The sequence below is a fragment of the Camellia sinensis genome, chromosome 10 (assembly GCF_055761805.1).
Source record: "Camellia sinensis isolate YWXY chromosome 10, ASM5576180v1, whole genome shotgun sequence".
In the NCBI taxonomy this organism is placed as follows: Eukaryota; Viridiplantae; Streptophyta; class Magnoliopsida; order Ericales; family Theaceae; genus Camellia; species Camellia sinensis.
Window position 1 is genome coordinate 99,222,646 of NC_138970.1, and position 72,089 is coordinate 99,294,734.

Genomic DNA, 72,089 nt, shown 5'->3' on the forward strand with positions numbered 1-72,089 from the left:
GAACCGCATATGCCATCGGTTTAAAGACCGCAGACTTTGTGCCGACAGCCCAAGTGATTCGGGCATATGATAACACAAGCCGGGAAGTAATGGGGACAATGAAAATTCAGACCAAGGTTGGGCCAGGACAGCATGAGGTAGACTTTCATGTCTTAGAAGTTCTTGTGACCTTCAATCTACTCTTGGGGCGGCCGTGGCTACACCAGGTGAAGGCAGTTTCGTCCACCTTACATCAGATGGTGAAATACCTCCATGGGAAGGGAGTAGCCATTGTTTTTGAGAATTCATCGATCCATCCACCGCCAGAGGTGTCTACACCAGTCCTGGAAATTGAGCATGGTATGGAGGATGTGTTCTTATCCGGTTTCACTCTGGCTGAGGCCCGGGTCATGCAGAACATTTTGGCTATTAATGAGGGAGTGTATGTCAGTGCTCAATCAGTATACCTCATGAACAAGCTTCAACACATCCCCAGGATGGGATTGGGAATGAGCGGCCGGAAGGGCGTTGCAGCGTTGGCCGAAGTGCCGCACAACCCACATACCTTTGGTTTGGGTTATCTGCCCACCAAAGAGGATTGGGTGAGAAAAGGTAAGGAGATGGCTGGTAGAGCCAGAGCAAAGAAGGCAGGGAAGCCATATGAGTTAATGCATCGACCCATCCAGGGTACCCAAAACGGACGCTTTGTCCGGGAGGGGGAGGACTTTCCATTTTGCGGCTTCCCGGAACCATGGTTGAACACGGAAAGGAAGTGCGTGCTGGGGTTTGAGATCTTCTTTGACCTGCAATTATTCGGGGATGACGTTGCCGAAGAGCAGACAGACCCATTAGCTGAGGCTGAGCAGAGGAAGAAAGTGGAGTCTGAGGACACCGAAAGTGAAATGGGGGTAGCACTGGCGTGTCTACTTTCAGATCCTTCGATCGAACAGAAGTGCTTGGGAGATAACTTCTCGGTATGCGTGATCGGGAATGAAATGGTTGCGGGCCTACTAGCAAACATTTCGAATGCATCTATTGCACCCTCTCTCATTTGGCAGTATGAAGTGGGATTTTTGTCAACCAGCACCAGGTCAGGTAGTGAGCTGGAATCTGATTCCACCGAGTCTGTTGAGTCGGAATCTATTCCAGCTCGACTGAGTCTGAGTTCGGTATTCCAGGGAGTGATAACCCAGATACCACAGTCTTGTCCAGGTCGTCTTTTTCTTTCTCTTTTGAGTCTGTTGTAACCGAAGAATCGGACGATTTGGATGTGCTTAATGAGAATGATGTGGCTATGGTTTCTGAGTACTTTTCTGTGCCCTTGATTTATTGCATTAACTCAGACTTTCAAAATTTTGATGAAAACGACGAGGAAGAAATTCCTCCGATTTTGCAATGCTTAATTGAACAAGACCGGGAAAGATTTGTTAAACCCTTAATGGATGAAATCACTACTGTGAACATTGGTACTGAGGAGGACCCGCGACTGGTCCAGATCGGGTCCACGTTGTCTTCGGAGGAACGCGAGCGCTTAGTCGCTTTATTAAAAGATTTCAAAGATGTTTTCGCGTGGTCCTATGAAGACATGTCTGGAATCGATCCTAAGATTGTACAGCACCGGATCCCTCTTGACCCCGAGGCCCGACCCGTTAAACAAAAACTCAGAAGGATCCGCCCGGACTAGGCTCTCAAGATTAAGGAAGAGGTCACCAAGGAAATTGACGCAGGTTTCTTGTTGGTATCTAAATACCTAACTTGGTTGGCCAACATCGTTTCGGTGCCGAAGAAGGATGGTAGGATCCGGGTATGCGTGGATTTCAGGGACTTGAATAGAGCTAGTCCGAAGGACGACTTTCCCTTGCCGCATATTGATGAGTTAGTAGACTTCACAGCAGGGCATGCTTTGCTTTCGTTCATGAATGGCTTTTCGGGCTACAACCAGATAGTGATGGCACCTGAAGACCGAGAAAAGACTGCATTCACCACCCCGTGGGGGACTTATTGCTACAGGATAATGCCATTTGGGCTGAAGAACGCTGCAGCTACATATCAACGGGCCGCAACCACAATATTGCACGACATGATCCACAAAGAGGTTGAGGTGTATGTGGACGACATGATTATTAAGTCCAAAGAAAGAGAGGGCCACTACACCGCCTTGCAAAAGTTCTTTCAAAGGATCAGAGAATTTCGGTTGCGGCTGAATCCTCAGAAGTGTACGTTTGGTGTTACAGCAGGAAAAATGCTGGGGTTTCTGATTACACAGAGAGGTATCAAAGTCGACCCTTCCAAAATCAAGGCCATCCTAGAAATGCCATCACCAAGGACTGAAAAGGAGGTGCGAGGCTTTCTGGGTAAAGTGCAATTCATAAGACGGTTTATCTCAAAATTAACCTTGACTTGTAAACCACTTTTTGGCCTCTTGAAGAAAGGAAAGAAATTCCAATGGGACGGCCGATGCCAAGCTGCTTTTGAACAGATCAAGGAATACTTACAGAACCCTCCTGTGTTGCCGCCGCCAGAGCCGGGGAGACCGTTGATTTTGTATCTTTCAGTGACTAAGACTACAATGGGTTGCATGCTCGCGCAAGAATCAGAGGACAAAGTGGAGAGAGCCATCTACTATCTGAGCAAGAAGATGCTAGAGTATGAAACCCACTACACACCATTGGAAAAGGCTTGCTTAGCCTTGGTATGGGCTACCAGGAAGCTGCGGCACTACCTGTTAGCTCACTCCGTAATGTTGGTTTCAAGATTAGATCCCATCAAATATCTCTTTGAGAAACCAGCATTTACGGGTAGGCTGGCTCGTTGGTTGCTGTTGCTTTCTGAATTTGATCTGAAATATGTGACGCGCAAGTCAGTCAAGGGAAGAGCAGTAGCAGAATTCTTAGCTGATCATCTAGTGAAAGGAGGTGAAGCAGTTGAGTACTTATTCCCAGATGAGGCCATTTTGCATATCGGAGACGAAACTTGGACGATGTACTTTGACGAAGCGTCAAACTAGTACGGGTATGGGATAGGGGTGTTACTGATAGCACCCGACAATTCCCGTATCCCTCTAGCATTCAAACTCCGATTCAAAGTCTCGAACAACGAAGCAGAATATGACGCATGCATTGCCGATCTAGAAACAGCCCTGGAACTAGGGGCAAAACGGTTGGACGTCATCGGGGACTCGAACCTTGTTGTGTCTCAAGCAAAAGGAGATTGAAAGGTCAAAGAGGAAAAGATGATAATGTACCACCAGACCTTGGATCTGCTGATTCCTTGGTTTGCGAAGCTAAACTTCACTCATCTACTAAGAGAAAATAATAGGTTCACAGATTCACTAGCAACTCTATCTTCCATGATAGACATCCCGTTTGGAGCCCGGATGCGTCCAGTCATTATCGACAAGAAATTTGTGCTTGCTTACGAGTCGATTGCTGCTATAGACGAGGTTCAAGATGAGAACCCTTGGTATTACGATATTTGGAATTTCTTGGAGAATGAAGCATATCCACTAGGGGTAAATGCCAAGGATAAAAGGGCAATCAGAAGAATGGCCGTTCAGTTCATCATCTGCGGAGGTAAATTATATAAGAGAGGTCATCTGGGAATGCATAAGCTGTGCGTTGAAGCTGAAGAATCAAAACGCCTGATGGAGGCCATCCATAGAGGGGAATGCGGTGTGCATATGAACGAGGTAATGCTGGCGCAAAAGATCCTCAGACAAGGTTATTATTGGTCCACCATAGAGGAGGATTGTATCAGCTTTGTTCGGCGATGCCACAAGTGTCAGATCCATGCAAACCGCATGAACATTCCGCTGTCGAAGCTGTACAATATGACTTCGCCATGGCCATTTTCAGTTTGGGGAATCGATGTGATCGGGGCTGTTACCCCAAAGGGGTCGAATGGGCATGAGTTCATCCTAGTCGCGATAGATTATTTCACAAAGTGGGTTGAGGCCCAATCTTATGCGCTGTTGAAGGCGTCACATGTTGCAAAGTTTATCAGAAACAACATCATCTGTCGATATGGGGTCCCAAACGAGGTCATTTCAGATAATGGTTCCCACTTCAAGAAGGAAGTGATTGATTTGTTGGAGAAATACAACGTGGCTTTTCATAAGTCATCCACATACCGGCCGCAAACCAATGGAGCGGTTGAGGCCGCCAACAAGAATATCAAGCACATATTGCAGAAGATGGTGGAAACCTACCGGGATTGGCCAAATAAGCTGCCGTTTGCTCTGTGGGGTTACCGGACGTCAATTCGAACTTCTACTGGGGCGACTCCGTATTCATTAGTTTATGGGATGGAGGTCGTTCTGCCTATTGAAATTGAGGTTCTATCTTTGCGAGTACTGGCTGAGTATTAGATAGCTGAAGCAAATTGGCAGCAGAGCAGATTTGAGGAACTCATGCGCTTTGATGAAAGAAGACTGAAAGCACTGTACCATGTTCAAGGTTATCAACACAGAATTGCCCGGGCTTTCAATAAGAAAGTTAAGTTCAGGAATCTAAAAGAAGGAGATTTGGTGCTCAAGGACAACCGAGCTCTCATTCATGACTCTAGGGGCAAGTTCAGACCCAATTGGACTGGCCCTTACATTATCAAGTCTATCTGCTGGTCGGGTGGAGCTATGGTTCTAATGGACCTAGATGGCCTAGAGTTCTCCCAACCGATCAATATGGATAAGTTGAAGAAATATTACCCCTGAGAGGCTCGCTAGGCCGAAAACCCAAAAGGGCGACCTAGGCAAAAGTCAAAGCACAAAAAATTTGAAATTATAAAAACTGAGCTCGCAAAGTTGAAAACCCGCAAAAGGCGGCCTTGGCAAAAGTTAGAGCATAAAAGGAGAGTGAAAATACTCGAGTGAACCTAAGCCTGAACTACGTAAGGCTTGATTCCCATCTCTGGGATACGTAAGCAACTTCATCCTGAAGTTCAGCCATAAACTTTTCCCCGATCAACTTTTTCCATTTGATCATCTCGGCCATCTCTGTCTGTTCAGCATTCAAGAGTTCGGTTATGATCTCCGGTGCAATGCTTTTCAGACTAGGGGCAACTTTCTATTGTTATGCAGTGCCGCGGTACTATTCAGACTAAGCGCAACTTTCCAGTTGCTAGGATCTGAGGTTGTGCATCTCAGTGACAGATTTCAGGCATGTCCAGTTCTGATCCATATCGAAAATGGTTTTGAAAAGTTTTAATAAAAGTAGACTCTGTTCAAAATTAATCTTTTTACAACTTAGACCATTTTGGACCAAAGCGGAAAATTTTCAGTACCCACAACCTTCAATTTCATTGATTTCAATACAGAGTTCTCCTGCTCTTGCATACAAATTGAAGTTGCTTTTTATTACATTCGTAAAGAAAACTTGAAAGTACTAATAAAGCAATAAATCCGGGGCATAGATAAGTCAGGTGTTCCTGTGCCCTCTCCTAGAGCTGGTCGAAGCCTCTGATGCCAAAGTGGGCTCTTCCTGTGCCTCTTCATTAAGCCAATCCAAGCACTCATCAGACAAGGTGCAACTGAAAGTGGGAGCGGGGGCCAGGAGTTCTCTAGTCCTCTATGCTGTGGCATACCGGGCAAGCTGTGCACCTCGGGCTGGGAATGCAGCAGGGTACTCTATCCCCTCTGGCGGGCAAGTCTGATCATGCCCAAACTGGCGTTGGAACCAAAACGGAAAGTAGAAGACACAGTGTATCAAGCCAATTAATTGAATCCCAGGTTGACGGGTCATGTTGTAACTCATTGCCGGCAGATTGAGCCAAGGGCAGCGCCAAGCGATGCGGTTTGCAGACAAACTGCACATCCAGTTGTACCACCACCCCTCATCCAGGGCATCGACTAGGCGTTGCCGAAAAAAGTAGCTGCGAGCTGAGTATGCTGGGCAAGGCTCCACAATCTGTAACTTGTCCATCAACCACAGCTGGGGAGGGATGAAAAATGAGAGAATAAAAGAATAGAGAGATATACGATGAGAGAAAAGAAAGAAAAGGGTTTTGTAAGAAAAACCAAGCCTGAGGGCTGAGTGATGTGAGCTATACATATGTGAGATTGGGTGGGAAACATTACCTGCAATAGTAGTGGGCTCCTCACAAGCCTAGCCATGTCCCGGCGATGAAAAGCGTCTAAGCCCATTAATGTCTCAGCCAACGTCATGGCGATGCAGCTCTTGCCCTCCTTCAAACCTTGGGCAACCTTGATCAACCAGACACTGAATCCACCGGAGCCCGAGGCAAGCAAGAAGTGAGATAGCAAGCATAGGCAAAGCGCGTGTCGCCGATAGCCCTGCCAATGATGGTCGCCGCAGTCACCAGCATCATAAAACCAGCGAACCAAGCTTGGGATGTCCAGCTCCCCGTCGTGAACCAATGATCGAGCATCATGCAAAGTGAGGCCGCACATTCGTCCTAAGGCTTGGACGTGGCCAAATCGGAGTTGAGGCAAGATTTCCTCGTTGCGCTCGGACTCCATCAAAACTCGAAAATCCTCGAAAGTAGGACACATCTCTTGCCCGCTAAAGCTAAAAACGTGTGTTACTGGATTCCAAAACCTTGTCGCGGCATAGAGGAAAGGAAGATGTAGCGGAGTACGGCCCAACGTGAATAGTGCATTCAAGCCGAAGCCCCAGAAGTTCAACTTTTTCGAGCCGTCTAGAGAAGAAATCCAAGCTTTGAGATTTTGGATGAGAAATGCTTCAATTTTGATGCAAAACTAAGATGAAATGAAAGAACCACGAAGCTGGGACTTTTATAGAGGACAAAGCACTGTTCGGGGGACACGTGTCAACAATTTGGTGGTTACCAAGCCAGATGGTCGGCCGACCACCTTTTCTGGTAGGCCGACCACCCCTTTGGTCTCTGATGAAAAAAGCTGGTCGGCCAGCTCCCTCTGATGATCGGCCATGAAGAGAAGTGGGGCTTTGGTCTTGTCCTAGCCTCTAGAAGAAAGTTCCTAGCATTTCCATGCGTCGGGAGTGTTGAAGGTGCGAGTTTTCCTCTGTTTCGGATGTGCTCCGTCACTCCGATCATCCGAAATGCATTTTGTTTATCGAGTTGTTGTTTGAGTCTTGCATATCGAGTTGTTGTTTTGCTTATCGAGTTGTTGCTTTGATCATCGAGTTGTTTTGTTTATCGAGTCATCGAATTTTGTATATTGAGTTATTGCTCTTTGTTTACTCAACGTTGTTGTGTCTTGCTTATCGAGTTGTAAAATTGCCAAGGTTTTGTTATTTCTTAGTAAGTTAAGTTGTTTAGTTTGTTGAGTCGTTTCACTACCTGACTTGGCAATTTTCAGTGCACAATTCCATTCAATCTCATTTTCGTGCAAAATAATGCGATGCGATGCAATGCTAAGAACATAAAATGCAACACTTTTTCAAAAAACTGTTTCATTCCATCATGCTTCCTTTGTTATAACATTTTACAACAATGGTACCAGTTTTACAGAAAACAAAACTGCCTAATAATGTACAAATGTGCTACAACTACTAGTAAAAAAGGCAAATAAAGCAGAACAACTATCAAGCACAGGAGTAAGAGGCCTTCTTCGTCCTCTTCTGCGGAATAACCTCTGCACCATCATCATCATCGGAATCAGAGTCGCCGCCCTCAAAATCCTCCTCGGCATCATCTACATTACCGGAACCGGAACCAGAGTCATCCTCTCTACCAGCGGATGTCTCTGACTGGGGATGTGCAGGCTTCTCCTCCTCGCTAGACTCCTCCTCTACGACAGGTGCTCTGCGCCTGCCTCGGCCGCGAGTCGAACCCCCTCTCCCAGCTCTCCGAGGAGGCCTGGATGGCCCGGCCTGTGGCCCAGTATGTAGTGGAGGCATCTGAAAAGAAAGATCGCAATTTGAATACATCAGCCAAAGTATGTATATCAGATGCGGATGCAAGAAAACTACGAAGGGTGGGTGTATGCAGATACAGTACATGAATGTGGTGTGTGTCGGATGCGCTCTACACATACAGTCAATCAATGCAGTGAAATATTCAAGTTCAACATGTCATTAGAAGTATGATAAATGCAAGAAAACTAAAGAGTACCGGGACGCCGACGATGGACAACTATGTCTCTCTCTGCAGGACCATGCCCTCGAGTGAGGCCACTAACCCGAGTAACCCCTCCGTATACTCCCTGGTAGGCTGCAGATACAAGCTCAAGTCATCAATGAGTAAATAAATGCCTAAGTACCTGAGTGGTAAACGAAAAGCAGTGGAACATACCGGTGGTGAGTCAGGATCACTGACGTATCGATGATCAGGCATGAGGGGGCTCTATCGAAATCGGGTTGGAAGTCCCGTATCGCCATCCTGTCAACTCAGTCGGGATAGCTGACCATCTGACCTGATGATAAGTCGAGGGATTCGGGGGGACTAGTCCAGCTCCGCCTCTCGATGTGTCGGCCCTGCTGGTCGAAGGAATATCTGTAGCTCAGGCCAGGCTCGATGTTGGCATGCCAACAGACCTTCTCGTGGGAGTACGGACACCAGTCAATGGAGGCATCAAGTATGTATGGCGGTAGGTTACGTACTCCCCCTCCTCCAAATGCAGAAGTACATCAGTGCCTAGCATCGCCGACTCAACATCCTGGGGGGTGAGCCCCTCAGTGGACCGCATGTCGACCGGAGGTCCTGCGGGGACACTTTGCTTGGGGTAGCCCATAGCCTGACGCCTGAAGCGGTCCCCCAGAAACCAGGCCCTACCAACGGGCCCCTCAAATAAGATCCTGTACCGGGAAGCGGCCTCCCCCAGCAAGCTAAAATCGGGTATTTCCACCCAAGGGCGCCCAGGGCTTCCATGTGATTTGCGGATAACCAATGCATAAGCCAATTAGAAATTGTAAATGTGCAAGATGAATTAAAGATGAAAATATGGAGAACTGAGAGTTCTGAATTACCTCTGTCGGCCGCACTGTGTCAAAATACTGTCGCAGGTAGGGCAAAGTTTCCCGGGCCCTCGGCCGGTACTGGCCCTCGAATACAAGCGAGTAAGGGATCGTGAGAGGCACCACCACCTCAAGCTCCGGGGCCAGCGTCGGAAGGTATTCAAAAACCCAGAGCTGTGGAAAACAAGGCAATAGCCATCAGAATACAGAATGCTGAGTGCAGAACGTGAATGCAGAATGTACAGAGAATACAGAATGCCAAGAGCAGAATGCAATGTATAGAATGTAAAGTCTGCTGTGCGTACAATATACAGATAATGAAAAGTAGAAATGTAAATCAAAAGGGCAGAAAGTACCTCCTAGGCTCTCCAATAAACGCTGACTATGTTCCCCCATTCGCGGGAGGTCACACTCAAGTAGCAATAGAGGGTAGCCAAGCCGGCGCCACCCCAGTCATGCCGACTGACCTGTGATAGGTCTACCAGGGCACTCAGTAGATAGAGTCCGACGGTGTTCCCCCTATCGGAGAACAGAGTGGTCCCAAGGAGGAACATCAAAAAACCTCGAGTGTACTGCGCTGTCTCCTCGGGAGTCTCGGGCTCAGTCCCCCTGAAATGTGTGGAGAACCAAGTGTACCGGACCCTGCCCGATGCTCTGTCAACCGGTGGGCGAGCTCCCAATAGATAGATCCAGGTGGCCTCCCACTCGTCCATGTCCTCGTCATAAGGGATCGACCAGCCTCCCACGTCAAGGCCTGTCAGCACAGCGAAGTCGAACGGGGTCATAGTTATGTCCCCGGTGGCCGAGAAATGGAAGGAGTTGGTGGTGTCCCACCATCTCCCTACAAGGGCGCCCATCAACGTTCTACTAGCAGGATATCGAGATATCCCCGTGCAAAAGGTTCCGAACCCTGTCTGGTCGACCCAATCACGAACGGCCTCCGGGAGCTCTGTGTACCACTCCTTCGCAACGGTGGAGCCATATCCTCGTGTAACACAGGAAGACACCTGCATTCATAATGAACACATGTATTCAGTTTCAGAATGAAATGAATAAGCTGCGTGCAAATGAAATGTATGAGCTGTGTGCAAACCAAATCAGATACAATGCTGTGAGCTGTGTACAAATACAAGTGTGTGCTGTGCGTTCACCTCATATTTGGGCTGCGTGTTCAGAAACTCAGAGTTTGGGCTGCGTGTTCGACTTTCAACAAGTGTGGGCAGTGTGTTCATCTAGAAGAATGGGCTGTGTGTTCAGATTTCAAAGTTCGAGCTGCGTGTTCAACGTCAAGTGTCTGGCCTGTGTGTTCAGATTTCAAAATCAGTGGGTTGTGTGTTCATCTCAAAGTTTGAGTTGTGTGTTCAACGTCAAGTGTCTAGGCTGTGTGTTCAGATTTCAAAATCAGTGGGCTATGTGTTCATCTCAAAGTTCGAGCTGTGTGTTCAACGTCAAGTATTTGAGCTGTGTGTTCAGATTTCAAAATCAGTGGGCAGTGTGTTCATCTCAAAGTTCAAGCTGCGTGTTCAACGTCAAGTATTTGAGTTGTGTGTTCAGATTTCAAAATCAGTGGGCTGTGTGTTCATTTCAAAGTTCGAGCTGCGTGTTCAACATCAAGTGTTTGGGCTGCGTGTTCAGACTTCAGAAATTCACAGTTTGGGCTGCGTGTTCAACTCTTAACAAGTGTGTGCTGTGTGTTCACAATCAATATGTGGGCTGCGTGTTCAGAAATTCAAGTGATTGAGTTGTGTGTTTAAGATGCGAACGGAATACTGTGTTATAGACTAAGTGTTCAGAACAAGCTGTGTGCTAGAATGAGCAGATAAACATAGCAGAAGCATGAAATGCATAGAAAATGCATAATACATTGCGGAAAACATAAAAGTGAGGTGCATACCTCCCATGCCTAATGAGAAATGTGGGACTCCGGCTCCCGCAATAGCAGATCAACGGGTGCCCGATCATCAAAATCAGTAAAATAGTAGAAAACGGCCCGAGAAAGGATATGCTCCCGAGGGTGATACCTCTCGGGATCGAATGGCCGAACCCTCAGGGGCAAAGACATAATGTTCGGCTCACCTCCGGCACCGGGAGGACCTCCGCCATAAGGGAAATGACCCGCCATCTCAAGATATCTGCAAAAAGGAGCAAAATGAGCCAAAATTAGAAAAAGTCAACTCTTGGGAAAGGAAAAAGTCAACAAAAGTCAACTCCCGAGAAAATGTTCCAAATATTGAGACAAACTTACCCCAAGTGGTGAAAATGGAGAAAGAAGCACCGAAATCAAAATTTAATCGATTTAAAGTGAAGAGAACTGAAAGTTTTTGCGAAACAACTTTTCGTGGGGCATTGGAAAACGCATATAGGGCGCAGATCTGAGGGAGAAAATGGTCTAGGAAGGAGGAGAAGATGATTTCGGACTTAAGTTGTGAGGAAAAGAGCTTTGGCCGAGTATACTTAAAGAAACAAGTGTGAAAGTACCAAACTGTTCCGGATTTGGGCTAGGTGGTCGGCCGACCACCTTTTCTAGTAGGCCGACCACCCCCTTTACCAAACCTGGTCGGTGACCTCCAATGGCCTCCAAATCTGGTCGGTGGTGCTCCCAAGGTAGTCTCCAAGGTCTCTTTGAACTCCCTGCAAATTTTGGTAGTGATCGGAGTCTCCGGCACTCGAGAAAGTACAAGGAAAGTGCACTTTTCGTCACGAAATCCCTCCGCGGGAACTTCAACTCCAACTTTCAATGCGTGTTTCATCGTTACTCGTCAAGAGCGAGATGTACCCTTTTTGAGTATGTTGTGACCCTTCCGAGAGGTAAACCAGAGGCCATGATTGAGTCGCCCTCATCAAAACTTGCATTTCTTTGCTCATTGTTTGTGTCAAATATGCATTCGAGTTTGCACTTATCCTGCATTGTTATGCACGTCACTTGCATTCTCATGCACACCACTTGCATTCTTGTGCACGTTTCATTGGTATTGTCATGCCTTGGTATTGTCATGCCTTGGTATTGTCATGCCTCTATGTTTAACTTGCGTTGTCACGTACGTTTCTTCTTGCATTGTGATGCACTTTCTCATCGACACCATGTTTGTCTGCGTTCGATATAGCGTTGGACATATGTTGCTAACTATGTTGTGCTTGTTAAGTTTCTCTCTTTTACAGGCACGATATTGTATGTACGGTTCATTTGAGGCTGGTGCGACCAGACGAGCCACGCAGGTATTGTATCTTCTCCGTGTGAGACGTGGCGAGAATTGAATAATTCTCCGCATTCTTAAACTGCATGAAATGTAGTTGTTGCTTTGCATTCTTGCTTAAAACTGTTGCATCTATTGTGAATATTTGCTTCATTACAGCTCGCTGCTTTGCATTGTCGTCAGTTGCGTTCAGCTTTGTGCATATCATTTTGCATTTGGCCCCCTTGCCTGCGGGCATGTCTACGGGCACATCTTGTTTATCTCGCCTGTTTGCCTAAGTCTTCGGTCTTGTCAAAAATGGGTCGTCTCTGGACTTTGACATTCACTCCCGTCACTTATGACTTCCGAGTTCTGTCAAAGAGGGGCAACTGTAGACAACGGACAACCTGGCCTTTGATGGCTATTTGTGGTTGATAAGAGATGTCATACTGACTTAGTTCAACGGACCACTGCATGAGCCTTCCTGAAGATTCTGGTTGTTGCATGATCTTTTTCAAAGGCTGGTCGGTAAGAATCACTATAGAATGAGTTCAGAAATAGGGTTGAAGTCGTCTGGAGGCGATGACCAGGGCGAGTGCCATTTTTTCCAATAGAAGGTAGTTTTGTTTAGCTCTCCTGAGTGTGCAGCTAATGTAATAAACGGGCACTGTACTGATCCATACTCCCTGATGAGGGCAACACTGACGGCGGTGTAGGACATAACTAAGTAGAGGAAGAGGGTTTCGCCTGTTGTTGTAGACACCTCATTTTTGACCGACCTTAAGACTCAGACATCACCAACTGAGCGCTTGGTGATGTTGCATATTGTGCTCGTTCTGAGGTTGCGGAGTCTCAGCTGAGAGCCTTGCCTCCGGACTTCGGGGCTCTATTGTGCTTTGCCTCGATTTGCGAACCAGGTCCTGTTTTCTCTATTTTCTCCTCCCGAAGGGAGAGAGAGGTCTCGTAGACCATCTCTCAGTGGCCGTAGGCTACGTTTCGTGGTCGTAGGCCATTTTTCCCGTTTGGAGACCAGTTTCCGATTTTTGGAGCCGTCGGCCGTGTGCCTCAATTCAGGACCGCTTAACTACCTCCGTTTGCTCTGATTTTTGGCACACACCTTGTTTCATCTCTTTTGAGGGACACAGTGGCCCGAGAGACCACCTTCGTAGTCGCACGCCACTTCCGGTACCTAACAGCCTGTTTTTGGGGCCTCGGGCCGCGTGTTTTGGCCCCCGAACCCTCATTTTGCATCGGTTAGGGTTCATTTTTGGTATGGACCCTATTTTCATTGTTTGGAAGGTGGTAGGATGGTGGGAGACCAGCAATTCTTTTGAAAACCATTTTCTCTCTCCTCCAGCCGGTTTTCTTGACAGAAAATTGGTTTTTCTCACTTTTGGACCTTAATTTCTGGTCTCCCATACCACCATTGTGTTGTACTCATCTATGAGGACACCAATATGGGTAGGCCGACCAACTTTTCTTCCTGACCCTTTTGAACCTTGCTAGAAAGCTGGTTTTTCTCTCTCTTGGGTCACATTTTCTGGTCTCCCACCATACAGTTGTATTCTATTCATCTGGGAGGCCACCTTTCTAGTATGGCCGACCAGCATTCCTTCTTGACCTTTTTGAACCCTGGTCGGCCGACCAGGGTAAGTAGTCAGCCGACCACTTGAACTGGTCGGCCTACCTTCTGCTTTTTGGCCTTCTTGAGTGCAACACAGCTGTGCCACCTGTGAAGCATTTGACCCTCTCTCTGATATTTCACACTCTTGTTTGTCTTCTTAAGGAAGCTTTGGTCCATTTTCTTAGCTTATAGGAGAAGCTTGACCATTTTGTCAAGCTTCTTGAAGAAGCTTGACCCCTTTGGTCTAGCTTCCTCAAGAAGCTTGACCCTTTTGGTTAAGCTCCTTTGAGAAGCTTTGACCCTCTCTTGAGGCTTCTCCAAGAAGTCTTGGCTCTTCTCCTCTATAAAACCAACACTCCCCCTCCATTTGTAAGGGTTAGAAAAACCAGCCAAGGCATATACACTCCACCCTCCATATCTCTCTCATCCAAGCTCAAATACCCCATTGTTCTTGGCCATTACACCACACCTCATAGCCTACCACCTTCACCATCCATTCAATCATCTTGGAGCTATTTTTCAGTGGTTGAAGACTCACCTTCTTGGTCCAGAACTTGCTGCATTGCTGTGCTACAAGGGTAAGTCCTCATTTCCCCATTTTTTGCATTATTTTACTTCATAACTTATCCCTATTTTCAAGCATTTCTGGATTTTGTTATAAAATGAAAAGTGTCTTATTTTGAGCTCCTCTTAAAGTTTGATTAAGGACACTTTTCTGTTTGAGGTCATATACCTCCTTGTATGCTCTATCCCTCTTTGTAGGCTTATTTTCCCTCATATCTTAGCCCTACTTATGAGCATTTTTGAGATTTTTCATAAACTGAAAAGAGTCTTATTTTGAGCCCCTCTTGATGTTTGATTAAGGGAATTTTTCTGTTTGAGGTCATTTACTTCCTTGTATGCTTGTTTGCCTCTTGCTTTGAGCCTTGTATCTAGGCCTTTGTTGCATGCTTTCTTTAGCCTTCTAGCCACTGAAATCCAATGGATTTTCAGTGGCTAACATACTGTTTTGAGAGCCAAAATCAGAGGGGGGTGACCCCCTCTCTCCTTGTCTTGTTTGTTGGCCATTTTGGCCTTCCAAAGGAGCTCCATCTTACATGCTTTGAAGTCTTGTTTCAGGCCCTATTATGTGAGTTTTGAGGTCTTCCTTAGCTCTGTCCAGAGCCCTTTTGGCCATATTTTGTGTCCCTCATGCATGTGTGGAGCAATTCTCCTCAAGGCCTTTCAAGGGGACCTTTCGTTGCATGTTTCATTTACCCATTTCAGGGCCTTTTTGGTGAGTTTTAGGGCTGTCATAACTGATTTCCTGAGTTGGTTTTGCCATTTTACATGTCTATCTTGTATGTGTTGAGTAATCCGCCTCATGGCCCTCCAAAGGAGCCCATCATTTTTGCATACATTGGATACATTTCAGTGGTTATTTGGGCATATTTTAGCATACCATGCTCCTATTTGTGGCTGATTTGGTGACCTCTCTTGTGCTTCATATACATGCCATGTAAACCATGCTTACTAGCCTATGTCGCATGTTGTTTTAGCCCTTCATGTTAGCACATTTTGGCCATGCTTGAAACTGATTTGGTGCATGTTTAGGACTGCCTTGGCTCTGTTTTCATGCCTCATGATCAAATAATGCTTGCTTTGCATACTTGTGGTTCAATGCATTTGCCTAGTTTTGAGTTTCGGGGCTTATTTCGCGCATTGGGTGACATGTTTCCATGATTTGGGACCATTGAGCATCTTATTTCAGAGCTGGAAATTGCATGTTTGTATGCTATCTTTCATCCCTTTCTATGCTTTGGTAGAGTGGCATTTGATGCCTTAGGATCGGTCCTTTGCATCCGTGCATGTTTGCATGTATTTTGATTGTCTCATTTCCATCATATGGCCACTGATTTGAGTGTGGCTGAGGTCCACTCATATTGGTTTAAGTCCACCTTGCATTGTGTATGCCATGTTGCAATGTTTTGTGCATGTTATGTTGTTAGCATTGTGTATGTCATGCCATTCCTCGCATTGTGTATGCTAGGTTGTTAGTCGCATTGAGTATTCCATAGGTTGTTAGTCGCATTTAGTTCATGAGCATTATGCATGCCATGTAGTGTTTGCATTGTATATGCTAGGTGCATGTTTGCGTTTTCATCCCTTGCATGTTTACGTCATTCAGTGGCATTGCATCTAGGATTGCATGTTAGAATTGCATTCATGCATATCATGCATATTGCATTGTGTTTGGAGTAGGGTTTAGTCTAAACACGAGAAACGAGGGACGTTTCGTACTCCAAGTGACGAAACGTGCCTCGATTCCCAGTCGCTGATGCTCCGGATTATCCATGATGGAGTTTAGGCCTTGTTGCGTTCTTATGTGCATTCATTTCACATCGAGTCGTGCAATTCGATTCCTCGGCCATCATGCATCGAGATGCGTGATTGGTGGCATGAGGATCGGGGACCACACTCCCTAGAGCTTGTGCAATGACGGGGAGAGTGGTCGTGCACACATGCGTTGCAAATACCTTGCTTTCTCTTTCTCTTGCCTTTGTTGCAGAAAAACCAGAAACTAGAGGCAGGAACTGGTTGGCCGACCAGCTTTTCTGGCAGGCCCACCACCTTTTTTGGTTTTTCCCATATAAACTGGTCGGTGGGTGGTCTCCAAGCCCAATAGCTGGTCGGTGGCCCTCCCACAGCTTCCCAGAGTGGAGTTTTAGCCTCTCGGAGCTTTGTGCAAGTTTCTGGATTCAATTGCAAACAAAGGCGAGACGAGGCATCACGATGGAATTTCCCGACAAGGCAAATTGAGCATGCATACACCCTCCATCATTCCGAGCAGCGCTGAGGCAGTCCATTGCACGTAGCATAGCATGCTAGTTTACTTTGCTCACCTAGTTCATTTGTTAAGTAATTAGTGTTGTGTAATAATTCTTTATTTATTTTGGTTGTGTAACATTCATTCGGACCCTCCGAGCGAGGGCACAATTGTAATAAGTGTGCGTGTGTGATGTATGTCTTCCAACCCCACGTCTTTCTCCCTTTTATTTATCAGCTTAGGATGGTTAGATTAGGGCATGTTTCAATTAGCATACTTATGCTTGCATGTTTGCATCATTCATCTGTCTTGCATGCACCGGGCTCAGCGCATCATACTAACTGCATCGCATCATACTAACTGCATCGTATTTCAATTCCGAGTTGAATACTTGTTAGTTGTAGTATTTCACATGCCATATGTAGAATAGCCGAGCCTATTTTAGTTGCATTTTGCATGTGTTGCATTAGGCATTTCTGTATAGCTAGGATCATGCATGGATTTCTAACATAGCTTTTGTTTTGGCTTGGAATACTCGGTAAGTTTTATGCTTTAGCATCCTTGCATGCGTGTGAGTGACTGCCATGATAGCATGCTTACCATGAGGCTAACTGCTTATGTGATATAACTGCCTAAATGCCTGTGGGTGAAGGTTAGATTATCTGAATTGGAATAATGCATTGACTGTGAGTTTTAAGCCCACTAGATAGTGGGAAAACCATCTTTTCTAAGCCCACCCGAGGGTGGCAAAATCTACATTTTAAGCCTACTTGCGAGTAGCAAACCGCTTTCAAAAACAAACATGAAATGCTTCGCTCCAATTCAGGTGATCCAGTCTATACTTGTATGCTGTGCGCGTCACGTAGTAAATCTAGGCTAATAACCGGAATAAGGATGCATAATGTTTTCAAAACTCGATATCATGATTAGTAGAGGCCGATCTTTGATCGGGGGAGCGGGGGTGCTAACGAAGTGACCTTCCCAAATCGTACCCAAGTTCTCGAGTCGAGGCAACTTTGGTGATGACGGATACGTGGCCTTAGGCAAACGAGTCAGGGTTTCCTAAAGTCTCCCATAAAAAATATTTAGGTGGCGACTCTGTATCTAGCAAAGTAGTCCATGTTTGGCACTTCTTTCTAAAAATCAATTTTCCAAAACGATTTGCCAAATTTGGACTCTTTGATGATTCATCGGTCTTGCATTGTACTCCGCGAGATTAGATATAGGACCGTGACTTTGGAGTCCGAACTGTAGTAAGCCCATATGAACAAAACGGGGGGGATTTCCCTCCCGGGACGTTCGGGGACGTCTACACCTGGCAGTGCTTGGAAGAGGAGAGGCGTGTTAGCCATGCATTGTTTTAGTTATTAGAGGGCTTCCTCAGACTCCGTGTTCCATTCGAAGTCTTGCCGAAGGACTTCGAAGAATAGAAAACATTTGTCAGCCGCTTGCAAAATGAAATGGTTGAGCGCAGTAACTCTGCCTATTAGCCGTTGAACTTCTTTGACCGTCTTGGGAGACCGCATTTTTATCAGGGCCTTGATCTTTTCTGGATTGGCTTCAATGCCTCTCTGGCTGACCATGAACCCTAAAAACTTACCAGATCTAACACCGAAGGCACACTTTTCTGGGTTCAGTTTCATTTGATATTTGCGTAAAGTTTGGTAAGTCTCGCGTAGGTTTGCCAAGTGGTCGGAGGAGAGTTTGCTCTTGACGAGCATGTCATCGACATAGACCTCCATGTTTCAACCTATTTGGTGTTGGAAGATAGCATTGACTATGTGTTGGTAAGTGGTGCTTGCATTCTTCAAACTGAATGGCATGACGTGGTAGCGATAAGTCCCCCTGTCAGTGATGAAAGAGGCGTGTTCTTGGTCGGCGACGTGCATCAAGATCTGATTATAACCAGAGAAAACATCCATAAAGCCAAGCATCTGGTGCCTCGCAGTTACGTCGACCAATAGATCTATCCTGGGAAAAGGGTACCTGTCTTTGGGGTAGGCTCGGTTGAGGTCGGAATAGTCGACACAAAGTTGCCATTTGCTGTTGTTTTTGCGGACCACGACCACGTTGGACAACCATCTAGGATAGTCCACATTTCTGATGAACTTTGCCTTTAACAGTTTGTCAACCTCAGTGGTGATGAGACTGTTATGTTTTGGGTGAAAGATATGTTACTTTTGTCAGAATGGTCAAAAATGTGGTTCAATACTGAGACGATAGGTAATAAAGGACGGGTCAATAGCTGGCATGTCAGAATGGGTCCAATCGAAGACATCATTGTGTTCGGCGATGAGAGCTGTGAGATCGGCCTTGGCCTGAGAGGACAACTGGCTGCCAATCTTAACCATTTTTGTTGAGTCAATAGGATCGACAGATACTTCGATGAGCTCCTCCACTGGTTCCCCTCTTACTAACTCTTGCTCATCTCTAACATTGAGGCCCTCAATGATCATAGCTTCTTGCAATTTGACTTTCTTTAATGAGGCGACATAGCACTCCCGGGCTATCGTCTGTTCACCCTTGACAGTGCCAACCCCCTGGTCAGTGGAAAACTTCATGGGCAGATGGTACATGGAGGTTACGGCTTGGAGAGCGGTGCGCCCTACTATGATGTTGTAAGCAGAAGGACAATTGACGACAAGAAAAGTTAGGAGTTTGGTGGACTGTCGTGGGTACTCTCCGATGGTGATGGAGAGGTCGATGGAGCCCATGGATGTGACCCGATAGCTGGTAAAACCCACCAGAGGGGTTTGTAGAGGTGATAACTTCTCTTCGCCGACTTTTAGTTGGTGGTAGGCGTTGAGGAAGATGATGTCTAAGGAGCTGCCGTTGTCGACTAGAACTCTTCTGACTTTGTAGTTTGACAATAGAACAGAGATGACCAGGGGCTCGTTATAAGGATAGCGAACGCCTGTGCAGTCTGCCGTTGTAAAGATGACCGACTCGGACCATTGCTTGGTTGTTTATTGAACCGATCCACTGTGGCCACTTCTCTATCGGATCCTTGTCGATTTTTCGGAGCTCAGCTTCCTGTGCCAATCGGGACGGTCATCCGCATGCGAGGGCGCCAGCGATGACCTATATTTCGCCTAATGGGGGGGCGTCGCCATGAGCTCAGGGTTAGTGGTGAGGCCGGTCATTATTTTTCTCCGGTTGTGTTGGTAGTTGGGGGGGTGTGTTGGCGGTTATGGTTTGGGAGGCTAGTTCTAAGCCTCTGCGGGGGGACGGGCTGAGGTGAATCGACTGAGGCACCCCTGACGGACCAAATCCTCAATTTGATCTTTGAGGTTGACATATTCGTCAATGTTGTGGCCGTGGTCTTGATGGAAGCGGCAATACTTGGATTGATCTTGTCTGGTGGATAGAGATTTAGATGGTTAAGGCCATTTTAGGTTATAGTCTCGTTGAATTTGGTTCAAGACTTGTTCCATGGGTGAGTTGAGGAGGGTGTATCGATCGAACCGACCAAGTGGGCGAGTTGGTAGCGGTTGGTCCGAGCGTGCGGGCCGATCTGGGTGTGATGAGGGTTGTTATGTGTATTGTGAGGGTTGTGACTCAGGCTCTTTTCTTTTTGTCCTTGGAGGGTGGGATTTTGGATGTGGAGTCTTGGCGAGCTGCCAGGAAGTCTTCGGCATTCATGTATTTTTGGACTTTGGTAAGAAGGGAGGCCATGGTGGTCAAGGGATTTTTGGAGAGGGAGAAAAGGAAATCAGACGGGCACAAACTAGCCATGAAGGCTGTGAGAATGACCATGTCATCATTTTCCTCCACTTAGAGGCCTTCAGTGTTGAAGCTGGTGACATAGCTGCATAACGACTCCTCCTCCATCTACCGGATGTTTAGCAGTTAGGTGGCTGGATGTCATTGTCACTGAGTATCGATGAAATGGCTTAGGAAGGATTTGTTGAGCTGGCGAAATGAAGTAACTGAGTCTAGAGGGAGTTGACTGAACCAAAGGCGCGCCGACCCCTTTAGCATGATAGGGAAAACACGACACATGATTTCGTCTGGAAAGACGTGTAAGATCATGAGTGTCTGGTATGCTTCTACATGGTCGACGGGGTCTGTGGTACCATCAAAAGTGTCGATCGACGACATCTTGAACTTAGAAGGGAGAGCTTTATCCCGAATAGAGGTAGTGCATGGAGAGTTGATGGTAGAAGAAGTCTTGTGTTGCATGTTTGCATGACCCCCTCTAGTTGGAGTTTCATGGCCCGCAGTTCTTTATCCCAGATGGGAGCATTATCCTCACAGACAGGGATCGGGGGTTGGAAACTGCTAGCCTCACCCTCATGGGCGGCCGTATGGTGTGGTAGAGGGTGGTTGTGGAAGGGCGGTGGTATATCTTGGCAAGGGTGGAAAGGTTGAGGATCTGGTGGGGTGAATGGTGGAAAGGTTCATTAAGATACGTGTGGTGGGAATTGATGGTAATGATGGGCTTGTTCTGGGTGCGGGGGAACCATTGGTTGTGGTGGAGATCGGATAGGCAGGTCACGCTGGAGTAGAGCATTGATCAAGGCCTGGTTCTGTTCAGTCAGTCGGTTGATGCTGTTGGTGAGTTTTGCGAAATATGGAGGCAGGTTATTTGGATTGGAGGGCTCAGCTTCGGGGTTACCAGCATTGTGTTGGGAAGCCATGGATCTAGTCGTGACCATCCACTTTGATGTAGGATGAAGATGGGGTTCCTTCCGGCGATAATGAACACAACTGTCTTTCCGAAATGAAGATTCACACAAACGGCGCCAACTGATGTAACTCTTTTTCTGACGGGAGATGGGTTGGGCTGGACTAAGCTTCCAACAGGTCTACTGATCCTGAAGTCTGTGGAGAACCCCTGCAAAGGGGGAGGTAATCCCCCGGAAGAAAGTCGACGATCAAGTTAGAATAGGAGAGATTGACTGTGTAGAGAGAGAGAAGAGGAAAAAATGAAAAACTTAACCTTTGATGTGTCTCGGAAACTTCCTTATATCCTTTGCTCATTATTTCTTTGTCCATTCCAGCCTGTCGTGTTGGCCGAAAGTCTACATTCTAGCTTGCATTGTTCATGGTGAGTCTGTATATTCCGACGTGAGGAGGTTGTCGCATTTAATGCTGTGAAAGCCTCATTAATGGCTAATGTGTGGTGCAATAACTTTGTAGGATCTTTGTCTGCTTATGTGTCTAGTCTCATGTTTGGCAAGTGTTAATGTTATTGGTCCTGGCCTAATATTGATGTTATTGGGCTTAGATCGCAAGAATGTGGACTGAGCCTTGATTTGCCCATCGGACCCTCGTGGTTGCCCATCGGATCCTCGTGGTTGGGCCCTCCTATGTGCCCATTGGTATCAATGTTCAATTTTTGTTGCTAGAAATATAACACTGACACTTTTCACAATAAAATTATTTGGTCCCTAAAAATTAATTTTGTCTTTAAATTTTGGTCTCTAAAACCTTAATTTTTTGTAGTGCTAACACACTCACAAATTTTTATAAAATCAACCATCACTTAGTATAGGACCTATGTCAATTTATGAATGTGTTAATAAAATTATTAGTATCCCTAACAATTTTTTTTTTCCCCTTCTCGTTACACTCAAGAAAGCATTTATGACTTCAAAATCAATTTTTTTGTGTTTGTTGACTTCTCTTTTGATTTCAATTCTTCTAACCTTTTGACCCAAAATATAATCAATTATATGCCCTCTCTCTGTTAAGACTCCCAAGGGATTTGTTTGCCTTCACAAATCTAAATTTGAGATAATTTGAGGCTCGTGTGATTTATTAGGAGTCTCACTTCAATGACTTAAATCATTGTAAGATTTTTAATTTATATTATTTATAAAAAATAAACATTATATTGATTCGATAATCGAAATATTTTTATTTTATTATATATGTTTTTTAAAAAATAGATAATTTATTTTTGAAAGACATACACGTCTATTTTTTCAGAAACAAATACAATAAAATTAATAAGTTAAAATGATCCAATAAACCTAATAAAAGGTTAAATTATTGAAATAAGACTTGTAATGACCCCACATATGTCCCTCATGTTTTTTCAAATTTAAATATATATATTTAGGAGAAATATAACCCTCTTGAGGGAGTGGTTTTCTTTTTATTAGTATAAGGTGGTCAAGATATATATATATATTCATACATAAAAAAAATAAAAAAATAAAAAGACTTCAATAATAAGAATGCCATGTGTCAGTGATAAAAAAAATGAACGAAAGATGAAAAATAGACCTAAGGCCAAGATTTAACTCAAGAGACAATTGAAGCTATCATATTGAAGGTAACTAACTTAAAACTAATTATCAATTAATAATAGAGGATCTTTTATACTATATAGCATGCATTGACTTCAATTTCACCATTCTTAGCTCAATTCTTGAGTTAAAGCTCATACTCTCTTTGAATTCTCATGCTAGATGACTTTAATTCATAAATTAAGAGCTAAACACATAACTAAAGTCTTGGAGTAAGCTTGTACTAGCCAATTCTTGAGTTTCTGTACACAATTCTTCAATCCTTCAAACAATTCTTCAAAATCAAGCCTTCCTCTCTCGAGATTTACACCTCTCTCTCTCTCTCTCTCTCTAGAATGCTCCAACATATTTCCTTGAGCTCAAAAATGTTTAAGTTTATAACTTAACACATACGTACATGGTAATTAGCTTAGACTAATTAAGCAAGCTTTAAATTAACTAATCTCATTTAATTCTAATTGATTTTATCTAATTAATTTAATTTGATTCAAATTTTAATCAAACTTCATAATAGGCTCTAAAAATTATGCCATTAAAACTAAACTTATTAGTTTCGGTTTCGGAAGTCATTAAGGCTTTTAGTTTCAGATTCAAAGTAGAAATCACAACAGATATTCCAACAATGAATAGATATGCACACAATTACACATTAAACATTCAAAATTAAATAAATGAAAGTGTAATACGTGATGAGTTGTCACAGTCTTCCCCCCTTAAGAAGTTTGGTCCTCCAAACTTGCATTATCTTGTACCGGAAATAACTCGGGATACCTTTTCCTTATTTCATCTTCTTTCTCCCAAGTTGCTTTCGTGTCATAATGTTCCTTCCATTCTATCTTAATCATAGGGATTGCTTTACTCCTTAACTATTTCACTTGTCGGTTAATGATCAGCATTGGTCTCTTGTTATATTTCATATTGTCGTCAAGAGTTATCCAGTGATAGTCAATAACGTGAAACTGATCTAAGAGGTAGCCCCTCAACATTGATACACGAAACACATTGTGCATTTGTTCCATTGCTAGCGGTAAAGCAATTCAGTACACAACTGGACCGAGCTTTTCCAAAATCTAAAATGGCCCAATCTATCAGGGTGCTAACTTGCCTTTCTTGCCAAATCTTGATTGACCTTTCATTGGAATTACTCGAATAAACACATGATCACCGGCATCATACTCAAGAGCCCTTCTTCTTTGATCCGCATAACTCTTTTATTGACTTTGCGCAGTTTTGAGCCTTTGCTGAATGATCTTCATCTTCTCAGTGGTTGTTTGTATAATCTCGGGACCAAGCAAGATACTATCCCCAACTTCTGTCCAAAAGCCCGAAGATCTACATTTCCTTCCATACAAGGCCTCATATAGTGCCATGCTAATGCTAGAGTGGAAATTGTTGTTATATACAAATTCTGCCAGTGGTAAATAAGTTTCCCAACTTCCCTGAAAGTCTAGAGCACATATTCAGAACATATCCTCTAAAGTTTGAATAGTTCTTTCTGATTGCCCATCAGTTTGTGGATGAAAAGCGATACTAAACCTCAAATTTGTTCCCATTTCTCTTTAAAGACTCTTCCAGAATCTAGACATGAACTTTAGATCCCTCTCTGAAATAATAGATATCGGAACTCCGTGTAAACGAACTATCTCATCGATATAAATACTAGCAAGTCTATAAGCATCATAAGCAATTCTCACAGGTAGAAAATGTGTAGATTTCATTAATCTATCCATAATAACCCAAATAGAATTCATACCTCTAGGTGTCTGAGGTAGACCAACAATGAAGTCCATGGTTATGTGTTCCCATTTCCATTTTGGAATAGAGAAAGGTTAATGTTGCCCTGCTGGTTTCTGATGTTCAGCTTTAACTTGCTGATATTGAAGGCATCTAGACGCATATTATGCAATTTCATTTTTCATACTAGGCCACCAATAACTCTACTTCAAGTCTTGATACATTTTATAGTTGCCCGGGTGCATTGGAAACTTTGGCTTGTGAGCCTTTTCTAAGATCCTTTTCTTCAAGCCAAAATATTTGGAACACACAATCTCCCTTGAAATTTCAACACTTGGTTCTCAATACCAAACCCCGGTCTTGGATTCGATTTCATTTCACCAAACACTTTCTTGAGGAATTCATCATTTAATTGATTTTGCTTTATCTCTTCAATAATTGCTGGTTGAGTTGAAATGACGGCTAACATTCCACCCTGTTATTGAATCACCACTTTTGTCCTGGATCTTTCTATGTATTTCAATAATTCCCTCTGTTCAATAAGCAAACACGCCAAATTCCCTATTAATTTTCTACTAAGAGCATCGACTACTATATTGGCTTTGCCCAGATGATATTAAGACCTCGTTTGGCAAGTGGCTTTTTTAGCCAAAAAGTCACTAAAAAAACCAAAAAGCCAACAACTCATACCAAAAAATCAAAGATTCTCTTTTCTCTCTACTTTTTGCACATCTTTTAGTAAAAAGCCAAAAAGTCATCCCAAACATACTAGTTTGTTTTACATCATATTTTAGCCAAAAAGTCAAAAAGTTACTAAAAAAGCCTATTCCTAAACGAGGCCTAAATCTGAAATCATAATCTTTAATCAGTTCTAACTATCTCATCTATCACGTGTTCAACTCCATTTGAGTGAAGAAGTACTTTAAACTCTCGTGGTCAATGTAGACTTCACACATTGCTCCATAGAGGTAGTGGGGCCAAATTTTCAAAGCAAACACAACGACAGCCAACTCCAAGTCATGAGTCGGGTAGTTCTTCTAGTAAGGCTTCATTTGCCGAGATGTATAAGCTACCACTTTACCATTCTACATTAAGACACAATCCAATCCTTTATACGAAGCATCCTATAAATAACAAAGCCTTCTGTTCCTTATGATAATGTCAAAACTGGTGTTGTGGTTAACCTTGTTTTCAATTCTAAGAAAACAAATTCTCTTTCATTGGTCCACTCAAACGGTTCTCCTTTTTGAGTAAGTTGGGTAAGTGGACAGCTATCTTTGAAAAGTCTTTTACAATCGTTTGTATTACCCAGCCAATCCCATAAAGCTTTGAACTTCCGTCACATTTGTCAGTGTAGGCCAATTAATAATTACGTCAATCTTTTGAGAGTCCACAGAAATTCCATCCATGTTAATCACATGCCCTAGGAACATAACTTCATGCAACCAAAATTCACATTTCTTCAATTTTACATATAATTTCTTCTCCATAAGTGTTTGCAGAATAATTCTCAAATGTTTCTCATGTTCTTCTGTACTTTTGAATAAATCAAAATATCATCAATGAATAGAATAACAAATTCATTAACATAGGATTTGAAAATTTGATTCATAAGGTCCATAAAGTTGCAGGTGCATTCGGAATGTGGTTTTCTCAATGTCTTCAGCTTTCACTTTCAGTTGATGGTATCTGGATCTCAAATCAATTTTCGAAAACACTTGTGAATCCTGTAACTGATCAAATAAGTCATCAACAAGGGGTAAAGTGTATTTGTTCTTGATTGTTATCTTATTCAATTCTCAGTAGTCAATACACAAGTGAAACGTTCCATCTTTCTTCTTCACAAACAGAACTAGTGCACCTCATGGCAAAGTAATCGGCTGGATGGAATCCTTGTCAAGCAAAATCTTGCAACTGATCCTTCAGTTCCTTCATTTCAATGGTTGACATTCTATACGGAGTCTTTGAAATAGGTTGAGTACTCGGCATAACTTCAATAGTAAATTCAATTGCTCGATCAACCAATTTCCCTTGTAATTCTTCTGAAAACACATCTGAGAATTCTCTGACTACTGGAATATCATCTAACATAGTATTCATAAATTGCACAGCCAAACTGCTATGTAGATAACCCCAACATCCATTCTTAAGTAGTTTACATGCTTTCATTGTCAAAATTAAGTAAGGTGGAGGTACTACACCATTACCCTTAAAGAAAAATCCATCTTGTCCCGGTGGTCTAACCAAAACTTGTTTTGTCACACAATCAATACTAGCATAATATTTAGATAACTAGTCCATCCCTAAAATCACATCAAAATGTCTCATGTCAAGAGGCAATAAATCTACATATAAAGTAGCATTTCCAATAATAATCTCACAAGCATGATACACAGAAGTACACAAAACAGATTCTCCAGATGGAGCAGATACACATAACACATAAGGCAAAGGTTCCATAGGTCTATTCAGTCTATGTGCAAATATAGTAGAAACAAATGAATGTGTTGAACCGAGTCAATTAGCACATAAGCATCTTGATTGCAAATAGAGAGACTACCTGAGACACCGGCCTCGGTATTTTATGTATCACCTAAGATGAGTGCAAAAAACTCTCCCTTGCCTAGGTATGTCTCTTGTAGCAGTAGGTCTTTTAGTGTTTCCTGGCATTGGAACGGATCCAGTTGAACTAGCAACTAGCCTTTCACTTCTTTGTTCAATCTGTGGACAATCTATGACCATATGCCCTATCTTACCATATCTAAAGCATGCCCTAGAAGTATGATAACAAACTCCTCGATGTTTCTTGCCCCATTCATTACAGGTTGGTACATAATCTCTCATAGAGTTGGAAGCACTAGATGTCTCCAAATTTTGCTTCTTTGATAATGTTGATCCCTTATTCGTCTTTACCCATTCCATTCAAATGGTCAGTTTTGTGAATCTAAATTTGATTCATACATTAAAGCTTTGTCAAGAATATCTACATACTTTGGCAATTTCAGAATATTCACTTTTTCTAGGATTGCATTTCGAAGTCCACCCTCAAATTTTCTCGCTTTCTTGTAATCAGTATCAACCATGTGTGGTGCAAATCCGGCCAACTTAGTGAACCGTGCCTAATATTCAACTACTGTTTAGTTACATTGCTTCAGCCTTTCGAATTCAGATATGCATTGGGAGAAGTACTTCTTGTAAAAGATCTCAAGGAATCGCGTCCAACTGATTTCCACATTTTCATCTCTAACTAAAATCCACCATCTTCGGGCATCGCCCTCCAAAGTAAAACTTGCTAATTGAACTTTATGTGCATCAGTGCACGGAAATACTTCGAATAACTTTTCAACGCCAAGAACCCATGCCTCGGCTTTCAGAGTATCAACTCCTCCCCAGAATAGCAGTGGATTCAATTTCTTGAACTCTTTAGTCAAAGCAATTGCGTGGTCATCCGTTTGATGCTCTTTTATCGAAGGTGGCACAGGCATTGGGGGAGGTGGAGGCCGTTGTTGCTGTTGTTGCCTTAGTGATTTAGCCATGTCTTGAATCATTCTCTCCATTCTATCTAAATGGGTGGTAAAAGACTCTTCTATCTCATCAGCCCTTGTTCTCACTATGATCTATATAATAGATACAAAAATTGCACATATCTACATAGGCATCTCAATCCAAAGTTCACATATTCACATCTTTGCGTAATCTCAATGCACACAAACATATACTTATCAGATGAATGCATTCTTAGTCTTTTCTAGACACCTTATTGCTTAATTGCACAAGTGTGTGAGTTATTAACTCATACTCTGATGCCATTCTGTTAAGACCTCAAACTCGCCCCTAGAGGTTTGGATCATGACCTGCCAGTAATCATGAGATTACTTGCAGTTTCAGACAGAATTGAAATCATATTTAATTATATGGGGCCAAACGCGGAAGCAGAATCATAAATTTCGTCCAACGAGCTATGCATTTATGGCATAAATAAAAACTTCTTATACATTAACAACTCATATACATACATATACAAATAAATATTGCATGTCCAAGATCATTCACAAGACATCATCATACAAAACCCAAAAGCTTATGTACAAACATAGTCAAACCAGACCAACAAAAGAAAACAAAAGATCAAAAGACGAAAGCCTCGTTCGTGAGGCGCTCATTGGTTGACATCATAAAAACTTCGATAATCTTTCATAGGTTCAGTAAGGCTGGACATCCCACTCTCACCTACATACATATATATAATAGAGTGAGCTAAAACCCAGCGAATAACATCGGAGTAAAAAGATTATATGAATGTGTTCTAATGCTTAAATAAAATTGTTCTCATATCAATTTCATATCATAGCAAAACAACCTTGGGTCTAATACCTAACAGAATAACCTCTAGTCCAACATAAGCCGAAATACAGAATAGAATAGATCATGCTTGAAGGAACAACCATGGTCCAATTCATTATAGTTATGTAATGACCATTTGGTCAACATATAACATATATTCAAACTTATCAGATATTCGAAACAACCTTAGTTCCATCTTGTCAAATATATAGAATGACCTTAGGTTCATTATATACATTCGTATCTCACCAATCACATTTACAGACATCACGTGGATCGAGCATATAGAAGGCTCATTCATATCACAAAATCACAAGTTTGGAAAACTTACCACGTTGGAAAGATTTAGAAAATAACGTATATGAAAATATCTATATTATGATATTACTCACAGTGATTTGGTTGTGACATGTCTTCGTGAATGAACCTACATAATTCATAAACATATACACACAATGAGGCACGTTACTTAATCGAATCATTCTTAGCTTATTCAACTCTTTTAAGTTTATTTCTAATTCCTTAATTCATTAAGGAGGCTCAAATCATGCCTAGGAATGTTCAAAAAGGAATGAGGATGCAAATATGGATATAATGTAACTTTTCAAAACATACTGAAATAGGGCAGTTCGATCGAGCGCACTATTGGTCGCTCGAGTAGACCACATGGCCTGCAAAAGTACTAGATGGTCGGAATCTAAGCTTGATGGTCGCTCGAGCCAATGTGCAAAGTAAACTGGGGAGCGGTCACTTGATCGCTTGAGCCATGTGTAAGGTACTGTAAAAATGCTAGATGCACAAGATGTGCGCTCGAGCAACAACTTGTTCGCTCAAGTAGTTTGGCCAAATTCTGGATTTTCAAAACAGAATTTTTTGTTTCAAAACTAAAGTCCAAAGCCAAAAACCTTTTCATGACATATTGAAAATCATATATACACATTCAGAAGCATGAATTCAAAACCAATTCCAAACCTCATGCTCAAAACTTCATAATTCTTCATAATTGGAACTCAAATTCTCAGGCATGTGCAATTTAACTTCAAACACTTTTTCAAAACTCTCAAAACATGAAATCGAGCTTCAAACATTCAAAATCATTGATGCATGTATGATTTAACTTCAGTTCAAACAAGGTTCACAAAATCATGCTCAAAGATGATGAAAACCCTTCATTTGATGCATGCATGTGTGAATTAACTTCAATTTCACCATTCTTAGCTCAATTATTGAGTTAAAGCTCATACTCTCTTTGAATTCTCATGCTAAATGACTTTGATTCATAAATTAAGAGTTAAACACATACCCAAAGTCTTGGAGTAAGCTTGAACTAGCCAATTCTTGAGTTCCTCTATACAATTCTTTAATCCTTCAAGCAATTATTCAAATTCAAACCTTCCTCTCTCTAGAATTACACCTCTCTCTCTCTAGAATGCTCCAACAGATTTCCTGGAGCACAAAAATGTTTTAGTCTCTAACTTAACACACACACACACACACACACACACACACACACACACATATATATGGTAATTAGCTTAGACTAATTAAGCAAGCTTTAGATTAACTAATCTCACTTAATTCTAATTGATTTTATCTAACTAATTTAATCTGAATTAAATTTTAATCAAACTTCCTAATAGGCTCTAAAAATTATGCCGTACACACTAAACTTATCAATTCCAATTTTGAAAGTCATTGAGGCCTTCAATTTCAGATTCAAAGTAGAAATCACAATAGATATTCCAACAATGAACCTATATGCATTCAATTACACGTTAAACACATAAATAACATTCAAAATTAAATAAAGAAAAGTATAATACGTGATGGGGTTGTCATAGATCCCCAAAATCAAATCAAATCAAATCATTTCTATTCAAGACAAGATATCACATAAGCATATAATTTGCATTCATGCCTATTTGGAGGTAGGGTTACGTCATCCTAATTTGGAAATGAGATCTATGATTCACTAAATCGTACAACAAGGCAACAATACAATCCTAGAAAAGAGGGTATCCTATCCTAGTTTAGAAAGTGCTAATTCTTTCTACATGTAAAAGGTAGGTTTGGTCTCAAAAGGATACATCAGTTATTACTATCAATATACCTCTCACCCTATGAGGGAATGATCAAAGAGTATTAATAGCGTAATCTGACGCTTGCCTTATTGACATAACATAGCCCGCGAATAGTGTCTGGGATATTATGCAAGAAAGTAGGTTTCCTTCTTTCAAAATGATGCAATGCAATTAACAATTAACCACTTATTTCATAAAATAGAAATTTTCAAGTCAAGGTAACTTAATTCCCCAATGGAGTCACCAACTGTGGGTGCTATACCTTTTTCAAGCCTAAGGCAGGCATCCTACATCAACTTGCTTTGATCAACAAAGAGTTGCCACTTAATTTTTTAAGAGGAATTAAGAAACCTTTAACGATGAAAACTAAGTTGAGGCCTAGTCCATTATAACCAAGAAAATTCCAGGTTCAGGAGCTTCGGTACAAAAGCGGAAGACCATTTATATGAAAACACCCCATTTTGCCCAATCTGAAGATTGGCCTTTACTCACTCTCTATTTTATGATTTTAGTGGTTAATTGTTCAAATAAATTCATTTTGGGCCCTAAAACCTTTAACTAACCCTAAAGCTATGTGATTGAGAAACACAAGTGTCATTCATTTGAGTTTCAAGAATAAAGCCACATCTTTGAGTAAAATAAATATTTTCCACCAAAGATCGATTTTAAGTAAAACATGGCCATAAACTTGAACTACGATGAACAACACTCATAAAACATTCAAAATAACCAAATTTTCATATAAAGAACATATAAACTTGCATAATTGAAAAACAATGCAAATAGCACAAATATGCTAAGGAAGAAAAGAGGAACTTACTCGGATGCCCACTTACGAGTCTTACGTGCAAGACTTGAAATACATATGACCTAATATGCTTCTAATCATGCAAAATATGTACGTAGGCCCAGTTTAAGAGTTCTAATATGATTTAATGCATAAAAAGACATGGAACACATAAAACAATGCAAAACTAACCTACATGATGCATAAATCGGGTCGTGCTTGCTGATTATATGGTTAAAATAAACCTAGAAACAAACATATTGTTTTAATAAAATAAATGAAACATATGAAATAATGTGAAAAACTTGTAGAAATTAATAAACTACATGATGCTCATGCCTTACTACTAACCCTACATGATTATATACTAAACAAATAGATTAAAAGAGGTGTTAAAAATAAGAGGATAATGCTGGTTTGATTAAACCGAAGACACGAGAAGAAAATAACGAGAAACACCGAGTTCCTTGCTTTCAAGCCTCTCTCAAGCTTGGAATCCAAGTTAGGGTTGAAGTTCTTCAGTCCTTAGATGTTTTCAGAGGTTTGTAATTGCTGTTTGGAGGGTTATTTTCGCGGCTAAGGGAAAAGGGAAAGAGAAGGTGGTGTTTTTACTCTCAAACCTCACAAAAAATACTCCAAAGTTCTTGACCTCTTGAAAGAGAGAGGAAGAGGCTCTAGAACCCTTTTAGGGTTTCATTGCTTCTCCGTCCAACGTGCCCTCCGAAAATACACCAAAATTGAGTTTCCTTACTTGGCTTTGCGACGATTCGATGCACGCACCTACAGACAATGTGCGCACACACACTTAGCTAACGTGCACACATGCACCAATTCCCTTGGTACACATGACATGCTTGCATACACAAGTACGGGGTCCCATGCCCCTTGGCTTGCTTGTGGCACAAGAAAGCTCGAATTGCATTCTAATCAATATTTTTGATAAAATCGGCCACTAATTTTGGAAAGTACGATTAATCAAAAATTATCAACTTGATTAGAATTAGTGGCCGCAAGTAAACTTGCTTGCGGCCACTAATTTTGATCAATATTTTTGATAAAACCGGCCACTAATTTTGAAAAATTATGAACTCATCCCAAAAACTACAATATATCCATCCAAAACAACACTAAAGAAAAAAAAAATTTCTAAGGCTCAAACAAAATTCTATGATAGTCATTTGAAATATCCAAAATATGTCTCCAAAAAAAAAAAATACTATTATCTAAGAATCATGGAAAAAAATAAAATAAAAATACTACGTTTCAATTGTGTGGGGGTTGATTGTGAATGACTAATTTTTTTTTTTTAAAAAAAAAAGTTACATTATCTAAGAGTGACTCGGCCCCCATGGGATTGAGCTCCCCTCCATCAAATGATATCCTCTGAAAAAATAAAAATAAACAAGTGTGAAAAAGTATATTGGAATCAATTAATTTTTGTAAAAAACAAATTACATTACAAACTTAAAAAAATTGTATACTTGAGAAATTTGTAGATTACATGATGATTGCGAAGATAAAGGCGCAAGCTGTAAAAAACTTGATGATACGATATTAGTATCATGCTTGAAAAATTTGTAACCATAAAAAATCTTTAAGTAGTATTTGATTGTTTGTATAAAAATAGTAAGGTAATAAATAAAATATATGTACCACATATTATTAAGGAAACATTGTGGTGGTTTATATCTGTGGTTTATATCTGTGCCTCAATTCAGAGGCCCATGGTTAGAAAATCTTGAACAGTAAAATTATTTTTGAAATCAGCTGCTCTGAGCCATAATTTATTTATTTATTTTTTGAAATCGGCTGCTATGACTTGGCATCAAACGATGCCGTTTGGAGCCACAGTCACCCGGGCACTAGTATAATATACCCAAGATATATTTACATAAAGAAATTGGGTAAATTCTATTTAATACAGATTTTCGCCTCACATTCAAAAAAAATTACATTTATTCTCTTATCAGATTAAAATAACATATTTTGCCGCTTAACCTTTATATATATAAAATAATAAGATAATACAGATATCTTATTCATATCATTTCAATAGAAATAACAATCTTCTTTGGTTTAACTCACACAAAAAATGAGTTTTTTTTATTTTTTATTTTTACCGATTTTTTTAATAGTTAAGTTATTATTATTATTATTATTATTATTATTATTATTATTATTATTAGATAAACCTGATTTAGATATACATAAGAAGTATAATATTTTGTAATTTTTTTTTGAATTCACCAAATACAAAAATAAATTAAAAAATTCAATACACTATCTTTTTTCATTATATCAATGAATTTTTTCAAATTTTTTTGTACAAATTTTATTCTTTTTAAATATATCTAGATTGAATTGATCTAATCTAGATATAATGTTGGAAATAAAAATAAAAAATTATATTCATATATAAAAAAATATCATAAAAATGTTGTAATAGTGATATTGTTGTAAATATAAACTATGTTTATGGTTATTTTGTTTTAAAGTGAAAGGTCACCATTAAATTATATCATTGTTTTTGCAAATTTTATATCAAATTTATATTTGTATATCATCACTCAATAAAAATATGATTAGGTAGAATTTAATAATGGAAAGTCGTACACTACAAGCATTCACACTTTTGGCAACAAAAAAATTGGTCGCTAAAAGTCTATTTTTAGTCGGCAAAAGTTATCCGCGACCAATTTTTTTGGTCGCAACTTTGGTCGCCAATTGAGGGTCGACAAAAGTAATTCGCGACCAAAATTTTGGTTGGTCGGCAAAAGTTGGATTTGCCGACTAAATTTTTGGTCGCTAAATATTTAATTACCGTGACTAATTCATTTTGTCGCTAAAACACTTTGGTCGCGAAAAGTGATATTTTTCCGACCAAATATCTTAGTCGCCAATTGACACATTTCACGACCAAAAAGTTTGGTCGCCAATTATCACATTCAACGACCAAAAAGTTTGGTCGCCAATTGTGATATTCCACGACCAAAAAATTTGGTCGCCATTTGTTACTTTTCGCGACCAAAACTTTTGGTCGGCAAAAGTGAGTTTCCATGACCAAGAGCTATTTTGGTCGGCAATAGATGTATTTTTTGCAACCAAAACTCTTGGTCGGCAATTGTCATTTTTTGCGAAAAAAAATTATTTTGGATGTCGCGACTAATAAATTGGTCGCCAAAGTAGGAAAACAATACACCTGTAATTCCTAATAATTCATTCAATCCATAATAAACCTCTAATTTCAAAGCATCATTCAAATTAACTGAATCATTAACATTCGACACAATACATAATTCATTAACATTCGACAGAATACAACTATTCTAAGTTTTCATTCACAAGTCACATCCATCTAGCATAACAATTTGAAACATAACTATTTGTTATCCATGCGCAGCTATCAACAAATAAAACTACTAATATTTGTTATCCATACACATCCATCCAAAAATATTTAATCCTCCCAAAAATGCTCATACTGCCAAGTAGTCTTGTACAATTTAGCTTCGTGAACTTGTTAAGAAATATGTTGGGGAGGGTGCTCGTCTGGTTCGTGAACTTTTGATCCACTTTTCAATGATGGCCCCATCAATATTGTTTTAGCCACTTCAAATCTTTCTGGGAACAAAGAAAAATTATGTCACTATGAAACAGCACTACCGAACAAAGATAATAAAACCTCAACAAACTTCACTACAACATACCTTGAAAAGCCCCAGAGTGCTTCAGTCGTTCAAGAACAATAGCTAAGGCAGGTCCTTGAATATCTTTCAAATTCTTGGTCACCTAGTCATGTAACAAGACAATAAACTCAGGAGTTCTGCTAGATTTTTGACAAAAACCAAAGGAGGCACCAAAAATTTTTGTCTACATACTGCATCAGGATCACAGACTCTGAAAATTTCACCAATGCATACTTCAGCTGCTTTACGAACATTTGCTGATTTATCCTATATATAAATGCAAAACCAAGCAATTAAATAAAGTGATAAAAAAAATGATGAGTTATTTGCCCTTAAATTCTGACTAAAAAATTATCCACAGACCTAAAAATGATCAAACAAGGTCACTAATGGAACAGTATAAAATCTATCTAGATATCTCTGTAAATTGAATGCACAAACTATAAAATTCAATCAAGTTCTATATATGATAAACTCAAACACAAAACCCACAAGTTCTCTCCTTTAAAGTCGTGAGGGAATTTGGGGAATGAGAGATCGATTTCAAAATTCCCTAGCATCCCTCCGATTCAAAGCGATGATAAAAACAAAACTCGTAAGTGCACACTCAGATTATCTCAAATCGTGACAAATCAAACATGATATAGAAAGAAAATAACAAGGTATGAGGCTATTACAATCTGCAACATACATTCCAAGGGAGCAACAGTGGAGCCAGACCAGCTTCCAACTTCCAACAGAGCAGACAGAGCAGATAGATCATTCCAATGGAGCAACACTGGAGCCAGATTACCTTCACAGACAGAACAGACCAGCTGCCTACCTCAGCGAGACTACCAATCTGCAAAGCCCAACTTCTACCTTCCAAATATTGATGACAGATTTACCTGCATCTCAGTCCTAATGCCAAGAATAGCCTAAACATATCTGAGCAATTATTACAACACAATAGAGACCAAGACTGTATTTGAACATATCAGCAATCAGCAACATAGCAACTCTGTTCAATAGGTAGCAGAGCAGACCTATGCAGCCACAGAGTCAACCATCATTAAGATCAGTAATGCCTCATGATTTAAGCCTCAAGATAGCAGCAGATAGGCCATACACACAAACAATAGCAGCATAACTTGGTCAAGATGTCTACGAAGCAAAACTTAAAGTAATAACTAAGCTCTTCGTATGTTACAACGTTAATTATCAAAAAAAAAAAAAAAACAAATTTCTTTGTGGTGTCTATTTATATAGAAGAAGAAAATGTAGTGGTGTCTATTTATATAAACCATTACAACGTTTTCTCAAAATTTCAAGTCATATAATGTTTATTAAAATGTAGTACGTCTATTTATTAATTATACTTTTGTGCATCAACTCAAAATCTGAAAGTAAGTAGGAAAAGAAAACGGGCAACCAGATAACCTTCACAAAAGCAAGAAATTCTCCTGAACACGAACAACAACTGCCATCCGTTTCAAGTGAGATGCGAAGTGGTGTCTCTGCACAATCTGAACAGCATTGCCACCTCCCCTGAAATTGTTGAAAATAAAATTAGGATTGGGAAAAACTTAACATAATAGCCTTTTACAAAAACCAATGAAGTGAAAGATGAACAAGAGATGGAAACAATTATTCATTAAACAATGAATTATAGACTGCACAAGTAACTATAATGTCACTATTTCTAGTCCATGTAACCTAAATATGCAAGACAACAAACAGAGGGGAACTGGAGTTATTATCGATCAAGTGAGCAACAAGTAAATATTCACACTTATCCCATGTGTTTTGGTGCATTTTGGTATGTTTCGGTGGAAACAATGGAATTTCAGTATTCATTTATGTTTCGTTTTGATTTCCTAAGAAATGTAAACATTTTGACCATTTCAATGGAAAAGAAACAAAATGGTGCTCCTTGCTTAGGTGACTGATTCACATAGCAAGAGCAGGAGCAGTAGAGGGAGTAAGAGTGGAGGAGCATCAGATTTCAACACATTTAGGGCCCAAAGCACTGCTAGAGCACTTATACATATGTGTTCGAGTCTGTATCTGTGCAAATGAGCTGGAAATATATTTTCCGTTGCATTAATGAGGGCAGCCGGCCTTTGATTCAAATTTGTTTCACAAGTAAAGATAAAATTTAGCCTTTCATATTGTCCATTAGCATATTTTTTCCCTCATCATTTTCTTTTTATAAGTACAACATTGAAGATACCTAACTACAATAAGAAAAGTGGTAAATAACATTAGTTAGAAGAAATCGAGGGTGCAAGAGAGATTAAAGATTGGAACAATTTATATAATGTAAAGACCAAGACAAACAACAACTGAGTACTAATTAAATAGTGACAACTAATGTTGCTGCTTACTTTTTCGGCATAGCCTTCTCATCAGATTTATAACTCCATTATATTCCCTTAAGTGCAGCCTTCTCAAGAGGATCACCGACCTACAAGCAACAATGAATGATATAGTAACAAAAGCATAAGGCAGTTCAGTACAAAAAAGTTCCAATTAGAGATCTGAAATATGAAATTCTCAGTGCTCAATAAACTTTTAACAAGGATTCTATATGTATTAGGTAGCTGCCTCTAAGCACAAGGCAGTTTAGTACCAAAAAGTTACAATTAGACAAGACCGGTTTGCTCAGGATGTAGAGAATGCAATAAAAGATAGTGTTCAATCCTGCATCAAATCAATCTAAACAATGCCTGCAGGATATGCAAGAAATGTCAATCAAATCTAGTAATAATTTTTTGGTTGATATGACTGAAGCCTCTCACCCAGGTCATTTTGTTTTGACATGTCCAGTTCTTTAAAAAAAAAAATTTATTGTTTGGACAGTGCCCCATAATATAATAAGCTGGACAACTGATATTAGTGACTACCTCAGTGCTCAAAAAAGATAAGTCAAATTTTCTAGGATATTACTTTCTGTGGGGAGTTGGTGGATCTTCTTGGCTGCCTTTATGCCATTCTCCACATTGGACGGGAAGAGGATGGGATGCATTGGACGAGATCAAAATTTGGAAGCTTTAAAGTAATAACTTATTATAAAGTCTTGAGCAGTCAACATTGATCTTTCTTTTTTTCTTGGGAAGGAGTTTGGGTCTAAGGCTCCAACTAAGGTGGCATTTTTTGTGGGGTAGGTTATGCTCCATCTGTTTTACATTGATTTTTTGTGAGGTAGGTTGACAGCAACGATTAGTAGCACCAGATCTTCGCAATTAATAGTCTTACAGATAACGTCAACTTCTCTATCAATCGAATTAGCCTGTTGGTTAACTTTTGGCATATTAGCAAGCCCAAAACACAAATAAATAAAGTTTAGAAAAGAAAAAAAAAGGGCAAGTTCTCAAATATTATCCTTTCAGACAAAGATTAAATCACAATTATTATTGATCTCCAAAAACTATTTAAAAATGAGTTTGAAAAAGGAAAATAATGGTTTGATGAGCTAAAATCTTTGTTAATAATATAACAAATAATAGTATTACCGTTGGCAATGGTCTAATAAAGAACAAATAAAATTTGGGTAATGATCAATGAAAAGAAATAGGTTGGCCTTTTCTTTAACTACCTGGCCAACATGCTCTACTTCAACCTTGTCTCCCCCAACAAAAATTCAATTCTCAATTATTTGTCAACTAACATATTGGAGATTTAGATAAAGCAATCACTACAATGTACAAATTGCCTGCAAAGCACAAATTTATCAATAAATTACAATCATCATATTTCTCTATATCATATTATATATATATATATATATATATATTGTCAATTAGATTGACATATCAAATGATAAGATAAGATGGTTAAAGTAGATAGTCATTGCAATATTACTCCAAATTTATTCTCTTCAACATACCCACTCATGTGTGACTAGACTCTCTCCAAACACGTTTACAATATTATATTTTTTTATTTTTTTTTTTTGTAGGAGGTGAGATTCAAAGTTCTCAAATAGAGCTTCCTTGCCCCCTATGGGACCATTAATTCCATATCAAAGCCAGCCCTATTCTCCTACAACTTAAAAGGGATATCTCTCTCTCTTGTCTTGTGGGTTTTCGAAAGACTATTGATTAATTGTCCCTCTTTTGTCTCTTGTTCTAGTTCATGGTTCCTCAAGCCAACCCCCAAAAATCTAAACACAAATATCAATATCAACTAACAATCAGCACATACAAGTATCAATAGTACTTTATTACTTTCGCTACCAAGTCATCTTGGTGTATAATAATTAAGATCCAATCAATTAACATAACATGAAAGTACCAAATATCAGCAATCATTTCTTATCTGTAGCCTACACTAAAAACTCACAAAGATAATTTCCCTAACAATGCAAGCTTGCGTATTCAAAGATTAGAAATTACCTTCACAAAGAGCAAGCTTAACCTTCCTTCCCTTGCAATGTTTGAAAGCAAAAAGCTCGTATATATCAATCTCTGCTATGTGATTCATGGAACCTATATGTGACTGTGAATCTTAAATGCATCCCCATTATCACATTAAAATGCTTATGAAATCTAAAGAACAAATCATGAATGTTCATGGAATATTTTTTTTCATTTTTAATTGGTAGAAAAATATGAAAAGAATTACATTCGGAATTATAGTCCAATAGTTGTAAAAACTCTAAAAACCAATCTAATAACTAACCAAGTTAAGAAAGAACACCATAATGGGGATATAATAAACAATACAACAAAGACTATCATAATTATTAAATTTAACATTAAATATTGCATAATTAAATTAAATATGATACGATGAGACATAATACAATAGAAATAAAGACAGGAAATGGATTGTCTACTCTTAACAAATAAAGATAAGCTTTTTAATTCTAAATTAAAGAATTCAAAATGAATCAAATCTTTCCCAAGGTAGATACATTTGATCTTCATTTAGAAAAAAAATAAAATTAGCAATCTTATTATTAAGTATAAAGCTTTTCCCACGCTCTATTTATATGCAACATATACAAATTTTTCCTACCAACTTTTCATCTAATTACCAAGAGAAAACAAGCATTAAAAAGTGACTAAGGAGAGAAAATTTGTAATCTGCTCCACATTTGTTGGTGTGTAGGTTAAATTAGCTTTTGGTGTGGAGACTAAAGCAACAATAAAAGGTGGTATTCTATTCAACCATAACTACATGGCTCCAATAGAAAAGCAGTGACCTAACCACAAGGAAAATTCAAGCATACCAATAGAAACAAAGAACATAGCAAAAAAGGAAAAAAGAAGAACATTGAAACCCCCTTTATGCAAAGATTAATAATTAACATTTTGTCATAACTCAATTTGAACACAAAACAACCTACAAAAAACTGAGAAGATTTTCATCTTCTTATAAGGAAATTCCTTTTTCATACAAATTTGTGCCCATATTATTTATCAACAGAAAAATTGAAACTAGACGTACAAGAAAATTAGTCCATAGAAAATTCTATCACAATGAAGTAGATATAAATTCTTCATAGATACAAACTCTAAACTTGAAATTGAAATGGAATGCAACGTAATAATAGAGAGAAAAGGTTCATAACATAAAATATTCTTTATGATTTTAACAGCAAAACCAAACATATTTAGGTGAAATTGTTGTGAAGTTCAAGAAGAAGAGATCAAATTGTTCAGGTGGGAATTTATTACCTAGGTTAGAGGCCAAGAGGTTGAAAGAGAAGCAATTGATCATCTGTATCACAAAAAAGACGTCGAACTCGGTGAAAACAATTTCCTTCTGATCACGTAAAATCTATCAGATTAATATATATGCAGATTAATCATATGTAGTCTTCCTTCTGATCACGTAGCAGATATATATATATATATATATATGCAATTTGTGACAAAATTGAAGGAGAGAGAGAATGATGCAGTTCAGTGAATCAATTTCCTCCAAACCATTGTTCGATCAAATATAAAATTGCTATCTCATTTCTCTCTAGAAGTACGAATTAGTTACCTGGTGAATGAGAGAGGAGAGATCGGAATGGACGAGAAGGAGGCGATCGATGTCGTCGTTTTCGATTGATCTTCGTTCATAGGAAGAAAATTGATGCCGATGGAGAGAAAGGAAAGAGAGAGAGACATCCAATCTGGGTTCTTTCTCAACAAAGGAAATTGATTACTAGAGATCCAATATTAGGAGAAACTTATTACATATCACCATATTAAACCAAATTACCACAATCTGGGTTCGATTGATGCATCAATAGTGTAAAGTAGAAAATTATTGGCGATGGCGATTTGCAGTGGTGGAGACGTGCGACCGATGTGAGCAATGTTGGTGAGGGACTTCGGTGAGCTAGAGAGAGTGGGCACCGATTGAGAGAGAGAACACAGAAAGAGGGAGGGGCAGGCCAACATAGAGAGACACAGATTAGGGCTTTTTTTAGATAGAGACAAGGGAGATCAGGGCTTTAATTTTTTTTTTCTGAAATTCAATTCCCGCGCCCCACGTTTCAAATTTCCCGTATGACATAGAAGAGCAATTATGAAGAATTTTGTGAACCTAGCCTTTATATGGAATCGTCTTAGGTCTAGAAATTCATTTTTTCACATTTTGCTAAAATCCGAACCTCTTTCGTGCCTCAAAATGATTTTTGCCCAACATAAACTCTTTTTGAACTTATAATTATATCCATGTGTTTTGAACATTTTCAAAGTTGATTTCAAGTCCTAAAAAAGGTCCAAAATTTGATTTGCAAACGATCTAGAATCAACCTGGGAAAAAACTAACGGCCAGCACCAAACAAGCCCCAAATGACCGGCAGATCATTCTGTTAAACACCAAAGGGCCAGAGTACGAGGAATTTACAAAAGAAAAAGGTCCCAGTTAATGTATTTAATGTATACTTGATTTGCTTTCTTTGTTTCGCATTCTTTTTGCCATGTTTAGTTTCTAGGCTTCTAGTTTTGCTTATTTAATTCATGTTTATTGCTTTAGTTCTTCTCATGTTTTTGTTCATGCATTATAACATGTTTAGACTAGTTCGAAATTGCTAGTTCACATGAGTATTGCTTACGATTGCATTAAAGTAGAGTCTTTCACACTTTTTTAATTTCTAACCATTTTTGGGGGGCATTTTTCTCTTACAACAGTATGAAGTTCTATAAAAACTATTTTAATTAGCTCAGAAAAACTAGGGGCGAAAGAAAACAAATTGAACACTCAAATGTTCTACTCTTTCAGTTTTTAGAAAAAAAAAATAGAAAGATTGAGACTTCGATGAGACTATTCAAAGGAAGGAGAGGAGGAAGCAACGTACCAAGTAAATAGCCTTCTTCGATGAGACGATTGAGAGAGATTGAGACTGGGCTCCTTCATATTTGCTCCATTAAAACTTCTGTGCATTTTGATAAAACCCTTGGAAGCCAAAGAGCTAGGGTTGTGTAATCTGATATATTTATTTATTTATAAATATATTTTTTGGGGCTTTCATATTTCAATTGTATAAGAAAAAGGGGTTTTCTTCAATCCATGTCAATCAAATTAATTACAGGAGGAAAAAACTACAGGTTTAGCAAATTCAAGGTGAAGAAACTCTTGAGAGGCAAAGATCTGAAAAGTTAAAAATTATAGTTAGGGTTTGAAATTGGGGGAACGAGAGAGAGAGAGAGACAGAGAGAGAGACAGAGAGAGAGCATGTTTACCTGATGCAAGAGGTCTGAAATCGAGAGGATTAGCAATGGTAGAGTGTAGGCGGCTCCACGCACTACTACCTTGTTTGGTCAGTTTGCCGCCGACCTCAGTTCACCGACCTCTACCTTGGTCAGTTCGCCGACCTGTGCCTTGGTCAGTTCGCCGTCGACCTCACGGTGGGGAAATAGGGCAACGCCACCACGGCGTGAGACATTTTTGGTGGTGGTGGTTTTGAATGGTGGTCTAGGGTTTGTGCTTGTGTGAATAATAGAGAGAAACAGAAACAGATGGAGAGCGTCAGAGAAACAGGGATACATTGTGGGCATATTTTGATATATTTGTTTGTTTGTTTGAGAGAAGCAGATGAGAGAGGACAAAATGAAAATGTGTGAGCTAACAGGTTGCTAAAGATAAAAAATTTCAATTCCTGCCCCACGTTTCAAATTTCCCTCACAAATTTTTGGCGACCAAAATACCAAATTAGTCGCAGAAAAGGTACCCTTCGCCGACAAGTTCTTTTAGTTGCCAAATCTCAATCAACGGTGACTAAAATATTAGTCGCTAAAAGTGCTAATTTGGCTACTAATTTTTTTTGGTTGCTGAAAATAAGTTTTTGGCGACCAAATTTTTTGTCGCCAAAAAAAATGTCACCTTCCGCGACCAAATTTGTAGTTGGTAGCCAAAAGCATACCACTTTCTGCGACCAACTCTTTTTTTGGTCGCCAAAATATAACCTTCTGCGATCAATAATATTTAGTCGCCAAAAATAATGATCATTCACGACTAATTAATATTTGGTCGGCAAATGTCATTTTTTTGCGACCAAATTTTTTTTGGCCGGCAAAAGTGGTCGGCAAATGTGTGAATTCTTGTAGTGGTAGAATGTAATCATGATGATAAAAAGAAGAAATGATAGGAAAAAGGGCAAGATGCCATTTTAGAAAATTTTAGAGCATTATAACAACAATTTAAGGAGCAATTTGTAATGAGATTACAAATCACAGGAAGGAAAATATGATTTTTTAAATGTAAAAAAAAAAAATCTGTAATGTACAAAAATCTGAAAGTTATTAGTGTAATTTACCTAAAGAAATTTGTGATGTCTCGTATTCACTTAATAATACAATCGAATAATAAATAAATAAATAATGCATGCCTGCATTTATGACTACTGACGGATTTCATTAAAATTGCGTTAGGTTTGGTTTGATTTTTAACATTTTTTTTAAAATTTAAAATTTATTTAGTAAAAAAATAAAAATTGCATATCATTTTCATATAATTTTATATTCTTTTAAGTCAAGAATAAATTTTTAAATTTACAAATATCTTTTTCGTGTTTATGTTTATCAAACTAATTTTTTTTTAAATTTAAAAATTAATTATGAAATTGAAAACCAAACATGACCTTAATTTTCTCAAAAAAAAAAAAAAACGTTTTGGTTTCTCTCAAATTGTCATCTCAACTTGAAGGGAGCGTTTGGACTTGGTAGACCCATTTTGTAATCGATTTTAGTGATTCGAACTATTTACTCTTTAAGACTCATTTAATAGAATATTTGTACAAAGAGTAAGGTAGTTGAATATCGGTAATTATATGTTTGAATAATTTTTATTTTAAAAAATAGACGACAAATATAATTTCAAGAATAATCATCCATTTTTTAAAATATAAATTTGATTAAAAAATATAGTTGCCAATATCCGATTATCTTAATTTTTTGTATGAATATTTTACTCAACGGGTCTTATAAAGTGAAATGTTCAGATTATCGAAATCGGCTCTAAAATGAGTTTACGAAGTTCAAACACAATCTCAAATTGAAATGATCAACTTATGAGAAGCTAAACCCTTACAAGAAACAAGATGACATATGCCTTGTTTGACAAGTTGATTATTTTAGTTGACTATTTAGTTTTTTAACTTTATTTTAGCTTGGCTAAAATAGTTGTATTTAGGAAGTTAATTTTTTTTTTTCGTACTTAATTTGATTATTGTGAGAGAAAAAATGAGATTATTATATGTTGAATGTGATATTTTATTTTATTAGCTGTTTTAGCCTATTTTGTCTTTATTATATATTTTAGTCCAAATAGCCCTTCCCAAACAAGGCCATAAGATGTAAGAAAAATTGAAAAAGTCGACCAAACCGTTTGAACCGGACCAAACCGGCTATATTTGTTTTTTTTTTTTTAACAATAATCGGTCTGTGCAGTTTTTAAATTTGATTTTTTTATTTTTATTTTCGATTCGATATCAATTCAAGTACCTTATGTACCGAATTGAACCGAAACCAACAATTTCAACATATATTATATTTATAATATATATACATATATATAATCTAATAATCTAATGATATTAATAAGTATAATAAATTATTAGCCTTATCATCCTTATGACTCAAGTGTATAAACTCTTATTATATATAATCTTAATTTTAACTCATTATTCTAGAAATCTTAATTTTTTTAAAATTTATTTCATTTTTATTTTTATTAATTTAAGAATTAAAAGGTATTTATTAAATGGGATTTTTATTGATAAGTCCAATTTAGAAGTGTTTTAACCCAAGAAGTCCATAAAAGAATTTTTTAACCCATTTAGTCCCATGTATGTATAGTTTTATTCCATAAAATCCATTTTCTTGATTTACACTATTTTCTTGGACACTTATACCCTTATATTCAATTTTGATACCTTTATAAATATTTTTTGAATGATTAGCAATTTAATGATGTAAACATTCGTATTTTAAAATTCACATTGGTAGGAATGTAAAATTGGCCCGTAGGTGGCGCGAAACCTGCTAGCGAGCCGGGGCGGGCCCGGCCCGTTGACAATGTGAATATTCACATTGACATATTAACATTCACATTAATAGGAGCGTAAAATTGGCCCACGTCCCGTGGCGGCGCAAAACCCGCTCGCGGCCCATGGGCGGCTCGGGGCGAGCCCGGTCCGGCCCATTGACAATGTGAATATTCACATTGACATGTTAATATTCACATTGATAAAAGTATAAAATTGGCCCGCGACTCGGGGAGGGCCTGACCCGGCCCGTTGACAATGTGAATATTTACATTGACATGTTAACATTCACATTGATAGGTGTGTAAAATTAGTCTGCGCCTCGTGGCTGCCCGAAACCCGCCCACGGCCCGTGGGCAGCCCAGGGCGGGCCCGGCCCGACCTGTTGACAATGTGAATATTCACATTGATATATTAACATTCACATTGATAAGAGTATAAAATTAGCCAGCAGCCCAGGGCGGGCCCGACCCAGCCCGGCCTGTTGACAATGTGAATATTCACATTGACATGTTAACATTCACATTAATAGGAGTGTAAAATTTGCCCCCATCCCGTGGCGGCGCGAAACCCGCCCGCGGCGCACGGGCGGCCCGGGGCCCACGAGCGGCCCGGGGTGGGCCCGTTGACAGTGTGAATAATCACATGAACATGTTAACATTCACATTGATAAGAGTGTAAAATTGGACCGCAGCCCGTGGGCGGCCCGAATCCCGACCGAAGCCCGAGACGGGCTTGGCCCGACCCGTGACAATGTGAATATTCACATTGACATGTTAACATTCACATTGATAGGAGTGTAAAATTAGCCCGCGCCCCGTGACTGCCCGAAACCTGCCCACGGCCCGTGGGCGGCCCGGCCTGTTGACAATGTGAATATTCACATTGACATGTTAATATTCACATTCATAAGAGTGTAAAATTGGCCCGTAACCCGTGGACAGCCCAAAGCCCGACCACAAGCCGGGGCGGGCCCGATCCATTAGCAATGTGAATATTCACATTGACATGTTAACATTTACATTGATAGAAGTGTAAAATTGGCCCACAGCCTGTGGGCGGCCCGAAGCCAGATCGTAGCCCGAGACGGGCTTGGCCCGACCCATGTGTATATTCACATTGACATGTTAACATTAACATTAATAGGATTCTAAAATTTGTCTGTTGCCCGAAGCTCGCCCGCGGCCCGGGTTAGGCCCGGACCCAAACCCGAGCCGCCCATGGGACGCGTGACAATTTTACACTCTTATCAATGTGAATGTTAACATGTCAATGTGAATATTCACATTGTCAACAGGCCGGGCTGGGCCCGCCTCGGGTTGCCCACGGGTTGTAGGCGGGTTTCAGGTAGCCACGGGGCACAGGTTATTGTTACACTCTTATCAATGTGAATGTTAACATATCATTGTGAATATTCACGTTGTCAACGGGCCGGGCCCGCCCCGGCCCGAGGCCGGGCTTCGGGCTGCCCATGGGTCACGGGCCAATTTTACACTGTTGTCAATGTGAATGTTAATATGTCAGTGTGAATATTCACATTATCAACGGGCTCGGTCGGGCCCTCCCCGGGCCGCGGGCGGGCTTTTGGCTGCCCATGGGCCGTGAGCCAATTTTATACTCTTATCAATGTGAATGTTAACATGTCAATGTGAATATTCACATTATCAATGGGCCGGACCGGGCCCGCGCCCTGGCCGCCCATGGGCCGCGAGCGGGTTTTGCGCCGCCACGGGACGCAGGCCAATTTTACGCTCCTATTAATGTGAATGTTAATATGTCAATGTGAATATTCATATTGTCAACAGGTTGGGCCGGTCCCGCCCAGGGCAGCCCACGAGCCGCGGGCGGGTTTCGGGCCAACCACAGGCCGCGGGCTAATTTTACACTCCTATCAATGTGAATGTTAACATGTCAATGTGAATATTCACATTGTCAAAGGGCCAGGCTCGGCCCAGCCCAGGCCCGGGCTTCGGGCTGCCCACGGGTCACGGGCTAATTTTACACTCTTATCAATGTTAATGTTAATATGTGAATGTGAATATTCACATTATGAACGGGCTGGCCCGGGCCCACCCCGGGCGGCAGGCTGGCTTCGGGTCACCCACGGGCCGCGGGCCAATTTTACACTCCGATCAATGTGAATGTTAACTTGTCAATGTGAATATTCACATTATCAACGGGTCGGGCCGGGCCTATTTTTTTTGCCTGTGGGCCGGCCCGGCCCGACTCGAATTTTTCCAGGAACCCACGAGGATCGACATGGGCCGGGCCCCTACACATTGACAATATAAACATTCATATTGACGGTGTGAACATTCACATTAGGGGTATTTCGGTAATTATGTCACCCATAGGACTTATTGAAATATAAGAAAATAATGTGAACTAAATGGAACATAAGTAGATGAAAAGGGTATTTTGGTCTTCTTATCTCAAATTGGACCTAATGGAATAGTCAAAAAGAATATGGGTTGGATGGAATAAAGCTCTTAGAAAATGGATTTATCAAAAAGGCTCCCTTATTAAATCGATGAATTGGATATGTTTGAAATGGTAAACAAATTACTAATTTAATATTTTTATATAAATTAGTGATTATATTTAAAAGTGGCTCAAATTTAAAATGTCCTAAACTGATTAAACTACACTACACCGAACTGTTTCAATCGGTTCAATTTGATTGGAAAAGCTGTTTGTATCAATATTCAAAATAATAAAATTCACATTATCAATTTAATAAAATATTTTACCTAAATATTGACTATACTAAATCAATTAGATACTCGTAATAACTCCGTATATAGCATTTTATAATCTGTAATTAACATTTGAAGCCAACAAAGTGATGAAGCCCAGTCAAATTTTGATAATTATATACCTATCATGAGAGTGTTATTGGCTCAGGACAGAGAGAAATGAAATTATCCGCTTATATGGCTTGTTTTGAGAAATAAATTAAAAGTTAATTTTTTTTTTAATTTTTTAAAATAATATATAAAAAAATAAAAAAGTGACGTGATTTAAAAAAATTAAAAAATCAAAAGTTGACTTTTAATTTAATTGTCAAAATAGAGGCACAAAAGTATATTTTAAAATAGGATAAATTACACTTTAATCTTAGTGGTTTATCCAAAAAATACAAAGCCCATGTAATTTCACACGAATATAACAAAAGTGTAAAAGTCTAAATTACTCTTATTTCTTTTCTAATTTTTTTCTTAATGCCATTACAAACCAAAATATTCTCTCCCATTTTCTTTTAATTTTTATGTATTTTTTTTCTCTTATTCTTCTTCTCTCATTTCTTTCTTATCCCATGGCAAACCACACACCTTTCATACCATCATCAAACACATATCTTTATCTAGAATTTAGACTCAAACAAATACTCATCTCTCTCTCTCTCTCTCTCTCTCTCTCTATAGAATTTACACCCAAACAAATACTCATATCTCTCTATATAGAATTTCGACCCTGTTGGAAATTGGGTCGAGTTTAGAACCCATACCTTATTGCCATGACCCAAGACCCATAAAGAGAGACACAGTCAAAGTGGACTTAGATTAACTTATCTTGGGATAAGTGTGATTAACCCATTATCTCATCTGTTGAAGAGATAGAGTTGTGGGTGGTTATAACTCTGCCACATAATATATGTATTATATTTGGGAGAGTAACAATTTAACTGTATGAGTAATCAGTGTCGTTCTCTCTCTCTCTCTCTCTCTCTTTCTCTCTCTCTCCCCTGGACTCTCTCTTCTTTCCCTCTCCATAGAAACACAAAATAGCTTTTGTACTGTGAATAGTATGGGTAGTTCTCTAATAGTTTTACTCCACTGTTGGAAATTATTCGAAGACATCAATGGAGGCACGTGGTTCACCTATATGATCTATGGATTTGGTTTGAGCGTAAAAGGTATGCCCGAATCCATTTATTTCTGATGTGTATTATTTCTTATTTTTTTGACATTGGTATTAGAACCATTGTTGGGTGCTTTCGTATTATTTGTGCATGAATATGTATATAGATATGATTTATGCATAAAAATTGAGGCTTTTCGAACCATCTCTAATCATTCTGAATTTCATATATGTTGTAATCCATATTATTTAGGTTATATCTGCTAAGTTTTGTAAAAATCAGACAGTCAGATTTTGAGAAAAATACAGATTCATGTTTAATTTTTGTAATTTTAACTGCATGCTGGTTTACGTACTTTGTTTTCATGTTGTGAAAATTATATATTTGAAATTCTTATTTCGAGACCTTCAAAACAGTATATTATGAGTCTGACTTTGACTTACACTTGAAAAGAAAATTCAAATGCTAATTTTGGGGGAGAGTTGAAGCCATGCTTGTGTGCTGATGTCATCACGACGCGTTGAGTTGAGCCGCGCTGCCTGCTTGCAACTGTTTAAGGCTTTGTTTGTTTAATTTTAATTTAAAAATTATGTTAATTGCTTCTAGATTATTCTTTATAATTTTGATTGGAGCATGACTTATACTGTTGCACTCGTAATTCATTTTTACGTAAGATGTTAAAGTTTTAGAATTTTATGGAAAGTAAAATATTTTTCATTAATGAATAATTCAATATTTTTACGTTAAATTGATCTTGGGGGAGCATGACTTGGATTCTGGATTTGAAATTTTTACAGTTGACTACTGCTATGAAATATTATTTACTGGTTGATTTTGTATTTTTTCAAATTCTGTAATATTTATTTCTGATTTTCTATGTAATTATTAATTACTTGTAATTTTAGAAATTTTCAGAAAAATGCAGAAATTATAAAAATATGTTGTGACATTATTTAAATATTGTATATAGCATGTTAAGTTTTTTTAAACGATTAGAACTTGTAGTATGTTGTTATTTTAAATAGTATGATTTATTTATATTGGTGAATTTTAATTCCATGAATAAATATTCTAACATGTTCTCTTTTATGAATTACATAGAGATGTTATCATGTGAAGTTAAATATTTTATCATACTTTAGACATGCCATAGTTAGTGAGAGGTTGTTCGATTAAGAAAAATCTTTGTAGATTTACTCTTAAAAATCAATATTTTACGCAAGAATTAAATTAAATTTTGAATAATTGTCACTTGTGGTGCAAGAGATGATTACGAGTATAGCGGATTGTTAATCTTGTGACTTGTGCAATAGTGTCACTATTTAATTTAGATTTTTGTAGCAAAATTATGTTATGATATGCTAATTGAATTAATCCTAATGTGATATTTTTTTTCTTTCTTCTAATTGACTTAACTTATGGAAGTTAAGTTGGTTGACTTAGACTTAGTAGATATATTCAAATGTGAACAAGGTAATCCTATTGAAAGTCTTGGGGACTTTAAGTCAGATCTTAATTGAGCCAAAGTAAGGAAACATGACTCAACATCATTGTGGTTTTGTTGCTTTGTTTGGCATAATAAAAACTGATGCGTGCACTATGATTAGCGGCATACTAAGTAGTTTTGATTGGCGAGTTTGGAGTTGTGAAAATAGTAAGCCCTCAATAGATCTAGATATGATCATGACTATTGAGCTGCGTGGATTGACTTTGTAATTTGACTTGTAATAATGTTGCATCATTGGATGAAGCAACATCTAAGAGTCACGTCATCCAAGAAATACGAGCTTAAATGAGTTACTCATTAAGTGTAAGATGAGTAGCCAATATGAGCAGTATTTTACTCTCTACCCAACTGATGGGCGTGGATGGAGCAAAATTTCACGCACTATGATAGTATGTGTTGAAATATCACTTGGAGTTACAAGATTATCGCGTAGAAGCTGCAAAATCTATTAACACTAAGTGAGAAGATTAGTGCCTAGTGGCTGCAAAATCTATTAGCACTGGCAACTTGTCTAAGTTGAGACACTTACTATCTCCGCACTTGAGTGTGAGACATGAAGAGGTGCTTCTTTGTATGATTTCTTAGCTAGGCTAATGCTTTTGAATGGCGTTTACCACTAAGTGCAAAAGTTGCAGCATAGTAATGCAAATGTCAAGGCTAACAAGGTTGTTATAACTCTAAGAATTTGACGCATCGCTTGTGAGACCAATGTGTTGAATTAGACTCTTTAGCCTAATTTGTGCTTAAGTTACTTCGGGAGCTGTCATAGATTGATAGCTTATTCTCCCCTTCTTGTGGATAGTAGAATTAAGTGCAACTAACTATGAAGCGAGAAACCGAGATGGCAAGAGTAGTATCACCATGTTTCAACTAGATACAGTAAATGACTTGAAGGTGCAAGGGATTAGCACTTACTAGTTAAATTTGCGACTTAGGTACATTTGATATCTCCGTGACATCTTTTTATGATCTAGTAAACATGAGTTAGTCACAAGTGTTTACCTAGTTGGGCCTAAACCTTTACACTTGTCTTTCAGAACTCACACATTAGAATGATTGGAATTAATTTATGCAATTGGTCATAAACCGATGGCTTGCTGTACTTAATCACATTAAAGAGAAGATGACATGGATGGTTTGAGTAGGCCCTCTCGGGCCCACTCGCTTGTGGTATCTTGCTCTCATGTGCATGTGTAGTTTTGTTCGTAATGGCTGCACACAACTAAGTAGGGAAGCCGCAGAGGGGCATCTGTATTGGTGCATTCAGTCCACTATGATATTTGTGACTGGATATGTGTAAGGGTATGATAGCTAGCCCCAATCTTGACACATTTATAGATTACGATACGCATCTTAGTCAAGACTATTTGATCTCTCATAAGTCAAAATTTTTTAGATGATTTTTGACATTGCACATATGAGATCGAGATCAATTAGATAAGAGCTTTCGTACTTTTAGTTTTGACCGAGGTGACGAGTATCTTTTTAAGTTCTTTTTAAGAAAGCTCTATGAAGAGAAAGGGATGCTTAGAAAATTGATTATTCCTAGTACTCAACGACACAATCGTGTAGTAGAGAGAAAGAATTAAGTATTGTTTATGTTAGGTGGATGATGGCATAATATGTTTCCCAATTGGGAATTGTATTTTAGTTTGTTGCCTATGTCCCTAACTAAGTGCCCTTCATATACACTCCATTTGAGTAATGGGTTAGCGGAGAGCCATTTGTGCGCGATCTATAACCATCAAGAAGCTTATTTTTATTTTACTTCTTATAAGGTTGAAAAGTTAAGACCTAAAGTTCTATGGCGCATTATTGTATAATGCCTTGTAAAAGCTTAGGGACATGTGGCACATTATTGTATGTTGTTATGTAAACCCTCCGGGTCATGTGCTTATAGGTGAGTAATTTTGTGGGAGTGTAACTAAGTCACATAAAATTTTGTTACTAAAGGTGACGTGAATAAAGTTTTGGAACTCTATAAGATAGAGAATTCTGAGTATGACACTTTATGTAGCCTAGTTGAGAATTAAAAGAAATTTCCAATATCCTAGGGATAGTGAAATGGCGTGCTTACTAATGGATTACTCCATTAAAGAAGAACACTTTACATTCTTAGTTGTGTGGTAGCGAATGTGAAAATTTTTCACGTCATCACTGGATGATTAAGAGGGAAGCATTCATGATTGCTTCGTAAGATGATAAAGAGCCTAGGATAATACCAAAGGCTCTCTAGTCCCCTATTTTTAAAAAGTGGATCAATGTTGCACATTTTAAGATAAAGTCTTTGAGGATTAACCATTTCTAGGATTTGGTTGACTTTCTGCTATGACACAAAACTATTTTACAGTTATGCGCGATTTGGATAGTCATTTTTTGAGGCATAAAGCTCGCTAGATACCGAAAAGTCGCACCATTAAGGAAGGTGTAGATCATGAGAAGACTTCCTCTTGGAGAGTGAGGTTACTTCGACTTAGGCTATAATTAAATGAGTTTGAAACTTTACTTTGTGGACATTGTAACCTAACTTCTCGTTAGAGAATTGGATAAGTAGATCCGTAGGGATTTACCTTCTGTTTTTATAGCAAAAAGTTAAGAGCGCAAAAAAGATTGCTAGTTCTAATAAATTTTTTACGGCTTAAAACAATTATCCAAATAGTGCTTCTTAGATTTCATCGAGCCATGATGGGCCAACAATGATCAATGAAGACCATTGAGGCATGATCAATAATCCAAAAGAAGTTTTTCTTTACTTAGTCATTATAAGTCATGAATTTATAAGGTTGTCGCCACCAAGGGTTGGCAGTCCTCTGTTTTAGACATGATGGACATGGGTGATGTAATTTATATGCTCAGATGTATGATCTTTAGGGAATGTTCTGGGAGAATTCTCGATTTGTCTTTGATGACTTGCATAAGGAATATCCTAGAATGATTATAGATGCAAAATTGCAAACCCATTGACTTAGCTATTGGTAAAAGCTAGAGCCTTAATTATTAAGTGAATCCTTCAATTGTCTCTGGAAGAAACATGTGACCTATATTCCTTGATCTTTTGTTGTGGGAGCTAGAAATACGCTATGTAAGTGCATTCAATATTGTGGGTGTTATCTTTGTAAATGGTCAACTGAGTAGTTTGGACATTGACCTTGTCCATTGGATAGTGGATAGGATGCTCTGCTAATAGTGTATAAATTTGCCTTATATAAGATTCAATGTGCTAGTTGGGCGCATCTTGAATCAACGCAAATTGGTCACCAAAATATCTTTAGAAAAGTAATTGCGCAAGAGGTAGTGATCTTGAACCACTTCACGTGAGGTGCACATGGTGGATTCTGTTGTATATGCTTATTGCAAGAGGTGTTGATAGGGCTTATGTTTGGAATCTAGAATTATACAGATTGTGGTTGTGTTTTTTCAATCGATCACTTATTTTTGTGAGATTATAGGATATTGATGCTATTATGGTTTGTGTCATAATGATTAGCAGATAATGATGTCAATAGGCAAGATTGACTCACTCACACGAGCAATCGGCCTTGGCGCTTGGGAACGAGTAAGGATAAGACTAGTGGTATTTTATTTGGAGCCAAGAGGGGCTTAAATTATCCACAATGTATGTCACCTTGGTTGTAACCAAGATGAGGTCGCGTTAATGACCAAGTATGGATGTTAGTACCCACTTTTCATATTGTACCTGTTATGATTAGCCAGATGCGAGATCTCATTTGGCGCTTGAAAGACGAGTAAATAGAGAATTCGAGTTAGGCGCTAGAAAGCGACTAGATTAAGATATGTACAGTGTATCGAGTATGATGTCACTCTTTGAAAGAGTTACTCCACCGTAACATGTATTCCTACTACATATGCTTGGCGACCGAGTAATGAAGTGAGAGAATGGATTCCTGTTTCCTCACCGTGTGAGTCTTACATGTCATTATTGATATGACTTTCACTTATGTACCTTTTGGTGACCTTTGACAATGTCATAAGGTAAGGGGTTGATGTTCTGCTACTTTGGTATGTTGCCTACGGTCATGTATGATTCGGCCTTAAGGGACATCACTAGAAAAACTGTCAATCCTAAACTAAATGGCATGAGGGCGAAGGGAAGATCATCTAGTATTACACCACTGTTGTCTATTCATTGCCGACAACTCACATCGCTCTGTATGAGAGGCAGATTAAGTGTGAATATATTGCAAAAATTGAAATGGTCAAACATGCTCTTTTGAGGGATTATAGATGTTTTTTGGACCGGTGTAATTCGATGTGTATAGGGTATATGAGACACTATTTTTATCTTCGAGTTGATGTCTCTATGCTGGCACTTTTTGAGTTTCTAATGTAGAGCTCCCACATGCAAGTGCTCTCAACGGTCGCACGGTCCATTGGATAATACGATCGTGTTTGATAGATAGATTGAGATAAAGGAAGTGAGGTGTCATGCCAACACATGTTTGAGTGGGAGATGTTGAAAATTGGATCAGGTTTAGAACCCATGGTGGCATGACCCAAGACCTATACAGAGAGACCCAGTCAAAGTGAACTTGGATTAACTTATCTTAGGGATAAGTGTGATTAACCTACTATCTCATCTGTTGAGAAGATAGAGTTGTGGGTGATTATACACTACAACAAAAGACAGATTTGGCAACTAACTTTTTAGTCGCTAAAGGTCCAATTTTGGTTGCCAAAACCTTTTGCCAACTAATATTTTTGGTCGCCACCTTTGTCGTTGAAAGATAGTTGGGGAAAGTAATTGGCGACTAAAAAAATTTTAGTCGCTAAAAGCACACAATTGGCGACTAATAAATTAGTCGCCAAAAGTGTTTCAACTAAATTTAATATGACATTTTCAGCGACTAATATTTTTGGTCGCCAAAACCTAAGTTGTTTAGCTACTAAAACTTTAGTCGCCTAAGGTCTAACATTTTCTGTTTGGCTACTAATACTGTAGTCTCCTAAAGCACTTTTCAGCGACTAATATTTTTGTCCCCAAAGCTTAAATTGCTTAGCTACTAACACTTTCGTTGCCTAAGGTCCAATGTTTTATGTTTTGGCTACTGATAGTTTGGTCACCAAAGTGTTTTTCCTTTCTTTTCTTTTTTGGCTACTAAATTATTAGTCGCCTAAAGTCTTATTTGTTATGGCTACTAAATATTTAGTCGCCAAAAGATTTGTTTTCAATTAATTCTTTTTTTTAGCTACTAACTATTTAGTTGGCAAAAATATTGACTTTATTTTTGGCTACCAATTTTTTAGTCGCCCAAACATCATTTTATGTTTTTTTTTTTTAATTTGTCCACACCCACAACCTATATATATTCCATGCAACCTGTACAATATATACAAACTGGTTTATACATATATTATCGCGCATTCAACAATCTACATCCATTTCACTTCCAACCATCTAAAAATTAATACCTTCAAATGTCAATAATTCCATATAAATGAAATACATTAATTCCAATTTAAAATAATAATTCCATACATAACATAAATGATCATAGGGAAATTTCATCATTTGTATACAAAAATATATTTACTACTATGCCAAATGACCATTTGGTATGGTACAAAATACCATGGTAATATGTACCACGACAAAAGGTAATCAATAGATCACGACATCAATTATCTATTCGAAGGAAAAAATATCATGTACCTTGCCAAAAGTATTTGGTACAATTAATACAAACCTACACAAAAAGCAGAGGACGACAAAAATGCAGGAGTTTACAAAAGCGTAAATTATCATCCGTCCACAAAAATGGAATATCCACAACTCCATACCAAAAGCCATCTAAAAAAAAAAAAAAATTACACCAATTAGTTCCATATATAGCATTTGAGCATAATGCCACACCCCTTGTAACTGTAATAGAACTTTATCTTAACATTCGTAATTTGATATTGGTTTAACAATTTTCCGTCTCATTACTTTTCCTCCAGCAAAGCTATGGTAGCTTCTGTTTTCTTCCATCGCCAAAACATCATTTGATGTTCACTGTTTGGCGGGGTTGATAACATTTTAGTCACTGAAATATGTACTTCCTTTTTGAGTACGAATTGTTGAGTTGCCAAAAAAATGGTCTTATGTTTTATCACAAAATTGTAATTTCTCCACAACCTGTCTATATTCCGTGCAATCTGTAGTATGTATATAAACAAAATAATACATATTTTATCAATCATTCCACAATCCAAATTACTTCCATCCATCCAAAAATGAATAACTGTAAACATACATATTCCATACAAACCAACTATTGTCCAAACTAAAATTATACTTCCACACAAAATAGAGAAGCATACAAAAATCCAACCATCTATATACAAAAAAATATATTTAGTACCATGTGAAATGTCCACAACAAAAGGTCATCTATATGCCACGCCAGTAACTATTAGTTGGATTGCAAAAGTTATATGACAAAAGCTGGTTGTCACATCCGTACGGTGGTTCCCTTAACGCCCTTTTTTCGATTAAGTTTAAGGCATTTTCGGCTCTAACTCGCAACCTACACGTGCTAATTATATTCTGTTAATTGTCCCAAGTCCTATTTGTCGCGAGGAAGCTGGTTGTGACATCCGTGCGGTGGTTCGGGGGCTGTTTTGCATTTTCGCCCTCTTAACGCCCTTTTTTGGTTAAGTTTAAGGCGTTTTCAGCTCTAACTCCCAACCTACACGTGCTAATGATAGTCCATCTATTGTCACTGGTCCTATTTGTCATGAGGAAGCTGGTTGTGACATCCGTACAGTGGTTCGGGGCCGATTCGTATTTTCGCCCCCTTTGTGCCATTTTTCGATTAAGTTTAAGGCATTTTCGGCTTTAACTCTCAACCTACACGTGCTAATGACAGTCCGTCTATTGCCACTAGTCCTATTTGTTGTGAGGAAGTTGGTTGTGACATCTATACTGTGGTTCAGGGGCCGATTCGCATTTTCGCCGCCTATGCGCCCTTTTTCAATTAAGTTTAAGGAGTTTTCGGCTCTAACTCTCAACCGTCACGTGCAAATTACATCCCATCTATTATCACAAGTCCTAATTTCCATGGGAAAGCTAGTTGTGACATCCGTACGGTGGTTCGGGGGCTGATTCGCATTTTCGCCCCTTTAACGCCCCTTTTCGGTTAAGTTTAAAGGGTTTTCGGCTCTAACTCCCAACCTACACGTGCTAATTAGATTCTGTCTATTGTCACAGGTCCTATTCGTCCTGAGGAAGCTAGTTGTGACATTCATATGGTGGTTCAGGGGCTGTTTTGCATTTTCGCCCCCTTAATGCCCTTTTTTCGATTAAATTTAAGGCGTTTTTGGCTCCAACTCCTAACCTACACGTGCTAATTACATTTTGTCTATTTTCATAAGCCCTATTTGTCATGGGGAAGCTGATTGTGACATCTGTATAGTGGTTTGGGGGCTGTTTTGCAATTCGCCCCCTTAATGCCCTTTTTCGGTTAAGTTAAAGGCGTTTTCAGCTCTAACTCCCAACCTACACGTGCTAATTACATTCCGTCTATTGTCATAGGTCCTATTTGTGATGAGAAATCTGGTTGTGATATCCATACAGTGGTTCGGGGCCTGTTTTTCATTTTCGCATCCTTAACGCCCATTTTCGGTTAAGTTAAAGGCGTTTTCGGCTCTAACTCCCAACCTACACGTGCTAATTATATTATGTCTGTTGTCATAGGTCCTATTTGTCATGAGAAGTTTGGTTGTGATATCCATACGGTAGTTTGGGGGCTGTTTTGCATTTTCACCTCCTTAACGTCCTTTTTCAACTCTAACTCCCAACCTACACGTGCTAATTTCATTCTGTTTGTTGTCACAGGTCCTATATGTCATGAGGAAGCTGGTTGTGACATCCGTACAGTGGTTTGGGTTAAGTTAAATGCGTTTTCGGCTCTAACTCCCAACCTACACGTGCTAATTACATTCTTTCTATTGTCATAGGTCTTATTTGTCATGAGGAATTTGGTTGTGATATCCGTATGGTGGTTCGAGGCCTGTTTTGCATTTTTGCCTCCTTAACGCCCTTGTTCGGTTAAGTTAAAGGCATTTTCGGCTCTAATTCCCAACCTACACGTGCTAATTACATTCTGTTTGTTGTCACAGGCCCTATATGTGGTGAGGAAGCTGGTTGTGACATCCATATGGTGGTTTGGGGGCTGTTTTGCATTTTCTCCCCCTTAATGCCCTTTTTCGGTTAAGTTAAAGGAGTTTTCGGCTCTAACTCCCAACCTACACGTGCTAATTACATTCCGTCTACTGTCACAGGTCTTATTTGTCGTAGGGAAACTGGTTGTGATATCCGTACAGTGGTTTGGGGGTTGTTCTGCATTTTCGCCTCTTTAACGCCCTTGTTTGAATAAATTTTAATAAAGAAAGCTACATACGTTTGTCTCTAGGTATCCGATTCCTTTAATTTAACTTGATATCCAAGTACATTACAAAATATTCCTATTTCATTTATTTTCTAGAATAGAATGGTGTGCACAATATGCCATAAAGCATTTTATTCATATTTTTTGTATAGTTTTACGATTAACTCGAATTGGTAAGTATGTTTGTACGTGAATTTCTAATTACACATATTGGCTACATATCTTATGCTCATATCCTATCCAAGTATAATGTCTGACAAGGATACTCTATATATTTAGGAAAGGGTAAATTGCGCTGACCTCTCCTAAAGTTTACAGAAAATACAAGCATTAATTTCGGTACATTTAGTGAGACTAAATGTACCAAAATTTATACAAAAAGTGCAAAGATACAAAGAGAAATAAGGTAAAATAAACATTTCAATGTAAAATAGTTGATAATATCATTTTTTCATAAATATAAATAAATTATTGATGAAAAGGGGTTTAAGTGTTATGTAAATTAAAATTCAGTAATGATTTAGACCCCCCCTCCCCCCAAAACATCACCCCCACAACCTCCACTCACTTGTGATTGGTCCAAGTAAGAAAGACGGAAAAAAAAAATACAAATGCATCATTGGTCCACACACTTGTGATTGGTCCAAGTAAATACAAACACATCATTGGTCCATATCACTGTGGGGGTGGTGGGAGTCTCCCCAAAAGGGGGTCCCAAACATTATTCATTAAAATTTTTAGGGATTCCAATGTAATTATGCCAAACTTGTGGAGTTCAGTATATATTTTTTTTTTCAAATCTTAGGGGAGGTCAGTGAAATTTTCCCTTAGGAAAGTATGTAACATAAAAATAATGAGATCCATATTAATAAATACATATGAAATCCATCGTCTTTGAGTTTAGAAGTAATAAATCAAAAATTGGGTAAGAAATAATACTCAACTAAATTATAGCATTTCACAAAACCATGGAAAATGGGGTAACGTCACCAAAAAGAGATTAAAACAATTTCGCAAAAACAGCAAGTATCTGCCCTCAAGTTTAATTGACAGAAAATTTATTTCTCTTTGCTACCAAAAATCATCCAAAGCATGACAACAAACACAAGTTGACCAAAAAAAATAACAATAAGTCAAGGAACATAAACATTAAACACAGAACTAGACAAAAAATACATTGACGAAACATGATTTTTTAGAAGTGAGACCGTCAACTAATTTTGTAGAAATCATGTTCATTCATGCGTTTCTAGGTCCAGTTCTGTGTTTGGTTTACATATTCCTAAACTTACTGAAAAACTATTAACAAAAGTATACAAAATGAGGAAGGGAACGAGAACAACTACTCTTGGGGAACTAAGCTAATCTCACCTTTATTGAGTGAGTCCTAGAATCCCGTGGTTCTTTTCTTCATGTCCCATTGTTTCTTCTTCCACACACTAGGAACAGACAGACCGATTATAATCCCCAAACAAATCTCCTTGATCACCCCTGGACCTTCCAAGGAGACTTGATGACCAGCCATTTTCACTCTAGTTGTATAGAAGAAATCTATGCAGTTTAGAGAAGGATCATGAAGGGCATATCATAAGTTAATTGTTAATTAACGTAACATGATAATTGGTTCGATTTTCTCCCCCCAAAAAAAAAAAAGAAAAGAAAAGAAGATATAAGATCAACCAATTATTGGCCACCAAAGTATGACAACCTAGTACACGAGTCTTTTTTCTAAAGTGAGTTTTGAGGAAGGCAAGATATATGCAATCTTAGTCTCAATTTTGAAGACGTTGGCCACCAAAGTATGGGATTGAATTTATTTAAAAAAATCTTCAATCTTATTAGTGACATGAATGTTTAGGGTGTTTTCCCTCGCTCAACTTTTCTTTCTTTCTTTTTTTATTTTTGTTTATTATTAGTTTTTTTTCTAGTGCCCACAACTTTAGGCAAGGAATTTAAGGTCCCCTAGATCTTTTAACGTCTTTCAAACTTTATCTACTGATTAAACTCAATTTTCTTAATTTAACCATTATAATTGCAACTTGTTCTAGCACTGTTAGCATGTATGATGCCAAAGAGAAACACATCGCTGTACTAACTTAATTAAAATATAATTAAAAAATAAAAAAGTCCCCATTAGACCGATGATGGAATTGGTGTTCATGGAATTTTCTTAAGAGAAGTGTCCTATAAGTAATCATGACTTGAAAAAATAGGAGCTTCACAACACACTATTACATATCATAGAGTCAGACAAACCAAATTACAATGAACAAAGCCGTGCCTTAGGAATTTACATAATATAAAGGGGAGATGAAAGAAGCAGTTATACAATACCTAATTGATTAGATGATCATCTTTTTCATTACTTATGGTGAATGTCATTGTAAGTTTGGCGAAAAGCCTCATATAGCATAACCCCCAAGTGTTAATACAAGTATAAGAGTGATGCAATGTTATATTAGCAAGGTGCCATGCACAATGTGCGTGAAGTTTATTTATTTTTCTTTCTATCCGATCAAGTTTCACACTTCTCACTTTGCATTTGCAACAAAATAGAATGTTGAATTTAAAATTTAAAATAGTTGCAAGCTAAAAACCTATTATATCGCTTGCAAAAGCTAGAACGTAGAGATATTTATGAAAAAGAAATGGTGTTCTAGGAAAACTAAATATTGACATGGTTTCAAAAACAAGTAAGGGTGTTCTCTCTTTGGAATTTTATAGATATGGATTATAGATAGGTATATGGTGTCCAAGTTTGGGGCCAATTTATTACTACTTTTCCTGAAAGACATCTTGAGTTGAGAATCTCTAATAAAATTGCAAACAGGAGCCTTCAAAGTTTCTAAAATCATCATAACAGTTCCATTTTCCTTATTTTTGTCAACAAAATTGGAGAATACAGACAAACAAAAATACACACACACATACACACACACACACACACACACATATATATATATATATGACATCTGGCCCAAACAAACTTAATTACAAAGCATATAACTTAATTAAATGTTTCTTCAAGTAGATCCACTTAGCTGAACAAAAAGGACATGAATATAGGTTCGATATACCTCAAGAGAACAATCAAATAAGAGAAATTAATATGAATAAAGTGAACAAGTCAAACCAATTCGAACCTAATTTCACTCCCAGACATCTATTTGATACTAATTAGCACAACATAGCATAAAGAAAGAGCAGGTCCTATATTTCACAACATGATGTCACAGATTCATGGATCTGAAACAGGAATTAATGGAAAGCAAATGACACAATTCATAAGTACAAAACCGCAATACAGTGCTTGAAGCTAGGGATCGAATCATAGAAAAGAAAAATGAATGCCAAAGTTCTACATTTTGGTTTAAAGGTCGTAATCCATCTGGGTTTCCTACATTCGCTTTAGTTTTCTTACCATCTTGACTGAAAGTGGACAATACATTCTGTACAAGTTCATTACTGTTACTAAATAGTTTAGAATTAGAATACCCTAGCCATATCCCAAATTCTTGCTCAACCCAGCTTGAAATTAGGATTTCTGTGTAAAAATCAACACAAACCCTATACCAAGTGTGGGAAATCAACACAACATTTACTCAAATTCAACTCAAAATTAAACAACAAAAATCATATAAAACCCTAGGGCAAGTGTGAGAAATGGGGAAATAGAGGAAGAGAGAGAGAGAGAGAGAGAGAGGAGGGAGACCGAATTCACAGAGAGGGAGAGAGAGCTCCATCGATAGATAGAGATAGAGACTGAGAGCGAAAGAGAGGGAGAGGGAGAGGGAGAGGGAGAGGGAGAGGGAGAGGGACCGAGAGCGACAGAGCGAGAGAAACATACCTGTGATTAAGTGGCACTGGTGCTTTGTAGGTGGTGGTGGCAATGTGCGACGGTCTCTCTCACCGGTGGCGAATGACGATGGTGAGCGGGGTAGGGCTTGGTAGTGTCGAAAGAGAGCGAAATTTGTTTGAGACAGTGTATATTGTGTGTGTGTATGTGAAAGACAGATATATTGGGCGCCAAATTATATTGGTTTCCCTCTAAAAAAAAAAAATCAACTTTTAGCGGCTATTTCACATTTTAGTCGCCAAATAGTATTGAATAACGACAACCTGTTTTGCACCCAAAAGATTACATATTAGCGAATAATATATTGGTAGCCAAATGTACCTTTTGGCTACTAATTTTATTTTTCGTCAGCAAAAAGTAAATATGCACCGACTAAATTGTTTAGTTACCAAAAAGTGTAAACAATGTCCATTATATTTGGCAACTAAACTATATTTTTGTCGGCAAATTAGCTTGTTCTGCGACTAAACTTAGAATTAGTAGCGTAAAATATTAACTTTTGGCGACTAATTGCTTTTTAGTCGTCTATAACTATATGTTTTGTGACTAAATTTTTTTTTAGTCGCCAAAAAACAATGTATGTCGACTAAATTAAAATGGTAGCCAAAATTTGAACATTTGGTGACTAAGAAAAAATTAGTCGCCAAAAGGACTATTTTTGGTGACTAAAATTGTTTTGGTGGCCAAATGTGTAAATTCTTGTAGTGATAACTCTCCCACATAATATACATATTATATTTGGGAGAGTAACAATTTAACCGTACGAGTAACCAATCTCTCTCTCTCTCCCCTAGACTCTCTATTCTTTCTCTCTTCATAGAAACACAGATTAGCCTTTGTATTGTGAATCGTGTGGGTAGTTCTTTAATAGTTTTACTCCACTGCTGGGAATTATTCGAATTGGAGGCACGTGATTTACCCACATGATCCATGGATTCGGTTTGAGTGTAAAGAGTATGTCCGAATCCGTTTATTTCCACTGTGTACTAGTTCTTATTTTTTCAACAGACCTAAACAAATAATCCATAGTTGCAAACACCTACCAAGTTCATCATATCTTCTCCACTTGACCAACACCCATCACTTTCCCCTCTTACGACACCCATAGTGGTAGCCACCACTACAATTTGGATCTTGACTTAGGTTATTGGGTATGCCTATGTATATAATGTATGTGTGTCTATAGTGATAAAGAGAAGATGAAGGATGCTGGTGGTTGCATGGTAGAGAATGATAAACATAGATTTTAATTTCTGGGTTAATTTTATTTGAGTTAAGAGAATAATAGACATAGATTTTAGAAGAATAATGAAACAAAAATGAAAAGGAAAGATAGAGAAATGATTAAGATAAGGTAGAAAGAGAGGGAAGCATTTAGAAAGAGAATCAACGTCTTTGGTTCTCAAAATCTTGGAAAGAAGAAGAGGGTAATGAATTATCCAGCGTGGTTGAGGAGGGAAAATTTTGGTTTTATGGTCGTGCAACACACACTCTATTAAAACAAATGGTTCTGTCCGAAATTGTACTTTGGTATGAAGTTCAAGTGATTTAACTGTTACGAATGAAATTATAGGCGGCTCCGTATCTTTGGTGTAAATCACGTGGAGTTAAAGTGTAATTTACCCTTTAAAATATTATACATATATACATATATATATATATATATATATATTTTATATAATACTTACTTTCATTTCATAAAATATAATTTTGATAAGGATAAATTACACTTTCGCCTTTTGTTTGGTTACTTTTTTCACTTTAACTTTTAAAATTTATTTTTTTTCACATTGATTCTTCATGTTTCGAGTTTTTTCAGTTTACTATTAAAGCTAATTTTTATTCAAAATTAGACAAAATATGCCACGATAACTCTCAAATGACATAAAAATATAGAAAAATGATATACAAATCTACTTTTTAAACCCACTTTCTAGACATAGTGATGTGTGAAGAAGATGATCAACCAATCATCTTTTTGACATACCACAAGATCTAAAAAGTGAGTATAATTTTTGATTCTGAATAGCAATACTCAAAAAATATTATTATATTAAGTTTGAGTTTGTGTCAGAGGTGTGAATTAGATATAATAAAACATGCTTTTGCATGTAATATTTTCTTCATCAATAAAGTTTTATTTTACTGATTAAAAAAAATAATAAAATATTTTTATATTATATAACAGTTATTGCGCCAATTTTTTGTCTAATGAATCTAAATTAGTTTTAAAAGTAAGTTGAAAAAAACTTAACATATGAAAGATCAAAAGTTAAATATATATATATATATATATAGAGGGTAGAGTGTAATTTATCTTTTTTATAAAGGGTTAACTTTTTAACATGTACCTGAACACACATTAAGGATGGAGTTCTGTTGTTGGTCATGGAGCTAGTACTGAGTTTTGGCATCTAGCCAACAAGCTTTCATTTTTGGAGAAGCATGCTGCTTTATTATGCTTCTTCCTCCTTTTTTTTCTGTAATGTTTTATTGATACTAATAAAATATTTTTCCTTTGTCTGTTGATAAAAAAAATTAAATTTGTCAAATCATAATAATTATACTAATATTAGGTGATTTCTTGGGCCAACCCTATTGAGAAAATTTGGAAAAATTGGTAAAAAGTCTAATGTAAAGATGGTATAAAACATTAAATTCAAGGTAAAATTTTATTTGGTAATAAAGATATGCCAAAAAATTTACCCGCGGCCGGTGGCGGTGACCAGCAGCAAGTGGTTGTAGTGAGGTGGAAAAATGTGTAATATTCAACAAATGGGTTGGTAAATGAGTGACATATGTTACATTTAAACAGATAAATAATTTGATGAATTTTAATAGATAGAAAAATAGACTCGGTGAATTTTAGCAGATGGACAAATTGAGTGATTTTAAGAAATAGAGAGGATAGAATGATTTTAACAAATAGTTGTACTTTTAGACAAATTGTATCATTTTAGCTAAAGAGGTTATAGTTTAGGCCTAATGACACAAAAGATTAAGCAATGGATTCATTGCCTAAGTGTCCATTAAAATTAGCATTATTTGTTGGGATTGAAATGTTTTGCTAAGATGCATTGAATGCTGACCCCAGCTGTATTAATGTGTTTTATTCAATGTTTGTTCTGTTCATTGAACTTCATCAATAAAACTCATCTTTTTGGACAATAAAAAAATTGAGTTTTATTAAGTCAGAAAATATGGGTGATATAAGTTTAGAATGTTAATACCCTAAACTAGGTTGCGCCCGTTGATTTGAATTTGTTTATGAAAAAAAATCACCAAGTGAATTATCTTTAGCAAATGCATAAATTTTCATCCTTCAACAAAAACAACCTCAAAACTGGTGGGTTAGTTAAATATTTTGACGGCTTCAAACTAAAAATTTAAATGAATTAAGTGGGTTAGAATTACTAAATAGGAAAAAAAAATTAATGATGTTATTCAAAATCATATTTCACAAATTAATATACAAAGAAATCAAATTAGTGATGTTATTGAAAATCATATTTTTCACTTTCCGAATAGCTTAAATTAAGCTAAATACTAAAATAAGCTGGAAATAAGTCCTACCAAACAGGGCCAATGTATTCTGCTTTCTTGTACCTTTAATTCCATATTTTCAATGAATTTTTTACTTTGCTTAAAAATATATATATATATATATATATACATATAAAATGAAGAAAATATGTGACAAAAATAAAGAATAGGTGTCATGACTAATAGTATTAGAGTTAGGGGTTGTTTGGAGTGTCATAAATAAGGGCACTTTTTGTCTTTTTTGACAAAAAAGTTGAGAAAAAAAATATGGATGTTTAGGTTAATTTTTTGACTTTTTATGAAAAATGTGTTTTAAAAAATTATACAAAGAAGTGTTTAGGAAAAGATAGTGAAGTAGGTCGTACGGGTTGGGCAGTGTAGTCAGCTGGGTAGGAGATGGACAAGATTGCCTCCTTTGCGGATTTTAATTGGACGGTATTGTTTGGCTCGTGGCGGCCCACCACGGGTCCCACCATGAGTCTCGTTTTTCTAATCGGAACCGTTCAATGTGTAAAACTCGTTGACTACTATATGCTTGTAAAAAATCACATTGATTACATATCAATAGCTATCTGATTGTATTAGTTTTTTTTTTAAACTGTTAATTATAACACCATTTATTTTTATACAAATCTGATTTGATCATATAGTTAGTGATATTTGATAGACATGATTGCTTACAGACATATAGTGCTAAACGAGCTCTACATATTGCACGGTTCGGATTATCAAAACGGAACCTATGGTGGCCCCCCACGGACCTAACTTTACGATCCAACTTAGTGAATATACACATGTAATTTTTTTTTCCTTTCACTGCCTTTGCTTTGACGTCAATACCTAGAGTGGCGTGAAATTGATTTGTATTTTAATATTATGTATATCAAATTTTTTTTTATTTTTTTTATGAATAATGATAATTTTTAAATTTTTTTAATAAATTTTTGATTTTTTTTTAAAGTTCCCAAATCAGGCCTTAGAAAAAGATTGTGGACTCATTTGTAAATTAATTTTTTAATAACTTTCCCACTTTTTTCCAAAAAAAAAAAGTTAACTTTTTATATTAGTTTTTTAACTTTTCAATTATTTTAATCAATTATGCGCTTATGTAAACAAGTGTAAGTTAGGCCAAGTTTGGCTAACAAAAAAAAGTGTACTTATTTCATCTTTTTATCTTTTTTAGATCACATCAATTAACATTTTCTCTCTATTTTTTTTATACATAATACAAAAAAAATTAAAAAGTACACTTATTTAATCTTCCCAAACTTCACCTTAATTTCTATACATATAGATAGAGGTGGATTGGATGTTTTGTCGGCGGGTTTATCATTCAATTCAACCGCGTCACTTTCTCAAACAGCAAACAGCAAAGGTTATGATGTTGTTTTACACACCCTCAACCTAAACTACTTTTGAACAAAATTGAAATTATCTTCATTTCATGTCTGAAACGAAAATCTTCATCAACTTGATGAATAACCGTTAAAAAAACAAGAAAAAAAAAAGTTTTTTTGTTGATATATAAAATAAATAAAAAAAACCGTTAAAGAAACACAACAATTAAATTTAAAACAAAAAAAATGGAATCATTCCATATGTGAAATAGAAAAAGATTATAAAAAAATAAAAAGTTAATTTTGATGCAGCCAGTGGCGAAGAGAGATAGACTGATTCCACAAAAAGTCAAGTACAGTTTCAACGTTGGGTTACAAGCGTTGGACAACGATTTCCTTCCACACAGCAGAGGGGATGTTTCCAAGCAACCTGAGCGTGTGGTCCCAAAACATTTTTCTCATTTCTCTCTCTCTCTCTCTCTCTCTCTCTCTCTATGCCTAACCCTAGCCCCTCCTCCCCTTTAAATACCCAAAGCATACGTAAAATCAAAAAACAAGCTTTAAGAATTATATATTTATATGAGAGAGATTAATTAAAGAAAACAGTGCAGGAGGAGGAGGAGCAATGGAGGATATGGCGCCAGGTTTTAGGTTCTACCCAACTGAGGAAGAGTTGGTTTCGTTCTATCTGCAAAACAAGCTTCAAGGAAGACAAGACCTTGATCGGGTCATACCAGTGCTCTACATATATCACTACAACCCTTGGGATCTCCCACGTTTGTACCCTCATCTCTTCTTTCTCTCTCCACCATTTCTCTTCTTCTTTTTTTTTTTAATCGAAGTTTCTAAGATGGGTTTTCTGATAGTTTCTCAATTTTCAACTGTCTTTTATCTTTCACCTTTTCTCCTAATGGATGTTTGATCATTATGGTCTTGATTGAAGTCATTACAATCTTAAATTACTTGCCTTACTTTCTGTATTGTGTTGTTGTGTTGTGGCACTGGCAGCTCATTTTAATCTTTGCTTTTCAATTTTTTATTTATTATTTATTATACATTTAATAAATTTACACCATCTTCACTTGGATCCTTCTAGTTTAGTTTCTTGACTACTTCAAAGATTGGTTTGTTTCAATTCAGCTTGTTTTTTAAACTTGGTTTTCACTTTCTTTTTTGGGTTACATCTAATTATTAAATTGCTTCATTTCGATCAATTTCTTGACTACATTTAAGATAGATAAGTTTTGTTGTTTCATCCATTATCTATATTCATAGCATGAACATCTTTTTATTTATTTATTTGTTTATTTATTTTTTTAAAGATTTATGTATTGGTGTCTCATCAAGATGTCAAGAAGATAAAGAAAATAGTAATTCAAACCTTACAAGCAAGTTTACACATCCATATATATATATATATATATAAAATATGAAAAATTAAGAGTATCCAACCTTTACCCAATTAGGTTAAAGATCCCGAGTTTTGATTTTCGTTTATTTCATTTCTCAACATTAAAAAGTCAAGCACAAGTCTGGAAATTAAATTGTTGAGAAAAATTAAGATTACAACCCTAGTATGTAATTAATGTTAATTAAGCTAAGGTTTGGTCTTTGCTAAATTGTTGTATTTGGAACCAGAATTCGCAGGAGAGCGGTGTCGCAGAGACCCTGAGCAATGGTTTTTTTTTATTCCTAGACAAGAGAAAGAGGCTCGTGGAGGAAGACCAAATCGACTCACTACTTCTGGATATTGGAAAGCAATTGGCTCTCCGGGTTATGTTTACTCTTCTCGTAACCGAGTTATTGGAATGAAGAAAACCATGGTTTTCTACAGAGGAAGAGCTCCCACAGGAAGAAAAACGGAATGGAAGATGAATGAGTACAGGGCCATTGAAGGAGAAGCATCATCAAGCAGTGCAATTCCGAAGGTGTGATTTGAATGTGATATATAAGAGCTCTTGCTTTGAACTTTATTTACTAATTTTCATAACAAACAAACTATGGCTAATTCTAGGGTTTCAAGTCGGCATTCCTAGGTCAGTACCCAGTTCATACGCTTGTAGCCTTGCTCTGGGATCCAGGTTAATAGATGGGGAGAATTTTGAAAAATATACCACTGTAACCTTTTAGTTAAAGTTTTAAAATGAACCAACATATTGGAATTTGATTCATTAAAAACTCATACAAGAAGAGTCCCTTAGGTAAACAAATCAAATTTAAGCACATAGATTTTGAAAACGATACCATTGTGTCCATATGACGTAATAAAACTAGTTTAAAGAAATTTTGATAGAAAATAACATAGGATTGCATCTACGTTGGTTCAACCTACTTGAATTTTGATTCATTAAAAATTCATTCCGAGATCAGCTCATTATGCTAACGAACCAAACTTAAAACACAAAGATTTTGAAAATTATATATTGCGACTTTATAGTTGAACTTGTAAAACTAGATTAGGATAATTTTGATAGAAATGAACATAGGGGAGTTTATTTGATTCTAAAACAGTAAAATTAATTAAGCTATTTGAGTTTAATTCGCTAAAAATTCGTTCGAAAACAACTTTGGTACTGTTTGGTTTAGTTTTCAAAACATGATTTGGGTCAAAAAACAAAAAAAAAAAAATTGTTTGATTAACAAACTTTTAAAAGACAACCCAAAACACAATTTTCTCTCTCCTTTCTCCTTTTTTTATTTTTATTTTTTATTATTAATAAATTAATCAATCACTTTTTCTCTCTCCTCTCTCCTCTCTTATTCTTTCACATTCTACATATCAATCAATTAAATTTTCTCACACACATCAATTCAGCTAAAATAAAAAAAAAAATTACATATCATCCCAAAACTATTTTGAAAACTCAAAACCAAATAAATTTTCAACTTTCAAAACTCTTTTTAACAACTTATCTTTCAAAATATAATTCAAAACTCAAAACTTATTTCAAAAACTAAACCAAACGGACCCTTTATATCTAAAAATTAAGTTTAAACACAAAAATTTTGAATTATACAATTGTGACCTATTCGATTTTATTCATTAAAACTCGTGCGAAATGAGCTTCTTAAGTAAGTAAATTAAACTTGAATACACGAATTTTGAAAATTACACCACTGTGTCCGTATAGTTGAAGTTTTAAAACTAGTTTACCGTAATTTTCATAGAAAATAATGTAGGAGTTCATCTAGAGTTCAATTGCGTTGGTTTGTTTTACAAACTTACTTGAATTTGATTCATTAAAAACATATCCAAGACCAGTTCGTTATGTAAACAAACTACACGTAAACACAAGAATTTTGAAAATTATACCATGACCTCATAGTTGAAATTTTAAAACTAGTTTGTAGTAATTTTGATAGAAATGAGCATAGGGGAGTTTATTTGATTCTAAGATTGTAAAACTAATTAAGCTACTTAAATTTAATTCTTTAAAAACTTGTTTAAAATCTACTTTATGAAAACAAATAAGCTTAAACACAAATTTTTTTTTTGAAAACCTTGTGACCTTACAGTTGAAGTTTTAAAACTAGTTTATGGTACTTTCGATAGAAAAGAACATAGGAGTTTATCTGGTTTTAAGATTGTTAAATGAATCAAGCTACTCAAATTTGATTCATTAAAATTTGTTTGAGATTTTGCTTAAATAAGCCAAACTTAAAGATACAATTTTAAAAGCTATACTATTGTGACTTCATAGTTGAAGTTTTAAAACTAGTTTATGGTAATTTTCATAGAAAAGATCATAGAAGTTTATCTAGTT

At 37.8% G+C, this 72,089-nt stretch overlaps 1 protein-coding gene and 1 non-coding gene across 2 annotated transcripts in view; one reads left to right on the forward strand and one right to left on the reverse strand.

Annotated features, from left to right (window-relative positions):
- Positions 1 to 34,937: 34,937 nt before the first annotated feature.
- LOC114272099 (uncharacterized) lies at positions 34,938 to 35,624 on the reverse strand. Its single transcript, XR_014343333.1, has 2 exons — positions 35,384 to 35,624; positions 34,938 to 35,297 (listed from the first exon to the last, which is right to left on the reverse strand). It is a non-coding gene; the product is annotated as an uncharacterized LOC114272099 (transcript).
- A 33,113-nt stretch (positions 35,625 to 68,737) lies between these two features.
- Positions 68,738 to 72,089, forward strand: part of LOC114313015 (NAC domain-containing protein 90-like) — a 4,880-nt gene continuing 1,528 nt past the window's right edge. The window contains exons 1-2 of the mRNA XM_082891918.1: positions 68,738 to 69,101; positions 69,964 to 70,253. Coding sequence (XP_082748044.1) covers positions 68,951 to 69,101; positions 69,964 to 70,253 — 441 coding nt within the window. The 5' untranslated portion in view covers positions 68,738 to 68,950. The remainder of the gene's footprint in view (positions 69,102 to 69,963; positions 70,254 to 72,089) is intronic.